General features: G+C 39.3%; 3 protein-coding genes across 5 annotated transcripts in view; all 3 read right to left on the reverse strand.

The window, feature by feature from the left end:
- Positions 1-2,927, reverse strand: part of LOC103715936 (delta-latroinsectotoxin-Lt1a protein) — a 7,953-nt gene extending 5,026 nt beyond the window's left edge. Inside the window, exon 1 of the mRNA XM_008803734.6 lies at positions 2,162-2,927. Within this exon, the coding sequence (XP_008801956.3) occupies positions 2,162-2,824 (663 nt within the window). The 5' untranslated portion in view covers positions 2,825-2,927. The remainder of the gene's footprint in view (positions 1-2,161) is intronic.
- A 7,839-nt stretch (positions 2,928-10,766) lies between these two features.
- On the reverse strand, positions 10,767-34,913 carry LOC103715922 (MATE efflux family protein). Of its 3 annotated transcripts, none has more exons than XM_008803720.5 (15): positions 34,477-34,913; positions 34,188-34,262; positions 33,912-34,033; positions 32,454-32,663; positions 32,103-32,293; positions 30,578-30,713; positions 16,187-16,283; positions 15,900-16,000; positions 15,319-15,482; positions 14,295-14,366; positions 14,072-14,188; positions 13,754-13,849; positions 13,530-13,651; positions 11,522-11,641; positions 10,767-11,320 (listed from the first exon to the last, which is right to left on the reverse strand). In XM_008803720.5, exons 2-14 carry the CDS (start codon positions 34,238-34,240, stop codon positions 11,596-11,598), a joined length of 1,527 nt encoding a protein of 508 aa, XP_008801942.4. In that variant the 5' UTR covers positions 34,241-34,262; positions 34,477-34,913; the 3' UTR covers positions 10,767-11,320; positions 11,522-11,595. The 3 variants fall into 3 exon arrangements, with proteins under 3 accessions (XP_008801942.4, XP_008801941.4, XP_008801943.4); XM_008803719.6 differs by having other exon boundaries at positions 34,188-34,398; positions 34,477-34,787; XM_008803721.6 differs by having other exon boundaries at positions 13,744-13,849; positions 34,188-34,398; positions 34,477-34,690.
- A 2,371-nt stretch (positions 34,914-37,284) lies between these two features.
- On the reverse strand, positions 37,285-54,032 carry RSW3 (Glycosyl hydrolases family 31 protein). The gene is made up of 6 exons (XM_008803722.6): positions 52,294-54,032; positions 47,846-48,119; positions 47,634-47,769; positions 45,583-45,793; positions 45,269-45,475; positions 37,285-37,987 (listed from the first exon to the last, which is right to left on the reverse strand). Exons 1-6 carry the CDS (start codon positions 53,884-53,886, stop codon positions 37,622-37,624), a joined length of 2,787 nt encoding a protein of 928 aa, XP_008801944.2. The 5' UTR covers positions 53,887-54,032; the 3' UTR covers positions 37,285-37,621.
- Between the last annotated feature and the right edge of the window lie 8,151 nt (positions 54,033-62,183).

Raw genomic sequence — 62,183 nt, forward strand, 5'->3', positions numbered from 1 at the left:
AGTTGTTTAGATGAGGCAAGAGGTTCAAGTTTCATAATTGCTATCCACGTTTTGAATTTATTTGGTTACAGGAACCACTTAACTTGAGTCATCGAAGAAAGATAGGTCCAACAGTGGGGACATGTTCCTGACTCTAGATCAAGAACAGATGGAGCACTTATTCTCAGAAAAAGAAGACTGATGGCGTTGCAAAATGCAGGCATATAGATGATGTGGAAAGTATATCACAATGAAAGCAGGCAGTTTAAAGCCAAATATTATCATTGTATAAATGGTTACTTGGCAGACCTCTACTTTCACTAAATAATGTTAGATAGCTCTAATTTTAAACAATCGAGGACTCTGTCTGCAATAATTCAGTACTCTAATTTTTATACTATTCTATAGATTAGTGACAGTTATCATGATGCCACATGCATATTTATGAAGACCCTTCTGGGAGTGTGATAGTAAGACAGTTGTTGGTGGAAAAATGGACCACCCCACAAATGTAATTATAGCACCCAAATCCATCAGCAAGCTCGAGCTCATCCTAAGTGATGGAGCTCTTCCGCTCTCGAGCTCATCCTAAGTGATCGGGCTCTTCCGCTCTCGAGCTCATAGACCAGAGAGCCGAGACCAGAAGGCCGAGACCAGAAGGCCGAGACCAGAGAGCCGAGACCAGAAGGCCGAGACCAGAAGGCCGAGACCAGAGAGCCGAGACCAGAGAGCCGAGACCAGAAGGCCGAGACCAGAAGGCCGAGCACAGCAGGCCGAGCCCATGCCTTAGCCAAATATCCAATTTCCACCTAACCCTCTAAGGGACCTGACAACTCCACTATAACCTGCCACTATCTCCAAGCCATCAAGGCATAAGATCTTCGCAGGTATTCGGCACGACCTGCCATTAATGCACGAGACTCTCTCAAGTCTCCGATGCACTCAGTCATTTAATGAACACGGCCCAAGACGATCTCCGGATCACTGAACCATCAGAGCGTATGGCTCTACTTGGCCGCCGGTTCATTCGGTAATAAATGCACTTACCATCCACAGACCCCAGGCCCGCTACGGCCGGCGGTTCAACCACTCCAACAGGTCCGATCGACCGTGACAACTCCCTGGTTCCGGTCTGATTCGGCCCCGTTCTCCACTATGCCATAAATGGGCCAAATCGTGCCCAATTATCACAGACAGGGACAAATCCCCCGGTTACCTCCCAGGTAACGTAATCCCCTCCTATAAAAGGAAACCTGGGAGAACCAAAAGGAGGAGGATAACAAAAAACGGAAACAGATCCCCGGGACTGAACCCGCCGGGAAGCACAGACACAATTGAGGACATCATCCTCTTCGTCTTCTTTATCTTATCCAAATGTTCTTGCTGTCTTCTCCATATACTCTCTTCCCTGCTCTCTCCACATACTTGCCCCCTCTGACTTAGGCATCGGAGGGCCGGCGCCGGGGAGCCCGGCCACCAGTTTTCTTTGCAGGACTTGCACACCCCCCGCAGCGGAGGACGCAGCCAGCCGGCGCACCGCCGTCCGCCTCCTGTAGCAGCGGAGCTCCTCCTTCCCCGGCTTCACGGCGGCCCCCGGGTCCAATTTCCAGCAACAACAGTCATTATTTATGTGAATGCACACTATATTCTCACACTAATTAGAGATGACTCCAACATTACATTGCTTGTCCTATTGCTTCGTTGCTTAATGACAGGCTCATTTTAAAACAACCAGTTCACTGTTTCTTTATATTAAATGAGCTCTTCTTTTGTAGCTACTCATATTTCATTCTTTATTTCTCTGACTCATTGCACTTGATATCTTGTTTTATTTCATTTTTCTCTTGTTTTTCATCATTAATTACAGTTATTATTTTTTCTGAGTAAATCATTAATCATCATCAACTGTCACCTTGGATTTTCTATATGATGATTCTTTCTTCAATATATACAAATTACTTTCACAGATTAACTCTCCTTGTTCAACATCCCAGTTAAATAAAAAAATTCTTATAGTAAAAAATCTTGATGCAGCAACCAAGTGTCATAAAGACAAATTAATGGCATAATTGAATTAAGCTTACTTAAGTTCAAACATGGATGAGCTTACGGGAATCAAGTACTCTGCAGTCTAATTATAACCATAACTACTCCTCCTGAAGATCAGAAGAAGGACCAATACCTTGAAGGAAACCTTTGGGGCCGGGGGCTTCGTCGCCAAGTAGAACACAAGCAGCGCGAGCCCCATGCTGAGAAGAAGCCTCCAAATCACCTGGAAAGTGACGCAGAAGAAGGATGAAGAAGGGTCCAAAGACACAAACCTCCAAAGCCCATTTTTCCTTCTAGTACCATCACCCCCATCATCCTCATTGCCGGTAATGATCTTAAGACGTTGGCAGCCACCACTTTTAAAGCGGCTGTCATTGCTCTGGAGGTCGTATGCCATCTTTTTTTCATGAAGGAAGGAGTTGTTGGAGCCCCGGGAGGAGGAGTAGCGGGAGAGGGTGAAGCGGGAGGCCTCGCGGGATTGGTTATTGTCAAAGGTCTCATTTGTGAAGGGAGAGAGGAGGGCAGACTCTGAAGGGTGGCTGTTGGCATGGGAGGCAGTGGAGGGGCTCTGAACGTAGTAGAGGGCGCATGGAGAGGACTGGAAGAGCGCTTCCTGCTCTTCTCCTATGCTTTGGTTTGCCATTTTCGAAGACAAAGAGATAGAGATAGAGATAGAGATAGAGAGAGAGGTGGGAAGGTGGTAATTGGAGGATGTGAAGAGGAGAGGTTTTATGAGCGGGAGGGATGGTCTTGCTTTGATTAGGTGGGAATGGGACCAATAAACATTAGTAGTCATTAATCATTATGCTGTTTCTTGTATTGAAAAATATTAAAGGAATAAGAAAAATACATCAAAATTCTATAGAGAATTCAAAGAATCATAGTATTAAGGAAAACAAAAACTGAGAGGTACATCAAAGAAGCAAATAACATCGTTGATCATCAGTACAAGAGAAAGCCTGAATTAATAGTGTGGGCTATTATGGGCTATGGAATATGAGGGCTGCATTATTACAAATATCATGAAACAGTCCTGAATAGTGTGTGAACCATGACCAGTTTCCAAAGATTGTTGTTAGATGCCAACTTGAAGGATCATCAGAAATACTTGAAGGGTGTTTAAGAAATTCAAAGAATATAGAAGGAGAGGGGGAGAGTAGGCTTGATGAGCACACCCGCTTTCGGCGAGGCTAATTAATTGTTTACCAGATCATTATGGGAACAACATTATACAAAGAGCATGCCATCTGTATTAGTGGGAATAGAGGGTAGAGTGACTTGAAGGTCAAGACTGGTGGAGGTTGTGAGCATGAGGTGAATGATGGATTCCTTTTTACCTTGGGAACAAATGGGTCCCAGGTGGTGGTAGGGGTAGCAAGATTGAAGGGTACAGTAGTACCTTGTTCTCCATTGCACTTCACAGGTGCAGGCAGTATCCACTGTCTGGACTGAGTGAGCACTGAACTGATTCATGAAGTCAGCCTGCAACTTTATCAATTCCCCATCCATTGGAAAACCAATGTCTTCGGATATGAAGCTGTGGTCTTCAAAGATGGACAACTGGAAAGCCTAGATTGTCAACTTTGTTATTCTAGATCAATAGTAAATCTTCCGCTTCCAAGTCCTACAAAAACAGTACTCCCTGAAAAAAAATTTCTCGGCCGGCCCTTGCTGGGGAACTGCAGTTAAAGCTATGGATGCATCCTAATACAATTTTAACGCAACATCACAAGATTAGTTAGAAGAATGGTGATCCAAAAACTTGGCTTTCTCACAAATGCATGATATGTTTGGCATAATGGCCATGTTAACCAGGAACAAGAATCCATGATGGATAAGAGTTCATGACATGCTCTTCTTTTTTTTTTGTTACAACAGATGACTCATACACATCTTGTGTGAATATATCCAAAACAATCAAAAGACAACAAGTCTCGGAGTGATCTAGGCAACTCTCTCTCCCCCACCCACAGAATCCTCCAGAATGGTCGGCCACAAATGAGGCCACCCAATCTGCAGCTCCGTTAGTTTCTTTATATACATACTTGGCTTAGAAGGTAACATCTCCATTGGCACCCCCCCTCCCCACCAAGCCAGGCTTGACACATACCAACCCAAGCTGCCCTCAGCTCCTCTTCCGAAATAGAGATGTCGAAGATCTAGCACCCACCAGCAACAACCCTAGAGTTCGGGCCTATGATAATGAAACCTGCACCACCTCTCTTGCCACTGTCAAGCATGCATCCATCGAAGTTGACCTCGAGGAAGCTCGAGGGTGGGAACTCCCAGGTGAAAAACACTTTCTGTGGCACTACAAGAGTAGATGTAGAGCCCCAGATATCTCGAGCTATCAAAGGCCTATCCAATGGACCTGCATGGATAATCTTCGTCCATGTACACAGGCCCTCTCCACGACGAACCTAGATGTAGGGCTGTTTTGTCCAAATGTCCATGCATTCCTAGTACTCAGATATGGTATGCAGTATAAGTCGCCTCTGAGTCCGAGGGGTGGTGACCCACCATCTGAGCGTCTACAAGAAGGAGCCCGAGTGGCACCAAGCCTCCGGTGAGATATCATCGAGCCTCCAAACCCTCTTAACTCGCTCACACTAAAATAGAGCGTGGTCCACAATCTCGTCCAACTGACACTCAAGGCACTGAGGTTGGATGCCCAGTCTCCACCTGCTCAGCACTGATCTCGTCAGCAGCCGGACCCAAACCACCTTCTAGAAGAATAGGGCTACCCACGGATGAAGACCGAACCTCCAAATCTAGCTATAATGCTGCCTCAGGTGCTGCTCACTCTGAAGGAAGCGATAGATGTCTCCCACTCGGACTCTGAGGCTATAGAACGTACTCTAAACCCTCACATCCGGACTAGCACTATCCGAAACTAGCAGCGACCAGACTCTCTCTGCAAGATGTTCTCCAAACAGATGGCCAATCAAGCTAGTATCCCACCCAACTCCCTCAGGGTGGAGAAGATTGCAAATCTAAAGTCCTTCCGCGACCTCAACGTTGACCATGGTCAGCCCGAGCCTCACCAGGAAAGTGTCCGCCCAAAGGTCTTCCACCAACCCATTCACCGTTAAAAAGTCTCGAAACTATGGCAGGGAAGCGTTGGATCCAACATGCTAACGCAAAGGCCCTATCGATCCTCTCCCACAACCTGGCACGGTCTGAACGGTTGTTGCACCAAGTGAACCTCGACCTGAAAAACCCGAGATCCACCAACCCATTCGCCATCCAAAAGTCTCGAAACTTCCTTCTCTCCACCTTATCAATGTAGACCCTGCTCTCTCTCTTTTCACTGGGCCTCTGAATACAATTGAAATCACCCGAAACCACTGTCAGAATTCCCTTAGCAATAAGGTTGGTGACCTCTTCCTAGAAGGCTCTTGTAATTTTGTAGTCAATACTAGCATATACACCGGATAAAATCAAAGCTATCACCTCATAGCGAACTAGCCGTTGCCTCCTTAAAATAAAAAAGGCTGAAATTGTGTTGATTTGGAATCATGGGGCACAATTTAGTTCTAAATGGAGATTCTTATTGATCTGCATAGAATCATCTTAGCTGCAAAACCAGTCATGCAGATAATTTAACTGTAAAATGGTTACAAAAGGTTGCATCTTTCTTTGTTTTTGTAAGAATAACGTCTATGAAACAGCAACATAATTCAACATTTGGGCGACCAGACGATGTTGCATCTTTCTTTCAAGTGCTTGATATGCAATCATGCTGAAAATCTGGAGCAAATGAGAATGTGCGACTGTGAGCACTCATTGTAGCATCCAAGTTGCCATAAAAGATGGCGGTCCCAGGGAACGGCCTGCTTACATCTAAAACATTGCTGTAAGTGTGATATCCACGATTTATTAGAATGGGAGAGTTTGATGGACAGCGAATGTGAGCATATATATTTAATAAAAGGTATATATTTCACTAGATTGGATTGGAGATTACAGCCACCCTCCAAGTACTTGTATATATATATATATATATATATATATATATATATATATATATATATATATATATATATATATATATATATATATATATATATATATATTTAATGTAATGTTTTTTTATCGATGGATGCTGTATCTTGCGGCGCCATCAGCACTATGATGCCTGACCATAAATTACTATGGCTGTGCCTAGAACTGAGCCTTGTCCATCTATCTGAACTCTGAAGTGGTACTTTCCATTGTCTTGATTTCATATAACCTGAACAGATCCAAAGCTCAGATGTTCTGCTAACTTTCAGTGTCTACGAAGCCTCAGGTGGCTCAGTTGTGTTTGCTACTGGCATCAGCCATTTTCTTGATTTCATCCTTTTCTGGTTGCCTAGTTCCATGGCCACAATCAAGTGTACTTTTTGAGTGCTTCAGATCTCTGCAACATCATTGCAGCAATGCCTTAAGGGAAGGTATAAAAATTAGATCAACACTGCTGCATGAGTGGCTTTTCCTTTAGAATAATTTATTTGCTTTGGTTGCTTATTTTGAAAGATAATTAGAGCGTCCTCCACCACTCCATGTTTGAGGCTAATTAATGGTCCCACAAATGGCATGCTCGGTAACACAACATATTATAAGGTGTGATCCTGGGTAATGATGGGTGCGTGGGAGAAATGTGGGGTCAGTGGGGATGAGAGATCAATGAGAGCACTGCTTTTGCTTTCATCCCAAGGGATGATTAGTGAGTGAGGCTTCATGGGATGATTTATAATCAATCAAGAGGTTAATCCATCACATGGATGATCTAAGAAAAAGAAAAACTGCTTGAAAATCCTGTTTCTTGGTGATGTGAATCATCCACCTATTTCATCTTCTGATGATCCCAAGCAGTATAACAATGTCCATTCATGCAGTTTATATATTTAAAGCATAGATGAGCTAATAAATTCATGCATGTGTAAATCCCATAATGCCAGTGCACTTTGAGAAATATCATGAAGAGTGTGACCGTGTGAGCCTAATTGCTTCTCTAGATTTGCCCAATCTCGAGCCTTCATCATCTATCTCTCTTTCTTAAGTTGCCTCCACTCACCTTTTTATTTGTCAAAAATTTACATAGAATCATCAAAATAAATCAGATCTACAGACAGTGCCAGCCTTAAGTGTTTTTCTTTTCTTTTCTTATGGAAAGGGAGGCCAAAAGGCCATCGATTTATTTAAGAAAAAGGAGGAACTGACTTGCGTTTTTTTTCATCTCTCTCTCTCTCACACACACACTCACACACACACACGTGCGCCCGGGTGCTTGTGCACATGCACGTGCACGACTCAAATATTTTGCTTCACTTTTCGTTCCCTGAAATATAATCCTCCATCATCATCAAGAGTTTTTCAATCAAATCTAATCCAGTCAATCAGCTGCCCTGTTCCCTTCTTATGCCATGAGATTGCTTCCATTTAGAAGATATTATCATAGAATGAAGGTTGATGGTTTGATAAGAATCATTCACCCAAGTCCCTCTTGGATGTCACCTCATTTCATACTATTTGGATAGAAATTTACATGCAGCATCATTAGAGATAGTTGGATTGGCATGCACGAGGGGCAACACACGTGCATACGTTGGAGAAGGCTACTCGTGTCCTACTTAACATTGACACATTCATGTCTTCAAAGTAGCAACAAGGTCGAACCTTAATCTCTCGCTACTTTATGTAAGTTTAAGCATAACTCCGAACTATAGAGGGTGTCAACTGGTGTAGTTGGTAAAATCATTAAAGGTTGGTGCCAAGGAATCTTTCCCTCACCAAATCCTAATTCTAAAAATAGTGTGTCCTTGAACCGCAGAACCAAAAGAATTAAACCTAAGTTAATAGAACTTAGGGTTTTAGCAAAGGAAAATATGACAATACAAAAAATATCAAAAAAATAAAAAATTTAATAAACTCGGAAACCAACAAAAATATTGAATATATTAAATTATAAAAAAATCATGAACATCAAAGCCAAAGTGTCACTAAGAAAAATGGACAGTGAAGAACTTCAAGATGTACTTCAGTCTTACAGAAAAGAGAATGCAGAACATGCCATCGGATTCAATCTTCGCTACTACCACTACATCAAGTTATTTATAAAGATAAAGTTCAGAAAATAAGGGATAAAAGGGACAGAATGATTGCTGTGTGGTGAGCTGGTGTTGTTGCTGGGTATTTTTCGTTTAGATAGTTGACTGGCCATGCGCTAAATGAATGACACATCTTTTTGCACAGCTAAACATCCAGCAACAATGGTTACACCTGGGAAAGGCCGAACCGGACCGAACCGCCTGGGTTTACTCGGTTCCGCCGAACTGCCCGGTTCGGCCCATACCGAGCCAACCCGGTAGGAAACTAGATTGATTCACCTACTGGAGTTGGTTCCACCCCAAACCGGTCGAAACGGATTCTGAACCGACCGAAATCGGCCAAAAAATGTACGAAATGGATTGAACCGACCGGAACCGGCCTAGACAATTCGCACCGAGTTTACCCGATTTGAAATTGGGCCCCCTCCCCCACTGCTTCTTTTGTTAAAAACAAGTGTTGGAAAGGCTTGAAGACCAAAGGCCTTTCCAACAGTTTATTTTGAAAGTTCGTTTAGCCAATGGTTAAACGACTCCCCCTTCCCCCCAATTTGTGAAATTACACTGATTCAGCGTAATTGAAGGAAGATCCAAGCTAAATAAGGTATGTTTCCTCTTTCCTATCTCATTCTCTCTGTTTCTTTTGGCTTGAAAAAATAGTTCGAAATTTGCAAAATAAGAGAAGACATACATCCTCGGTCAGAAGGGCGAAATACATCCTCCAAACATAGCTAGGCAAAGAGGGGCACGAAGGTTAAGCAGGAAGAGAGTGGCACAAAGGATAAGCAAACAGCAAGTGGAACGAAGGGTAAGCAAACAGCGAGTGACATGAAAGGTAAGAGGGCAGATGCCCGACATATCAAAAAAGAAAAACAAAAGGCACCTGCAGGCCTAATGGACAGTGTGGAGGAGCCAGTTTACTCAGATTCAGAGACTATACGGATACGGATATGGTGTATCTAAGGCATCTTCTAGTGGCTACTATCCTATGTATCCGGAGCATTTTACGGATCGAATTTTGCTGCCGGCTTATTCAGATGGGCCCCTTCACAATCATTTTATCAGCCAATTTATCAGCTAAAAAACACCTCTTAGAACCAGAGCTTCAACGAGAGATCTGAAAGTGCTTATAATCTGAAATGTGTCCCTTATAAGATGAACATATAAAACTACAATGTCGCTTGGTTAGAGAGGTGGGCTGATGTGCCTCTTGACTATGCTAATAATCTAGATATCTACGAGAGGTATCGCCACTCGATGATATTTTAAATATTAGTATTTATATTATATTTTAAATATATGTATTTGATTGTATTATTTTATATCTTTTGTCTCACTATTTGATTTGAGGATATTTCATGTTGCTTCTTGTAGCATGCAGCATCTCACTAATTATTTTATGTTTTGTATCGTTTTAAAACAATAAGATACATCATTTGGATTAAGCCGAAATCATAAAAACATAAAAAAAATCAAATTAAGCTTAAAATTATTGAAAAAATTCAAAAAGATTGATTATCAATTAAATCAACTTGAAAAACTCCAAAAAAAAAAAAATCTAGTACCGATCCAACAGACTTTGGTCACACCCCTCTACTTAACAACCAGAGGCTCTAGGTTCCATTCTTAGATCTTGTATTTCCAAAATCTGGATCTAGATAATTATAGCACGGGCAGGCTTCCCTTCTTTTCTCTCAAAAAACATCTAATTGTTTATTTTTATCTAGAAATACATATCAAACATCCAGTATATAACGGGTCTAAATACCTCTATTACAAACGGAAGTAGCTACGTCACATCTAAACCTCCCCTTCAGTTTTGTAAGCCTGAAGTCAAATAAACTGAAAGAACTCGACAGAAATCAGTGGATAATAGAACCTAGACCTTTAACAGACATGAGGCTGCTTTGCACTTATACAAATGCAACAAAAAATTGAACATGGAGAAAAAATAAAACATTAAACACTAGTATGAGGCGCACAACATCTTTCAAATTAAACAGTACAGTCATCCAATATCAATAATGCTAGTGTGCCACCAAGATAATGGACAAGAAACAACTAGAAAATGAATTGGATTACTTTGAATATTTTTCTCAGTGCAATGTAGAAGAGATGAGACCGAGAAACAAGGAGAACATAATTGTTCTGTGGTCTTGAGATACTTGTTTAGAGTCATACAAGCGAGATTCATAATTAGGTAGCCGAAGAGGAAACCATAGAACCTTTTCATTTCATTCTGCAGAGCCTATGTAGATTCCTTAGAAATGAGAGAAAATTTTGTGAGAATTACAATTTGGCAGCTAAAGAAAAACCATGGAATCTAGGTGAGAACAGATTCAAAGATGACACTCTTTGATGTGTTATTATTTGAGACATCAAAGCATCATAGAAATCCTATCATGAGCACTAATTTACTTGACCTACCATATCTAGTAACCACTCCCAAAAAATGGAAGAGGTCATTTCAAGGTGAAACACAGATATTAGTTAAGAAAGGTTTTGTGCAACAAAGCTCAAGCTCTGTTGCTGCCAGAGTCTCTTTGATTAGAAAAACTGGAAGAATTATTCTAGTATTGACAATGATATGTCGGATTTCCAAAATCAGAGATATTGGTTTAAGTTGCTTCAATATTTGAACAGTGCATATATCGGGAAAAAAAATCTGTTATATTATAAACTTGTACACTGAGTATATTATAGTTACATACACAAGATTCCATATGTACAATGGTTGTCTTTTTTAAACATGCAGAACAAAAGTTTTTGATCATTTGTCAACTATTAACCACTGCGGAAATCTTTAAACATAATACCTTTCCCTTTGTTTCTTACAGCACATAACCACTGAAATAACTTTCAAAATTACAAATATAGATAGCAAGTGATTTTACACTTAAGGGGGAAGAAAATGGGCTAAATTTTTGTCCAGATGGTCTTACAAGAATCCTGCATAACTTTGTTGTGCACATTGATCCATTTCTCAGCATAACAAAACTTTCTGAGACATCAATTATGATCTTTAATTTGTGCGCCAATATATCAGCTCGATTAATGAAATATACGGCATCATATTGTCTAGATGTTCTTGCCTTCTATAGCCTGTACGAAGGATTATTACTGCCACGCAAACTGCTAGTGCCCTTGACCAGAGGACATGTAATGCTCTTGTTTTATGTCAAGGCTAGCTTTCCAATAAGAACCTGTTAAAGGAAATTTCAGTCTCAGATAGCATTCAATTTTTTAATACTTTTACATGTTAGGTGTTCGACCAACTAATATTGATTTATGACATATAAATGGAGTGTATTAGTAGAAGATAGAATTCCTGTACATACAGATAACTGAAGCAAAAAGTGATGCCATAAGAGTCAAAGAAGCTATAGGAATACAAGTGGGCGCACCTTTAATAACTGAGTTAACAGAGATCACATTCTAAACATTTGGAAAGACAGAAAGGAATCCCAAAGGTAAGACTTTAAACACTCCGAAGAAATGTCCATGGCCCTCTTGCTGTCCCTATCCTGCACACATTGAACATTTGTTTTGGAACACAAGAAACCATAAAATGTTGAAAACCCTAGATTTCTTTGCTCATCCTCTGGTCTCTTGTTGTGATTGTGCGTTTGATATCCTATTAAACAGTTCTTCCACCACAATGACATGGTTAATATTCTGTCTTTTTTTGGATCATACACCATACTTTATATGATAATGCATTATAATATAATGTTATCCCCTAAAGGATCCACACAGCTTCACCAAGAAAAAGAAGGATCCCTATGGTAAACTGCAGTAGGATTCTGAGTAATCTAAATAGAATCAAGGTCACATGCCTAGTGGTGGGTGCCATAATGGATCTGTGGACATAATTTTCATCCAATGTTTAAAATAACAGCTGTTACAACAGTTGCAGAGCCTCCCTGTCATGTTATCCATGCATGTAATGGATGATTGCTGACGTATGAAATAACAGCCAGTACTAGACCTTTTACAGTTCATCCAATTGATACAGTATTTCTTTTAAGATTAAACTTACAAATCAAATTAAAATATTATATAATGTTAAGACATCAAGTAACACTGTCATCTTGCAGTTAATTTCCATTATACTAGTTAGTCATGGTTGTATAGAAACCATGGTCTTATTCCAGAAAAGTCATTCAAGCACTGGACTGAGCAAGTGACAGCCATTATTTCTGTTTTAATAGTAAATAACAGATCCAAAGGTGATAGCTATGACAGGATAATGACATCACTGAAACCTTGTGTTCAGTTGAGTGGAGATCAACAAAATAATCTTTTCATGTCGCATTCTGTCAAAGCATCACTCGATTACAACAAACCTATTTTGGGTAAGTCATCCTCTTTTTGTTTAAAAAGCAATAACACTTCTTAAATCAGTCTTAATAATGCATAGCAGTAATGTCAACCCTGGAAGAATCCCTAAGTCATCACGGTGTTAGCTGATAGACAAGTAGATTTTTACTCAATTACAAATCTGATACCAGACACATTCAAGACCGAATGTGCCCTTCCAAATTTCTGCACCTTGAGTTTTGGTTATGAATTTTTGAAAGACCACCCGAGTCTCTTCATAGAGCATTTAAAATTTCTAATATTTCACTTACTGAAAACTTAATATAAAATGCTTCATATATTTGCAATTTCCTTGTAAAATAATATAAAAAATACTTCTAAAATATCACTACTTCTAAGACAGAAAAGGCAAATCATTATAGCTGCTCGGCATCAAAGAGCGTCTGTGATTGAATAGGCTACTAAAATGGTGCTGATTAGAAACTATTAGAAGATAATATTTCTATCAGCAGACAAGAAAGAATCTCAAAAGTTAAAGAGGAGTGAGGTGGTAGAATTCGTCAAGTTCACTCATTGATACATGTGAATGTTAAGGCATCCCTTACTATATATTATTAAAAGAATATACTTGAGCTGGAGGAATTTCCAAATTAAGAAAAACGTAATGGAGAATCATTTGACATGATATGGGCATGCAAAATCATCTATGAAGTGGCTTCAGAAAAGAATTGATACTTGTGTTGAAGGATGTAGGAGAAGGGGAAGACCTAAGGTAACATGGATGAAGGTTGTGAGTAAAGATCTGGAAAAGGATGAAATAATATCAAAAGTGATCCTAATAGGAATACTTGGCAAATGAAGATTCATAAAGCCAACTGCAAATAGTTAGATAAGGCTCGATGCCTATGGTTATGGTTACAAACAATATCTAAAAGGCAGTACGCTAGCAGTCAAAGAATCACATAGTGCATATTTAGTACACAAGCCACATATGTGGGTGCACATGTGGTTATTAATTTTTTAACTATCTAAAAAATAAATAAAACCAGCGATCATGTAATACATATTCAAAAATAATATTTGAAAATTTACCTCCAAAAACCAGCAAACATTCGTAGACTCATGTAGATCGTTAGAGCTATCCAGATTCCAATAAAACCATGACTAGAAGAGAGGACAACCAAGCATAAGATGCTGACAATGGCCACAAGGACCTGAATATAAAGAGGCATCATAAGTTCATGATATACAAGGAGTAAAAGAAGTAGAAAAAAATTATCTATATCACAAAACAAAGCCAACTTGCCACAACTTGCCATAGAATATGCAGAATATGCAAAATCTGATGCTCCAAAATTGATTCCATCGAAAACAAAGGCCAAGGCATTAATTGGTTGAGTAAGCGCCACAAACTGAAAGAAAATAGCAAATATTTAGTCAATATTAGAAACTGGATGACATAGAATTTTCTCAGAAACCTAGTAACAGCAATACACTGAACAGGGGAACATTGGTGCATGGATTCTGAAGATGTTCAAATTTGGTTTCATTGCACCAAGAGTTTCCTGCATTCAAATGCAATTGTAACAGAATCTATCCTAACTTATATCTCCAAACTGAAGGTGCTAAGATACCGGGATTCCTATATGAATAAGTTGCAGAACATCGGCATCCTTGGTAAATAATCTTGATGCATACTGCAAGCCAATTCCAAGAATGACACAGAGAACCAGACCTAGAATCACTCCCCACTGAAAAACATAGTATAGGAAAGTCATTGTTGGTTCTGAGTAAATGAAATTCGTAAAACATGTGCACTTTGGAAAGGTGAATAATTTTTGGTTAGAAACTAGTTACCTGCAAAACACGGGATGCAGCAGCTGTTGCTTTGGAATGATCTCTTCTAGCAAATGCACTTGCAAGTATTGCCTGCATAGATTCTGAAATAACTGAGTTTGTTGAAGATAAAAGTTAGAACTAGAGATGCTCCATATTATGCCATGAATCTGATCGACCAATTGAACCATTTCATGAATTGGTTGTGGCAGGAAGTCTTTAATTTCTAATCAATAGGAATTCTGACTAAAGGTCTCAGAAATTCCAGAGAATCTTTCAGGCATAAGGCCCAGAGTGAGTAGCCTATGTCTGGGTCTTCCCTTTGGGTGTTGGATTTTGTTGGCATAGAGATACTTCCTTCAATAATGTACTAACAGGGCCCTGGAAAAAACATGGCATATTGGTTTCTCTGTCTAAACAGACCATGTCTACAGTGAAGTTTCTCTAGCATTAAGATTCCACATATGAATGAGCTTGGAGGTTAACATGGTATGCTCATATATTATAACTTGCTCATCCCTTAGTTATGTGAAGTAGGTGTGGGTGCAGGAGAAGATTTGCATGAGGGTAAAAAACTTTTCAATAAGAAATGATTAGGAAGTAGGTGTAGGGATGAGTTTCCAAAGAGATTACAAAATGCATGCACCACCTAAGCAGAAGATTCCTGCTATCATCATCCAAAACACCTCTTGTGTGTTCGTGTACTTGTATTTGTAATAATGGTGGTGAAAAATCATATTCCCAAGGGCAATTATTATTGTCAGAATGATTAATAAGCCCTAGAAGGATGGTATTGAATTAGCAGGAAGTGCAATTTTCACAGTAGTATGGCTTTTGTTCACATATTGAACCCATTAGTTGTCTGGCCATATGAGTAACTGATGATGTAAATCAGTGCTCTTGAAAACTTATCAAACTGACTCAAGTGCTTTTGACAAAGAATAACCACCAAGAACTTCGCATACAGGTCGTCTTTCTATAGTTATTCTGGTGACAGGATATTTATCAACCAATCAACATATATAAGAAAAAATGGTTTCTTGACCTGTCCAGCAACAGCCAATCCATCAGCAAGAAGAGACGTCGCCAACCAGATCTGCAAGCAGATCTGGAATGCAGCCATAGGAATTGATCCGTGTCTTGCAGCCATTGATGCTGCCAGCGTCACACAGAATGTGACAGCAATTACCCTTGCAAGTAATAGAAAACCTGAAACAATGTATAATGGCACAACTTAATAGAGAAAGCTTTCCAAAAAGCAATAAAATCATAAAGTTTCAAGACATAAGAGCAACTTACATCCACATGACATAATATAAGATAACTGAGGAGAAGGAAATATAACGAAGTAATAAGTGATGTAATAGGTCAATAATCTTGTGCAAGGAAGGATATATTAAATATACAGAGGTTCCTCATTGGAATATTATAAGATGTGCTATTCTAGTATCATAACTTTCCATGAGCTGAAGACATGGAAATAAATTATATGAAGAATGTGCATTTGTTTTAGTAAAACAGCAAGTCTTGAAGTAATCGACAGTGCAGGATAGGGAATCAAATTCTATGGCATTCAAGGAAATTAATGATGAGCATACTATTGATTCTAGTAAACCAATTTCTTACCGTTTTTCAGGAAGCGGCTAAACTGCAGATCTTTGATACTAGGAGGTAACACGTCAACTTCTCTCAGCAGTCTCCACAAAAGTATTAATGCAATCAAGTATCTAGAATACAGAAAACATGACAAATAAGAAAAGTAATATATTATGCTTTAAAAAGAAGAATAAGAAGAAGAAGAAGAAGAAAAGTAATGTATTATCAATAAGCACAGAAACAAGGTATTCCATCAATTCATATAAGCGAAAAGGAAAAAAATTATCGCTGGTAATGTTTCTGTGAAAAATGCTTACTGAGAAATAACATGAGCAATAGCCGCACCACTGACACCTAAATGGAAAACAAACATAAATATGGGATCCAAGATAATATTGGTTGCATCTCCAGCCACTGAATTGTCACAGAAAATTTATTTTAATTAGACAGTATTATAATATAGAAACAGCAAATAAAGTTTCAAAACACTGGGTACACTGAATACTATTAGTTTAGAATTCAAAACTATTAAAAAACAACTAAAAGGAAATGAGTTCACCAAAAATCTTCAAAGATAAAAATGTATTAGCCGAAACTTACAGAGAAATAGTGTCAAAATGCACCACTAAATTTAGTACATGAAGATATCCATGAACATTAAGCATAGATATTGATTAGGATATTAATACTATGAATAAGGTAAAGAAATTTTCAAGTGTTGTCTATGAAAAGGACCAATGCCAGTGGTAGAAAAAGAATCCATTAGTAGTAAGCTTCGTCCTTGTCAGAGAAAAATTTTATCATCATTATATGTATTATATATACTTCAAACAGATTATACATAGAGGCCCATTGCTTGGTTCCAAGGTTTGCTATACTGGGCGTAGCATACTATACAAGTATGAAACCGAGACTCAGTATAGGGCAAACCGAGTCTCGCATGCTAAACAGACCCTCGTACCAGATATACCGACACTGTACAAGCATGGTACTAATATGGAATCCCGTATCAAGACGACGAACCTTGATTGGTGCAATTGCAAAAGGCTTGGGCTGATAAGCATAATGGTGCAGGTTCAATTTCCGGGGCAGTCATTTTTGTGCAAAATATACCAAAGGTTAGGCCTGTCTCAAGGTTGTCCCTCCCAGAACCCCAAATTGGTAAGGCCATAACTAGGTAGTGGCCCTTATGCATAAGGAGATTGCCATCTTTGACCATATAAACTTGGCATTCCCCCTACCAAAGTGGATTATTGCAACAATTTGTAACCACCGAACCTTGCTTCACCAGTTTTATACTATCGAAGCCCAAGTCCATCCTTCTAATTCATTAAAGACTTCAAAGATTACTTTGCAAGAGAGGATTATCAATAGTCAGTCTCCACCATCTAATGCAAGACTTATTGATAGGATGCATTGAATATTTTCCTGCCAGAAAACATCCCTCGATTATTGAGGAATCTAACCATTCTTGCCATATGGCCATTTCTGGCAATTTCAAACCAAGGTGATTTTATGTAAATTGACGAGCAGAAGTCATCCATAAATTTGGATCATTGAATCGGTGCACTGTAAGGTGATTGGAACATCTATAGTCAGCAAACAATGCCTGCAGGCAATTTTTTGGCCCCTTTCTCTTTCTCTAGTTAGTAAGACATTGTTTCAGCTAATCTGTGCCATTGGAAAGAGTCTGGAGGACGAAGGAACGATTTAGCATAAGGAACTACATTTTCCTTGAGGTACGAATTTTAGCCAAAAAATTATTCCATAACTGTCCCAAAAGTAAGAGAAGTTGATTGTCAAATTAAATGATTTCTTTATATGCATTAAGAGAACATGCCTCCTGAAGGAGATGTTATATACAATTGAAGAGTCAACAGACCTACAAAAATGTACAAGGTTGAAGCAAGTGCACTCAACTACAAAGGACACTTTGATGGAATAACAATTCTTGATTGAAACAAAAGACTCCTTCAAAAATAAAAAGAGAAGAAAAAAACAAGATAGAAATGAAAGCGAAATCGAGATTGGCATAACCTAATATAATTAATTATAGACATGATACTTTCTATACTTCTGACAAAATTGTTATATATCTACATTCTGCATTTTTGCATATAATTATTGTATATAATTAGCTAAAAAGACATCCAGAATCTGGTTGATATAGCGGTGAAGGTACCCTTCTAAGTAATTATCACCACAGATAAAAATTGAATACTTGGATAAGAAAACAAAGCACAACACGTGAATGATGCTATTGATTTTAAAGAACTAGTGTAGTAGCCCAGTTCTCTAGGCTAATGGGCCGGCCTGAGGAGGCCAGGCCCATCTTCCCTTTGATCGTGGTCGACCGCGATCGGCCAAAGAGGTGGAAAAGAAACTCCTAGCTCCCCGATCGTGCCGGTGACTCCGAGAGACTCGGGGTAATCCAACTACAAGTCGGGTGAGATTAGGGACTTGGTTCCCCATCTCCGCCGTTGAATCCATCGCATTGTCCTCGAAGAAAGACACGAGATTTAAGCTCCTCTTCCCGAGCTTCACCATCAATTTTTTGCCGGAAAGGGCCGCCGGACCGAGGTAAGTGTTCCTCGTCTTCTTCCTCCTTGTTTCCTGGTTCGGTGGCTGTTGTGGCTGTGGATGTGGGTCGGCGAGCAGCCGGATTTCATCCGAAACAAGGGACCCCTGTTTCGGTCCTCTTCCACCGAGCATTGCCGCAGCCGACCGCCGGTTTTGGCCAGGGATGCGGCCGCCTGTGGCCGGCGTCGGATGAGCGCCTGGGCCACCGCGGCTGCCACCTACTTCCGGCGAAAGCAAAGGAGGAAGAGAAGGGCCGAGCCCTTCATTCTTTCCTCTATTCTCTTTCCCATTTTCTTCCGTCCAGCCGACCTCTGTCGCCATCAATGTCTCTGGTCCGGCCGTCCTCACCAGGGCCGGATTGCTATGGGCCGCCAACCAGGGGTTCGTCCATGGCGTTTTGACAGGGAGAGGGGGGAGATGTCTCGCTATTTGAGAAGAGGAGAAGGCTTTATCTGTAAGTGTGCGTGCAGAGGGTTAAGCATGAATTTCAGAAAATTTTATGAGGAAAGAATAGGTTAAACATTTTAACCCATAACATGCTTGATATTTTAGATATTTTGACTCTGGTACTAGTCGAAGACAGTCTTCAACTGCATATCACATGTGGCGCGGGCTCAGTCCCAATACATAGGGTGACACCCACGCGTGCCTATCAAAGCACTCATCATATCAGCCCCCAGGTGGAGAGCCACGCTTCGTCACACGATCACGCGTGAGAGTTTCCGGGAATCGGATAGTCTCCACTAATCCTTTGCTTTGACACCAAATATCACAAAGCCCTCGGATTCCAAGGATTGTATGATTCAAATAAATATGCATAAATCACAAGAAGTGAAGATTGAGATCATATCTCAACTGTAAAAGAGATCAGATCTCTTACCTTTAGAAGGAGGTTCCTTCAAGGATGCTTCGCAGCCGCACAAGCTTCCGGCCTCGATGACTCGTCCACGCGAGGCTCCGGAATGATCAGCTTTCCGGGAAGTGCTAGCTCGCAGGGAAGCAGCAGGATGGCTGAAAGGTAGAAGAAGGAAGAAGATGGACCTTCACAGCTCAAGAACTCCTTTTTGGGCTTTCACCTTCAGAGCTACTCTCTCCTCTCACTCTCTTTCTCTGATGCTTTTGATGTGTAGAGAAGAAGAAAGAGGGGTGGCCTATTTATAGGCCAAGAAGAGGGTGAGGTGTTCCTATGAGGTGTCCGATGAGGTGTCCTGCCAAGACACATGTCACACATGCAAGAAAAAGAGGTGTCCTGCTCCGCCACATGTCACGCATGCAAAGGGGTGAGGTGGCCTGGAGGGCGATGTTATGGATGACCTCATGAGGCAGATGAGGTCATGGATGACATCAGGAGGAGTGTGAGGTGTCCAGGCCCACCACATGTCACACATGCAAGCAAAAGAGGTGTCCTGCTCCGCCACGTGTCATGCATGCAAAGAGGTGACGTTGCCTGGAGGGCGATCGGGATGTGGGTCCCACATACAGTATGTGGGTCCCACCTAAGCAGGACGTGGGTCCCACCTAAGCAGGACGTGGATCCCACATAGGCAGGACGTGGGTCGCACATAGGCAAAGAAATCCTAGTCATACTAGGATCATAATTGATTTTAATCCAATTTGACTCAAGCCAAATTTGATTTTGTTGGGGGCAAATTAGACATTTTCACCAAACCAATTTTGGTGTCAATTACGGTTTTACCAATTTCAAATCATATTTGAATTTGGTCAAGCCCGATCTCTATTACCCAATCAAATTGAGTCTAATCAGTGATCCAATCACCAATCTTTTCCAAGCAACAATTGCTTAGGGCAATCAGTCAATCACATTGACTATTTTACCTCTAAACGATTCTCAATCGTCAATCAGCCATTTGATCAATTCAGAAACTTCTAAACGTGTGACCTCACAGGTTCGAACCTAAGCCGGTAGTACAAGAACACCTCATGCACTAATCGAAGTAACCATCTAGTAATGAGATCCGACGATCGGATAGGCCGAATAGATACAAAGCAACATTCTAGAACCTATGGACTATGGTTACCGCATAATTCATCCTCTTGACCAGAAAATGCCCAGGGTGGGTTCAGAGTCTGTCTACCCTGAAACGATCCATCCAGAAATATGTTTCAATTCAATAAGTCAAGTGATAGAGATTTGACTTTTCTTGGCCATAGTACTACTTAATTGAAAACACAAAGCATTCACCCTTATTCCTAAGGGAGGTCAATCCCATCTTGATCTGCAACTGACTACCACAAGTACTTGACTGGACCTAGAAACCTTTCGTCGTTGGATTAGAAATCCAGGTAGTCTGGCACCAAAGTACAGTGAGTTGTTTGCAAGCCACCGGTTGCAATCTCCGGTCTAAAGGATACATATACCCATATCCACTCGGAACAACTCTTAACAAGAGAGAGTCCGTTAATTGGTCACGTTCAGTGAACGTACACTATCATTCACCTGTATACCATACTAGTATCTCTATACTCTTTGGTTTGGAAGACAACCAACAATTATGATACACAATGACCTACGCCCGATAATGCTATCGTCCTATTAATAGTATATCATACGGTCATAAACATTTAAGGACCTGTGTGACAAAATCATATTTCATTACACAAAACAGTCCTAAGGACTTCATCACATCGGAGTTTGTGAAGATGTTCTAGTGATGAATAAATACCATGTTATTTATAATTGATTCAAATACATTTACAATCAACAATTGATTGGATTTAGGACATAATTTCCAACAACTCCCACTTGACTTAAAGCCCATCAGTACAGTATCGTATACCCATCTTCAAGTAATGATGGTCAAACTCCTTTACACTGAGGGCTTTAGTGAAGGGGTCGGCTAAGTTATCCTTCCCGTCAATCTTTTGAAGATCAACGTCACCTCGTTCTACTATCTCACGAACAAGGTGATACCGGCGCAGAATGTGCTTGGTGCGCTGGTGTGCCTTTGGTTCCTTAGCTTGAGCGATGGCCCCAGTGCTATCACAGTATAGTGAGACTGGTCCATCAGCGGAGGGTGTAACTCCTAGCTCAGCAATGAACTTTGGTAACCAGACGGCTTCTTTGGCGACATCAGATGCAGCAATGTATTCAGCCTCGCATACAGAGTCTGCCACGGTATGCTGCTTGGAACTTTTCCAGCACACGGCCCCACCTAACAGGGTAAACACATAACCAGACACAGACTTGCTATCATCACGGTCTGATTGAAAACTTGAATCAGTATAACCGACAAGTCTCAACTCAGTATCTCCATAAACAAGCCACTTACCCTTAGTATTTCTCAAATACTTGAGGATAGTCTTTATAACTTTCCAGTGGCTCTCTCCTGGGTCAGATTGGTACCTACTCACTACTCCTAGTGAATACGCCACATCTGGTCTAGTACATGTCATAGCATACATAATAGATCCCACAGTAGAGGCATATAGAATTCTACTTAACGCTCTCTTTCTTAGGAAGTTGTCGGGCAATCTCCTTTAGAAAGAGCGATTCCATGACCTATCGGAAGATAGCCTTTTTTGAAATTTTCTATGCTGAATCGTTTCAGCACAGTATTTATGTACGTGGACTGGGATAACCCAAGCAACCTTTTAGACCTATCCCTATAGATCTTCATCCCTAGGATGTAGGATGCATCTCCCAGATCTTTCATGGAGAATTGTGATGACAGCCAAATCTTTATTCTCTGTAGTACAGGAATGTCATTCCCTATTAAAAGAATATCATCCACATATAGTACAAGAAACATCACTACTGAACTATTTACCCACTTATATATGCAAGGTTCCTCTCCGTTCCTAACGAAGCCATACGTCTTCATCACCGTATCAAAGCGTATGTTCCAATTTTGAGAAGCCTGCTTTAGTCCGTATAAGGACTTCTGAAGCTTGCATACTTTAGATTCATCTGCAGAAATAAAACCTTCAGGCTGTATCATATACACCTGCTCCTCTAAATCTCCATTCAGAAAAGCGGTTTTAACATCCATCTGCCAAATCTCTAAGTCCAGATGTGCAACTATCGCAAGCATGATCTGAATGGATTTTAGCATTACCATAGGAAAAAACGTCTCGTCATAGTCTATGCCATAATGTTGGCGAAATCCCTTGGCAACCAGATGGGCTTTGTAGGTTTCCACATTTCCGTCTGCGCCTCTCTTTCTCTTGAAGATCCATTTACACCCAATGGATTTGATTCCTTCAAGTGGGTCAACCAATGTCCATACATCATTGACCTCAATGGAGTCCATTTTGGATTTCATGGCATTAAACCATTTCTCAGAATCAGACCTTTGCATAGCATCCATGTAGGTGACGGGATCCTCTGTGTTCTTAACGAGACCAACAGGTTCGCCGTCCTGGACCAGAAAATCATAGTATCTGTCCGGCTGATGCGGTACTCTACCTAATCGCCTTACGGATGTCTCTATAATGGGTTCTGGATCTGATCTAATCAAATCTGATCTTTAGTCTGTACTGGTTCTTCTATACGTTGAACTTCCTTAAGTGCAACATCAAAGCTGTTCGCTTCTTCACCAAGGAACTCCTTCTCAAGAAAAACAGCCCTATTACAGACAAACAACTTTTGCGTATCAGTATTATAGAAGTAATACCCTAAGGTTTCTTTTGGATATCCAACGAAGAAACAATTATCAGACTTGGATTCCAGCTTATCTACTTTCAAACGCTTGATATAGACCTTACACCCCCAAACTCTTAGGTGAGTGATCACTGGCTTACGCCCAATCCACATCTCATGTGGAGTTTTAATTACAGATTTACTAGGAACCTTATTTAAGATATAGCAGGCAGATTTTAGAGCATATTTCCAAAAGGATAAAGGCAGGCTAGCGAAATCTATCATGGACCGGACCATGTCTAACAGAGTCATGTTCTTCCTTTCAGATACACCGTTATGTTGAGGTGTTCCAGGAGGGGTCCACTGAGACAGAATCCCATTCTCTTCCAGATAAGTCAAGAAATCACTGGAGAGATATTCTCCTCCTCGATCAGATCGAAGAATTTTAATATACTTTCCAGTTTGTTTCTCTACTTCGTTACGGTATAATTTGAACATTTCAAAAGACTCGGACTTATGCCTCATAAGAAACACATGCCCGTATCTAGACAGGTCGTCTATAAACGTAATGAAATAGTTGTACCCTCCTCTGGCACTTGTACTCATAGGTCCACATACATCAATATGTACGAGTCCTATAATATCTATGGCTCTCTCACCTTTTCCAGTAAAGGGTGATTTGGTTATTTTACTAAGAAGACAAGACTCACAAGTTGGAAATGATTCAAGATCATTAATATTCAAAATACCCAACTTGGCCAACTTGTTGATCCTGTTCTTGTTAATATGTCCTAGCCGGCAATGCCATAGGTAGGTATCAGAGACATTATCTATCTTGGATCGCTTACTTAATGTGTACATTACACTAACAGGATGTGATATAGTGTAAATGCCATTTATTAATTGTCCATCAACCATAATAACACCATTCATAATGATATTACAAGAACGATTCTTTATTGATATTTCATAACCGTTTTGGGCTAAAAGCCCTACACAAATGACGTTCATTAAGAACGATGGACAAAAGTGACAGTCACTTAAGGTGATTACATGAGAATTGAAAACTAACTTAAAATCTCCCAATGCTAGAACCGGAACTGTCCTTCCATCTCTAACATTCAGGAACCTCTCATTATCCTCAAATCTCTTATGGACATGCAGTCCCTGTAATGAATTGCAAATATTATAAGGACTTCTGGTATCCAATACCCAGGTCAATTTATCACATATGGAAAAATTACAAGGAGTTATCATATAAGTACCTTGCCCAGCAACTGTTTGCTCATTTCTCCTGGGCCTGTTTAGATCAAGGGTGGCTACATACAGAGGATAGTTCCTTTTCCAGTGTCCCGGTTTCTAACAGTGGAAGCACACCGCCTTTCTAGAGTCAGCCCGCTTTCTTATCATCTGATAAGATGTCCCGACACTTAGCACCTTTCTCTTCCTTTTATTTTTAATTTTAATTTTATTTTTGTTTTTCCCTTTCCCAAAGGGACGATGTCCTGCCCCACCATCAACCACATTAACCGGCCCTTTCTTGAGCTGGTTGTTCTTCTCAAAGTTCTGCAACAACCCCAAAAGATCATGGAAGTTGAGTACAGGCTTTGTCATTTTATAATGAGTGAGGAATGATCGGTAGGAATCAGGCAGGAAATTGAAAATCGCATCCTTTCCCAATTGTTCATGCAGGGAAAAGCCGAGTTTGCCCAGGCGCTCTATCATCTCGATCATGTACAGTACATGGTCCGTAACAGAGGCCCCTTCCCTGAGTTTGGCGTTGAAGATACAGCAACTAGTACTATACCTTTTATCGTCATCAGGGACGCCAAACGATTCATTCAACACTTGAATGATCTCGTTCGGCTGAGCACTCTCGAATCTCCGCGAGAATTCGTCGCTCATTGCCGCTAGCATAATGCACCGGACAGTGATCCGATCACTCGTCCATTTCTGGTAAGCGTCACGGACTGCTACCCGTGCATTAGCAGGAGGCAATTCAAGTGCCGGATTAGTAATTATATACATGGTCCTCTCGTGTTCCGGGACGATCTTAAGCTTTCTAAGACAGATTGAAAAGTTGGGACCTGTCAACTTATCATTATCTAATAATGACCTAAGTGACAATTGAGTGGCCATTTCTGCAAAGAATGACAACAAAGCCTAATCAGTAAATGAATCAATATAATCAAGAAATTTGGATTTTAGTCCAAAGATCCTCCCACCATTTTGTACGAATCAATAGCCTCTACTTTAATCCGAAGAATTACTCCTAATTCTTTAGTGGGTACCGGAATCCACATAGACTACAGATGGGCCCGAGTGTGTCTCGGCTAACCCATCTGTTTCTAAGGATAGGTTCATAACCAATTGTTTCACCAAATAACTCCCAGTAATATCCTTTTGCCACAGGCCACTTCAGCAGGTGTGTGTCACCTCCAATGAAAAATCTGGTCAGGTCCAACCATCATCTTGCTGCAATAAGTTCATCACATCAGTAGATGACCAAGCCCGAGTGTGGCTCGGCTCACCTGACCACCTATTTAATGGATGCAACCGATTCAACATTAATTGAGTGACAATTCCAACAGCCGATTAGCACCAGGCGTGTATCGCCTCCAATGATCATAAACATATTGGACTCATTATCATTTCAACACAATGGGAGGCTGTGACACGGTCATCTTCCATTAACCGCACCATTTTTAAGAACCTAATAATTTAGAGGATTTTTATGAAATAAGAAAAGCTAACCTTGATCCTCCCACTGACTTCTTCAAATCAGAGGTTAATAAGAACAGGTTTGAGTCAGTGCACCTAAATCGGTCCGACCGATTTCCTTATTTGGCATGGGTCAACAAGAGTTAATCAGAGATCTGATCAAAAGAAATTCACCTAGATGGCCAGGTAAGTGAAATCAGCGGAAGGGTATGCCATTAACTTGACTGGACCGAAACCCAGCAAGTAGCTCCCAATTAAAAACCTACTGATAACAGTTGCCTTAGACACCAACTGGTTCATCAATTTTAATGCGATCAATATCAAACTCAGTGCTCAACCGCGGAGCCCAAATCAGCATCCATTTGGTCTTATCAAGAGACATGGACTTGATCAACTACAACTATTGCAAAGATCAAGAGTTACCTTGATCGAATCCAAAGTAAACATTTTTAAATTAGATTTGACTAGTTATTCTTCCATATTTTTATTTTGACCATTGGGTCTAACCCAACCAGATTTGATTTAGATAACCCATTACCCCCATAATTTATGCAATGTCTTAGATGTTTAAATCACATTTAAAATCTAGGATCTACATCAATACTTAATTCACAATTAAGTGTATTGCATTATTCATGTCTTATCTTGGTTTTGCATGCATTACAACTTTGAATCATTAAAACCCCTTTTAATGTTCAAGTTAAATGGTTTCCACATGCATACAAACATGTCTATTCATCATATGAATAACATCATAAAATAATATAATCAGTTTACATCATATGTAAAAGATCACATCTTGCATAGATATTTGATATCACAAAGAACCTGGACAGGCTCTGATACCACTGTAAGTGTGCGTGCAGAGGGTTAAGCATGAATTTCAGAAAATTTTATGCGGAAAGAATGGGTTAAACATTTTAACCCATAACATGCTTGATATTTTAGATATTTTGACTCTGGTACCAGTCGAAGACAGTCTTCAACTGCACATCACATGTGGCGCGGGCTCAGTCCCAATACATAGGGTGACACCCGCGTGTGCCTATCAAAGCACTCATCATATGAGCCCTCGGATGGAGAGCCACGCTTCGTCACATGATCACGTGTAAGAGTTTCCAGAAATTAGATAGTCTCCACTAATCCTTTGCTTTGACACCAAATATCACAAAGCCCTCAGATCTCGAGGATTATGTGATTCAAATAAATATGCTTAAATCACAACTTCTTGTGATTTGAAGATTGAGATCATATCTCAACTGTAATTGAGATCATATCTCTTACCTTTAGAAGGGGGTTCCTTCAAGGATGCTTCGAAGCCGCACAAGCGTCCGGCCTCGATGACTCGTCCACGCGAGGCTCCGGAATGATCAACTTCTCGGAGAGTGCTAGCTCGCAGGGAAGCAGCAGGATGGCTGAAAGGTAGAAGAAGGAAGAAGATGGACCTTCACAGCTCAAGAACTCCTTCTTGGGCTTTCACCTTCAGAGCTACTCTCTCCTCTCACTCTCTTTCTCTAGTGCTCTTGATGTGTAGAGAAGAAGGAAGATTGGTGGCCTATTTATAGGCCAAGAAGAGGGTGAGGTGTCCGATGAGGTGTCCTGCCAGGACACATGTCACACATGCAAGAAAAAAAGGTGTCCTGCTCCGCCACGTGTCACGCATGCAAAGGGGTGAGGTGGCCTAGAGGGCGATGTCATGGATGACCTCATAAGGCAGATGAGGTCATGGATAACATCAGGAGGAGTGTGAGGTGTCCAGGCCCACCACATGTCACACATGCAAGCAAAAGAGGTATCCTGCTCCACCACGTGTCATGCATGCAAAGGGGTGACGTGGCCTGGAGGGCGATCGGGATGTGGGTCTCACATACAGTATGTGGGTCCCACCTAAGCAGAACGTGGGTCCCACATACAGTATGTAGATCCCACATAGGCAGGACGTGGGTCCCACATACAGTATGTGGGTCCCATATAGGCAAAGAAATCCTAGTCATACTAGGATCATAACTGATTTTAATCCAATTTGACTCAAGCCAAATCTGATTTGGTTGGGGGCAAATTAGACATTTTCACCAAACCAATTTTGGTGTCAATTATAGTTTTACTAATTTCAAATCATATTTGAATTTGGTCAAGCCCAATCTCTATTACTCAATCAAATTGAGTATAATCAGTGATCCAATCACCAATCTTTTCCAAGCAACAATTGCTTAGGGCAATCAGTCAATCACATTGACTATTTTACCTCTAGACGATTCTCAATCGTCAATCAGCCATTTGATCAATTCAGAAACTTCTAAGCATGTGACCTCACAGGTTCGAACCTAAGCCGGTAGTACAAGAACACTTCCTGCACTAATCGAAGTAACCATCTAGCAATGGGACCCGACGACCGGATAGGCCGAATAGATGCAAAGCAACATTCTATAACCTATGGACTATGGTTACCACATAATTCATCCTCTTGACCAGAAAATGCTCAGGGTGGGTTCAGAGTCTGTCTACCCTGAAATGATCCATCCAGAAATATGTTTTAATTCAATAAGTCAAGTGATAGAGATATGACTTTTCCTGGCCAGAGTACTACTTAATTGAAAACACAAGGCATTCACCCTTATTCCTAAGGAAAGTCAATTCCATCTTGATCTGCAACTGACTACCACAAGTACTTGACTGGACCCAGAAATCTTTCGTCGCTGGATTAGAAATCCAGGTAGTCCGGCACCAAAGTACGGTGAGTTGCTTGCAAGCCACCGGTTGCAACCTCAAGTCTAAAGGATACATATACCCATATCCACTCGGAACAACTCTTGACAAGAGAGAGTCCGTTAATTGGTCACGTTCAGTGAACGTACACTACCATTCACCTGTATACCATACTAGTATCTCTATACTCTTTGGTTTGGAAGACAACCAACAATTATGATACACAATAACCTATGCCCGATAATACTATCGTCCTATTAATAGTATATCATACGGTCATGAACATTTAAGGACCTGTGTGACAAAATCATATTTCATTACACAAACCAGTCCTAAGGACTTCATCACATCGGAGTTTGTGAAGATGTTCTGGTGATGAATAAATACCATGTTATTTATAATTGATTCAAATACATTTACAATCAACAATTGATTGGATTTAGGACATAATTTCCAACATTATCTTCTCTCTCTTCCTTCCCTCTTTCTTTCTCCTCTCTCGAACCTCTCTCTCTAATAGGCTGAAGAGATGTGGACGAGGGATCGGGGGAATGGTAGACCCTAGTGGACCCAATAACGAATTTTAGATAGTTGAATATCAATTTATAATTTTATTTTAATAATGTATTTGGTAGTGTACGAAAATGATTTGCAAGATACAGGAACAGTTGAGCAAGATTCTCGACACCATGTGTGACAACCCAGGACCTCCCCCAAAATGACTAGTCGGAATATATTATTTGGGTTCTTTGATCCTGTATAAGTACTCAAAATTTATCCAGCGAATAACCAATGTGGGACTAAACACGCGCCCACATGGGTCCTCACATATTCCTCCCATTCAAGCCCTGACGTCCTCGTCAGGCTACGAGTTCAAATCTAATTACAAACACCATGATCGGTCCTTAGTCAGCCCCAATGAATCCGTACTGCAGTGTTTCCTAGTTCACATAGGTTATAGGCTGGATCCGCTCTGATACCATTTGTAACAACCCAGAACCTCACCCAAAATGGCTAGCCGGAAGGTATTATTTGGGCTTCTTGATCCTGTATAAGTACCGAAGATCTACCCAGCGAATAATCGATTTGGGACTAAACACACACCCGCATGGATCCTCATACCATGATTTCTAAACAAGATATAGATTGCATGAAAAGTTGAGGTAAAACCCTGATTCTTTACTTATTTTAATTTTCAATATACATATGCGCGCGTGCGCGCGCACTTTTTTGATAAGATAACAATAAGGACTTATAAGCATACTATTTGTATGAGCTTTTCAAGTATTGATATGATATTCTTTTTACCTGGTATTATTTATTTGATTATATTTCTATTAGTTATGGTGTAGCGATTCGGATTTTTTACTGGGCTGGAAAAGTTTATATCCTTCCTTGCATTTTCTTTTTAGAGTTGAGGTTACATAGTACTTGGTTATAGTTGAGATCATGGGTGAAGGAATATAGCATCCTTGTTTCCAGTTAGATGAATGAATCTGGTAATTTTGTACAAGTTTGTTATTCATTATGAACTAAGGCCGTTATTATTCATGGATATTGAGATGTAATAAGTTTTTCAGGTCTAATATATTCTCTAGGGCTCTGCCCTAGAGAGTGTGCGGCCGTGTCACATGGCCGACCTAGTGGCGGATTTGGGGCGTGACAACTAACATCAAAATTTCATGAAAACCCCAAGCATGCAATCTTGAATATTTAACACCTATAGAGATGGATGATATACTATAGTGTTAAGATTTCACAACCTTTTTCTGCAAAAATAATTCCATATTACTGAATAATGTATAATCTAGGTAGATGTTATAATTTTCTTTCATATCTGAGACAACTGAAACCTGGAAATAGTGTATGACTTAACATCCTTATCCTGCAAAAATAATTCCATATTATTGAATAATGTATAATCTAGGTAGATGTTATAATTTTCATTCATATCTGAGATAACTGAAACCTGGAAATACTGTATGACTTAACCAAACAATGGGAATATTACGCTCTAATGCAAGAGCTAGGGCCATTCTTCAACAAGAAAAAGAAGAAGAAGAAGGGGCAATATAAAAGGAATATTCATTTTCTTTCTTACCTGTTGCATATAAAGGAGTTTTTGTATCCTTGAATCCTCGAAAGACCCCTTGCATGGCCAAAGACAAGAGAACAGCAGGAGCACCAAGAGACCTCAAAGTCAAATATTGACATGCTGGGGTCAACATAGGGGAATCCTATTGAGACAAAAGGCCCTGTTATTATATAAGCAATAGCTCATGTTACAGTTTTCAACAAAGTTGGAAACATGTAACATAGATAAGTAGAAAGACTGGTCTCTCTTTAAATTTTTCGGCAATAAAGACATTGGACTAGCCCTCCTAGTCAAAGAGCCAACTCTTGCATGGATCCAACCAAGAAGCCAGTAGCATCAGATTTTTTTTTTTTAGACCAATAAGCATGACATACTGAAGATCATTTCCAAAATGGGCAGTATTATCCAATCAACATGTTTCAACTAATTACATATCCAAGAAGAGACCCGAGTATTTGCTCTTGCGAAAGTGGATTCCACATCATCAATATAGATGTAAATATTTGAAAACATGAATGGTGAACACACAAAGCATAATCGTATGCATGGATGCTTGCATATCTATAACATATGTGTATCATCATGTGTAATACTATGTAATGCATACCCAAATAGGATCTATATGATGGTAAAGAGAGAGTCAAATATTGATGTTTAATTAAAGGAAAGATGCTTATGATTATGTATTTCTTGCCTTACATATCTGTATACCTACACAGGACTGAGAAATTATTTTGAAATTGTGTAATTAACAGAGTCGCAACCATTAAGAAGAGAATTAGTTTAGCCTTGTATTCTAAAGAAAAAAATGTGTGCCCTTGCTCTTCAACATTTCAGAAAATAGTCTATTTATTCTGTGTTTCCATAAGTATTTAGAAGAAATAATACTCTTCTTTTTTCATTTAATAACAACGTTGGAGTCTTCCATTTATTCAAGTTTACAAATTATGTTACAGATACAGTTTCATTTTGTTGAGTCATGCATTGTTGTGGATTGTGGTATATCGCATGCAGTGGCATGCCAAACTCGCGGCATACAGATGTTGTGCCAGTACAACTTTGGTCCTGAATCTTGCTCCATTAACATATTTCTTCGTACTGAACCTACTAAAACATTTTAAGGTCCATTTGCTATTGCTCTTGTTTTGTGTTTTTTGCAAAAAATATAAGAAGGAAAATGAACTAGACTGAACAACATATATGATGAAACCCTTTTGTTTTGTTACAAATTGTTTGCAAAATTTTAGAGCTTTTGCAATCAAAGATTTATTGCTTCCAAAAATAGTGAAAACAAAAGCAAGGGATAGCACGAGTTTTGTGCAAATGCTATCTTCAACATCAATGCAATATTTCATTAACACAAAAAGAACAACAATGCCAGAAAGGCCCTTAGTTTTGAATCAACAGAAGTTATTTTACCATTAAAACTTTACGATGATGCTCTAGCTACATGCATCATTAAGCAGGTGAAACCATGGAGAAGAAACAATTTCAAATAAAATTCTGCAATATGCATAGAGAATATACTCACAGGTTTTACACCCATAAAATTCAAGATAGGTATTGCTCCAGAAATGAGAATGAGAGCTTGGAGAAGGCCAAGAATCCCACCAATGACTAATGCTGAAGATGCTGGTGGAATATGTTTCCGTTCACGCCCAGGTATGATACATGTAGATTTATCAGAGCAGGAAGATGAGTTGCTCACAGTCCTTTCAGGATCTGATAAAGCAATGACAAAATTATAGAGAGCTATCACTCTCATCAAAGTTACAAAGAAAATGGAATATATGAAACATCGAGAATCTAAAATAAATTGCCATTTTTGTTTTTCTAGCTACAATCATCATCTATAACATATAAAAATTTCGTATTCGCATACCATTTTGAGGAATCAATTCTTTCATTTCACTATTTACAGAAAGTGGCCCTTCATGTTCTCCACATTCAAGTTCTTCATTGGCCATTTTGCAGGTAGCATCCTCCTCAGCAACAAAAGATGTAGTTACACTAACAAGAGGAAATATAGCAATCCTTGACACCTGATTAAACACTGCAATGGAGACACCTACAGCTGCAAGCTCGACTGGACCTGTTGTAATACATTAACAAAAAGAAAAGGGCTTAACTAGTTATTCTTCAAGGTAATTAAAACCTAAAACCAGCAGCTGGTAAGTAAAAAATCATTGAGGAACTCTGTTTTCTTTTTTCAAGGATAATACTAAGGAACCTCAAGCATTCCTTTAAGGAAAATTTGTCACGCCAGAATGGACAAAAATTCAAACTCGTGGGCAAACTACCACAGACAGCGCACAAACTATCTAATAACCAAGTATTTGAATCATGGCCTTTAATTAGATGACAAAGGCAAGAGTCACTCCATTGCAGATTTCAGAGATTGTACTCCACAAGAACTGCTCATCATGTTATTACATAGCCCATAATGGCTGCATCAAATATGTGAATGCTCAACAACAGTATTCAGGTAAGCTAATCAAAAATCCTTGCAACGCAAAAATAATATTAAAACAGTGGCAGGTCAAGTATTTAAAAGGTTCGTACTTCGTATATTATGTTGAAGGCTTAATAGTTTGGACAGTGAGATTTAGTAAACCTGTAAGCAATTTATGCGTTTCCATCAAATAATTCATGCAGGACAATGTAATTCCCTGTGGCCTCTTGTATCTCCATAGATATCTCGTTGACTACGTATCCAGAGAGTAGACAGAGCGACAACTTTGAAGAACAACCAAAATATTCTAAGGGGGAGAACTCAGAAAAAGCAGGAACTATATGATAAGAAACATATTCAGGTGGCATGGACTAGTAAACTGATGCCTGTTTCCAGGATGTTGTGAATAAACCTCGAGTCTAAATTTCGAACAAGTCGACTCACATATCTAGGAAGTCGAGTAAGTCATGGTGTAGCCATCAAAGAGGAGAAATAGAAAGACACTTCCCGCATGCTACAACCAAAACATTATTGCTGATTCTGACTTGGTATTTGTCTTTGGTAGCTAGAAGCTCATAAAATATGTCTGATTCTTCATTGATCATAAACTTAAACCCTAGGAACACTTACGCGCAAACTGATAACAGAAATCTCATTCTAAAGCCAAGCAAATTCATCATCCACGGCAAACCAGGGGCAGATTTGCATCTCATCATCAGAGATGACAGGATCGCATGAGCTAAAGAAGAAGAGATCTCTTCAACATGAATTTGATCCATGTCTTGAAAAAGCAACCGGCATAGAAACAACTTGCAGGAAATGATTCATATAATATTAGCAAAAGCATGATCATAAGATGCAACGAGAAGCTGAGAAGGGCAAACTAACCTATCTGGCCGATGAATGCTGTGTCCACTAGAGAGGCAATAGGATCGGCTGTCAAAGCCAATGCAGCAGGGAAAGCGATCAATGCAATCTCTAATCCTAGCTCATCCAATTTGAAGACTTGCCTGCACAATACAAGAAATTAAATAACAAATGATTAGCTAAAAACTGGACCCGCCAAGAAATCATCACAAATAAACAGGAAAACCAATGCAGCATGCAATCAAATTATAAATTTTTGACTACTGGCATGGCAGCTAGAATTAACCATATGGCTACCTTGCGTCTTTGAAGAAGATAAGAAGAGGGGATGTTGCTCGCTCTTCAGACATCAAGAAGGTGGAGTCAAACAGCCTATCATTCAAAGGATCCATGTCTCAATAACAAATGATCACTCCGAGTGGAATAAACTCCCCCCATGAACAGCTAATTGCTCAATCTTGACATGCAGGAGAAAGCATCATACTTGTAGATAGCAGTTCAAATTCCTCTATCCAACCATAAATCATTTAACGATTTGAGTGAAAAAAAAGAGAGAAAGAAACAAGAAGAACAGCCAGAAAACCACCTTAAATTACAATACTAGAGAGCCCAACAAACTTTCAGCAGCGCGCGCTCGATCTCCAGTCCTTGTTGTGACACGAGATAAGCGTACGTTTTCCTCGAGATTCCCACCTTCCACTCCCCGAGAGAGAGAGAGAGAGAGAGAGAGAGAGAGAGAGGGTACTTTGTTTGTTGAGAGAGAGAGAGAGAGAGAGAGGGTACTTTGTTTGTTTGTAGGTGAAGTCCTCTAAAGCTGAGGGGGAGGAATGTGGAGGCGCGCGGGGGTAGTTGCCACCTTGCAAAAACGCTTCACATGAAACACAGTTACCCAAGAGTAGAGAAAAGGTGAAGAGCCTGCCTCAGTTATAGCCTTCCCCACCCAGGAAGTTGCACTGCAAGAAGCCACCGAAACCATTCCCTCCTCCCTAAGTTCCAACCCAGGTGAGAAAAGTTGAGAACAACAGTCCCGATAACTAAGTCATGTGGTTTTAGACTGAGCGTTGTTTTATTACATTCTACATCGAATAAAGACGAAGTATCCACATTCACATCCTTTTCATAGTAAAAAAGAGGGAGAAAAAGTGCGAGCGAACCAGTCGCTGCATGTCATTTTCCCACCACCACCAATGTAAGATTCTCCCAGTGGTCTCTTTTTTCATTTAAAATTATTATAAATAAGATGCCTGTAAAAAATTTGAAACCAGAAAACATCCTTGGCAGAGATTATTAGATAGACTTGGACTACCACATCATCAATCATTTTTTAATTTAAAATTATTATAAATAAGATATTTGTAAAAAAAATTGAAACCAGAAATATACAGGATTTAGATCTGCCTTATGAGAAATTATCAAATAGATTTAGTCAACCACGTCAACCAACCGTAGATAATAAAAACTCGAAAGGAAGATTCGGTCTCCACTGCTGATTCGTTCTCTGCTGCTGTCTCTGTCAGCGATATTAGCTTGGACCCTTTAGAATTGATCCAAAGAGCATCATATGCCTTGGGTTTCCTATAGCCTTTTGTGTGGTCACCCGAAGGTTACATGCTAATGTAGCATTGTGTGATGATGCTACCTCCATACAAATAATATCAGCTGAATTTAGAAAATAAAATAATACTTGTTAGTCTATAATTTAGAGATATGGGTCGCACATGGAAGCCATCTCATTCCAAATGAGTGTCATGCAACCCAATGGTACCTAAACTTCACCCCTCTTTTCACCTCTTGATATATTGTTACCAGGATTTACAAGCGTATAATTTAATAGCAACAGCAACGTTCTTAGTATTGATTGGTACTGTATAGAGAGATTTGTGTTTCTTTTTTAAATTGGTAGGACGGGTCTAGCTTAACAACTTGCCCTCCATTTCTTGTGTTGGGATTAGAGATGGAAATTGCTGGGCTGGAAACTGTGGTGAGTTGGTAGAAAAGAGAGATACCGCATTGGGAACGGAACCTTCAGCGTAACCGCGTTGGGAAAATTTTAAAAGTAAATAGGCTGTGTGTTACGTACCACGCTCTTTCTTCCATTATGAATTGGTCCTTCAGGAAATGGCTTAGAGATGACGGAGGCCGTATGGAAGAATAGTTTAAAAAGACAGCCTGGTCTCAGCCAATTCCAAGCTTTCCTCATGCTCTGATGTGAAGTAAACCAAGTGATGACACATAACTCCGTTTCGGTTGTAGCAGCATCCAATGTCTTATAAGCAGATTGGGAAGTGGTTAAACAGAAGATATATTTTAGAAAGTAAAGAATGTCTTCAATTTGGATGCAATACAGAACAAAATTAAAGAAGGAAAATGCAATGGAAAATGCTAGTAGCAGAGGTCCCATCAAAGCACCGACTACAGATCCAGAAGTCTACAGGAATCAAACATTTGCTCAACAATTTCTGCATGCCGTTTTCCCTGTAATATCTTCGTACCTGAATCGTCACACGCCATTGAAAAATTGATTCTTGAATGCAATGTCAAACAAGGGTAGATGGGATATGCTAGCTGGAGAGGCAATGATCACAGTTGATCTGAATCTGGCATTGAAATTTCTGATAACACATCTAGAAGACAGCGCTGTATACTAACTCTAAAGGCGTTGAGCAGCATTCTGATTGCTCACGGTTTGGAAACTACTCACCTTCAGCGACATTGAGCAGCATTCGAGCAATTCATTTCATGCAGCATTCATTGCAGTTCTGACGATGCAACCACCTAACATGACTAAGATTTGCAATTTTGACGATGCAGCCCACCTGACAAAGTGACAAGGCGTAATGGCCAAACTTGTAAACAAAGCAGTGCATGAACATTGATGGTTTCCTACTTGACCTTCTATTGTGCAAAAGCTTACATCAAGCAAAGACTAACACAATCGGGATGACCATTTCCAGAGCAATCGTCCATCTGTTAATCTGGATACAATAGCTGAGTCAAAAACCTTTGTGGCACTGCAACTTATACCAGTTCCTGAGACCTATTTCATGGGGGATGGGGGTAAACTGGACGACATCATACTCAGCAAGTTCATAGCAACTTTTTTTTCTTCTTTTTCCTTCTTCTTGTAGAACTCACCAGTGTGCTAGTGACTGCCCCTGAAGTGGGATAAATGAATACTCCAAACCTCCACAATCCCTTGCAAATCTTCTGTTGAGTATGAATATAAAGTTTCCTTTTAAAACATCCCAAACAACTAAATTTTCGAACTAGAGATGCAAAATAGTTCCTGGGAAGTCGCACGCAAAAAAAAAAAAAAAATCATACCCCAGGGCCCAGGGGCAAAACTAGCGCCTCTATTTCTCTAGAATCCATCAAAAATTGGCACATCAGCACAGATCCCCAGTTATATCATTAGTGCAAGGATGTAAAAGCACTACAATACAGGCATAAATATCAGTCTTCAATAGCCAAGAGCAGTACAGCAACATATCTTGAGCCATCTCCCAGGACATCCCAACCTTGAGAAGTATAGCAGCTGATCATAATTAACCACCAGCAATCAATCATTTGGAACATAAACAAAATTCTATTCGCATGCATTACAGTCATGCATGAACAAGGTTTCGTAGGTCACAACAGATGCACAATGAGTAACGAACGATATTGCTCTTGAATATGATCTAAAACTAACATGAGTACTCCTTATCCAGCAAAAATATGGGAGTATATTGTTATAATATCCTCAGAGTCCAGTCATCTGCAATGCGGACGTTGGGCTTCCGGACTGTAATTGCATCCGGGCTTGACCCTCCTCGCAGAGTGAGAGGACCAAGTTCAACGTCAGCCTCATGGTTTCCAGGTTCAATCACAGCTTTCTTTGCCCCCGATGGTAACCCTAGAAGAACAATCCTTTCTATAACGCAGTCTGAAGAGAACTTCCCTCCTAAATTGGCAGGGTGAACATTTACTGATGTTAGCTTGCGATCAGCAAAGATAAAACGGCGATGGATGTATGCCCCTTGCTCGAAGTCATAGCTTTTGCCATCGTCAACATAAAGCTCTCCTTCAGCAGCAAATGAACCATTCAGAGCTACCACCTGATCACACAAAGCAGCATGTGTTCCTAGTGAAACAGCTTTACTTGATGGAGCATATTAAAGATTGACTATTCACTGTCAGAATTTGATGGTGCAAACAGAAAGACCACAGTATTTGGCACCAGGATGCCTTACACCATTCAATGCAACTTCATAGTTATTGCAGCTGGTGATTATGATGCAAGAACGCAACAAACAAAAATAGGAAGGAATTATAAAGCAGTCATTGAAGGACATGGAAAAGGTCCAGCAGCATGTTATGTAGCGGAATAGTATGAATAGCATGGACAGGATCTATCTTTTTTCAATAAATCAACAACAATCACATAGTTTGCATGCATGATAAGAGAGATGTATACAAGCAAAGATGACAAAAGAGCACAAAGAGATGATGAAGATGATGATAGAGGGATTTTTAAGCACCGCATAAGTACTCGCAGCTGGCAAGCCCTCCAAATTACTCGGTAGCCTCCTCCTAGTCTCAAATCTCCAGCTTCTTCCTTCTCTCCATGTTTCTCTCTCTTTTCTAGGCAGTGCCCTATGGTTGCTGCGCCCTTTCTTGGACGCCCCTGGCCAAGAAACTTTAATGTATATGTGATTCTTGCCAAACCCTACACCTTTCCTTATTTATAGCGAAGGGGGCAGCATAGGATGAAACCCTAGGCTCCTCTATACCAGCACAAGTGTAGAAACCACAGGACTCTTGTGTCACCACTCTAGAAATCTCGAGGTATCACGGCCACTAGGATTGAATCCTCCTAGTGGCATCTAGCCAGGGAAAAACCTTAGTAGTTGGTGGCCATCTAGGAAACCCAAAGCTTGGCCGATCGCCTCTAGGGCTTCTAGAAGAAGTCGGCCACCTAGGATTAGCCCTAGGAGCCGGCTACTCTAGTAAACCCCCGTGTAGGATGAGTCCATGTTCAGGTATGAAATATCAGCCTAATATGACTCTCATTATGCCAATCCATATAAACGAATACATATACCAAGGGTTTGATTCACCTGATCAAACCGAGCCTAAGTTTGGTGACAACTCAAGAGAGATCCAAGAAGGTCAAGGTTGATGGACTAGTGTAGGATGCCGAGGCCCTGGATCTTTAAGCTACCATGTTCTTACTAGATGGGTGTATTACAGTCACAATAAAGCAAGGTGGACCAGCCTCCCTATATATAAACATGTATAATTATGCTCATCCTTGGTTGATAGAGTGGATAGAGAAGTCTTCTTTATACATAGCAATTGTTCTTACAATTTAATCCCTCCACCTTCTTCTATCCTCAATTGATTGTTGAGAAAAATCATTACCCCAGCAAACCCATCGTTAATCGATCTCATGGCCCATCAGAATCCTAGATCACGTGCAAACATAACAGAAAATTGATGAGATGCAAAACTAATTTTGAATAATATTTTGTTTATTTGAAATAAATAATAATTACAATATGAACACCAAGTTGGTTAAAACATTGCTTGGTACCAAGACTCCAAGGAGCGATAATCCTTATTGAAATAATCCTTACTCATACTCGTTCCAAGAAGCAATAAACTATTGTGCTCCCTACAAGGGCATGGTCCATAATGTATTCCGAAGGTGCAACCTAGGCAACGAAAAAGGGGCATGATACTTCAACTAGAGGAGCGACCTGTTGGTTCACCAAACCCCGACCCAGCGTATCTCCAGGTCCGAAGGGATTCAACACAAAGAAGAGAGAAAAAAAGGAAGATCACCTCGATGGTTTGAATACAAGAGGCAATTGTCCCATCAAACCACCTAGCCTCATCCAGGTGCCCCATTGTTGATATACAAGTTTGGCTACAAATTTATTGAACTAAAATCATTGTAGAGAGTCATGCCCTCAAGAGAGAGGACTAGTTGCATGATGTGCATACAAGACCATCTAAAACATCTCCAACTCTGATAGTGAACTTCCAAGAGATAGTTGTTCAGTATGACGCGTACCCAACATACCAATGCGGAATCAACTACTATGATGACCACAAGAAAATAACCACTCCGAACTGCTATTGACACTATATATAATGGCAGCCAAAGATACCCAACCTCACCCATACCAACAAACAATTTTCAAGTGTCCAGAATGATCCAACAATTTTCAAGTGTCCAGAATGATCCAATTCTCCCCATGGAAAACATTCCATTCACTTGGTCATTCTGCCAAAACAATGATACTTAATGGACTCTTTTTTGGTTCTAAGGCCGATGTGTGACACGACCCAATATTGTTTATAACTGTGTACAAAGGAGACAGCCATGATATTTCAATTTCTTCCTATGTTGAATATGCAAATGGCTTTTAGGGTGCATCCCACTTCTAACAATCATTGATTATAGAGGAAATAGATCTTAACCCTAATAACAAATTAGAATAGACTACCGTATGTCACTTCATACTTGCAAGGCCACCCACAAGTTACAAAGAACTTCAGACTTAGAATAGGCCATAGAAGATTTGGAAGAAAATGTTGAGCATCCGATAATGGAGAAAAATGCAGGAGATTGGTTCTCTTTGCTAGGGATATGTAACTCATCTACTCACATGACTGACAGACGACTCCATATATATGCTTAAGAGGTTCAGATAACAAAAATGAAGTTGATGTTACCCACTTACAAACAGCACCAACACCTATAGAATCCCACGAAAGGATTGAAGCCAAGATATCAAGTGGAAGAAAAATAAGCTAATGATGATTAGGCAAGGTTGCTTCGGTTTTGATGTCCATCCCAATGATCATGGACAGAGATACTTTGCCTTAGAGCCAACAATCATGGACAGATATGCTGTCTTAAAGAATGTGCAGAATCCTCTATGTTGCCAATAGTGTTCTAGGCTCAAATGGCCCAGAAGAACATGCCCAAATACTCAAAAACACTTCTCTTGGGAGCACGCCAGAGGACTAAATACTTCCCACTGACCAAGATGATCTCCTGTCTACTTGAGGAGAGCAAAAATGAATTCATGTCCTCCAAGATCTTTTCTAGATAAATATTATTATAGTCACTAGCTTGAAAGCAGATCCTAAATGGAGAACTCTTACCCTTCTATATTGATGTCTAGGACCACACAATTTCTAGTAGTACATTGAAACCCGATATCAAGTTGTCCATCTCCAGGCAATCATTACAGATGACACTAGGCCAAACATTAAGTTCCTGAAGGCAAGACCCAACTAAATATTGGCCATAAAATACTCTTATGAACAAAAGAGCCACAAAATATCAATTAAAAAAAATAAACTATTCCAGAAATCTAAAGAATGCTCACTAATTATGTCTTAAGAACCATCATGATTAAGAATGATGAACACAATTTTTGGAATACCAATACAAGCTCTGTTTAAGTTATGAGAGAAGTGGCTGCAAAATAATAACTTGTAAGAACCACTCAAGGAGAATATTCTATGCCCGAACACAAGAAGTGTGTAGATGGAAAAAGCAAAGGACCTTAGTAAAGCACTTTTAGCAAAAATAAAACATACTTTACAAATCGAGAACTCACATATAGAATAAACTATCAAACTACCAGAACATACTCAACTATCCAACATAGAGCTATTAAAAAGTGAAAGCTATAGCCCGATCTCCTGGCAGCACACCATGGCCTATGGTTTGCTAAACCGTACTGAACCGACCAATTTGAAGCATGCCAAACTAGCTGGTTCGGTGCATAACCAGTCGGCTATCAGCACCATATTCGCTTACATCGTTTATAGTCACTCATCCCGACCCTAGTGCCTCTGCATTGTTTTTTCGTCCGATTTCAGCTTCATCTATCCCCTTCCCTTGAAACCCAAATCTCCATCCCATCGCTCGATAATGACGATGACGTCACCAACAAGGTCTGGTAAGTCCCTCTCTCCTCTCCCCTCCCTCTCCCTCTCTCCCTCAACAACAATGACCTCTTGCTCTCTCTCCCTCTCTCCCCCTCACGATGACGGCCTCTCAGCACGCTCTCTCTCGGCCTCTCTCTCCCCCCTCTCTCTCCCTCTCTCCATCCCTCCCTCTCCCTCTCCCTCCCTCTATCTCTCTTTTCCTCTCCTTCTCCCTCTCCCCCTCCCTCTCCGACTCCCTATTACGGTGTGCGCTAGAACAGCATGGTACAGATCTGTACCATGCCAAACAAATCGCCAACCAATATGCCCTCCAATACCAACTCGGCAAACCTTGCCATTGGCCACCTAATAGGATCTCTTTGCATTTAACTACACAGAGCATACAGAAATGGGGTGTTTTAAATCCATGCAGTGAGCATTCTTCTTACAAAGTGAAACAAACCCAAATAGCCCTATGAAGAAAGATGCTTTTAGACAGTTTAGAAGGCACAAGTAAGAAAGGAACAAAATCAAGAGGCACCATCCAATTCACAAGTAGCAGCAAACCAGCAACAAAATCAAGGACTAGCAAAAACTATAGAAACACCGACACCAGTTGTAATTGTTCAAAAAGGTTCTATTTTTCAAGAATTTCTTTATTCTTTTTTTTGTTGCATTCAGTGAGATCTAGTATGAGCAAGTATGGGCGAATGTCAGATAGTCTTTTTGTAAGAAGAAGCACATGTAATTCAAATTACACGTCGCGTCCATATCATACCTGTATAAATACCAATACTCATCAAAGACTTAACGGGTACATGTTTCATACTTGTGTTAAGTATCCTTTTTTCAAAATTTTAAAACAATCTAGATATTTCCTGGATACACCTTAGATATTTTCTCGATACCTCCAAAAAAGAGGAGGGTCAATTTTGTAGTCTATTGATATTAATATTAAAACAAGAAGTATGGATTACAATCTATGAAATAATGACCAATGATGAGCCTGTAAAAGTTAATGCTACCATATAGAGTATAGACTAAATTATTTTATTAGGCTGCTATGCTTTATCGATGCTTTTTTATAATATATAAATATTGATTCATCAGCAATATATATGTATGCATGCATGTATACATACACACAAACAACAGATATAATATATATATATATATATATATATATATATATATGTACAGACATATGTCTGCAGCACATATGCATGCAAGTCTACATGAATATGCATCCATATATATATATATATATATATATATATATATATATATATATATATATATATATATATATATATATATTTCTTGGCATATCCTAAACATATCATATCCTACCTTTCAAGATTTATCATATTGGCGAATTTTTGTAGTGCCATATCCGTATTATGTATCCATGACCATGCTTCATATGTCTATTGTATAACTACTGATAAAACACCCAATAACCTTAATATTTCCCCTATAGTCAATAAATGCCAGGCAAACTCTTGAAAGAATCTCATTTGGCATACATCTCATAACATAATGTATTGGATTAAACTAGTGAACTTGGTTGTTATCCAATCCATTCAAATCTTTAGAATATAGTCGACCATATCTTTCATTTTCTAAAACAAGGTAGATGAATTTCAAAACGAACCACGGTCAAGTTTATAGATCATTTTCACACATACACACGAGCACACTCACACACACATTTGCACATATGCAAGTGAATGTGCATGTACTGCAAATCAAAACCTTCTACTTTTATACAAGGTTCGTCGAATCGGTACCGAAACCTGTACCGGTCAGCGACCAGTACGGTTTGGTACCGATTCAAATTGAACCGAATCAACAGGTTCCACAGTGGGTTGTCACAGCCCCACAGTGGGTTGTCACAGCCCCACAGCGGGGCCCCGAATCCGGTTTGCACTGAATCCGAGTAGAACCGAACGGAACTATCCGGTTTCGGCCGGTTTCGGCCACATCCAATCAAATTCCGGCTCCTAGAGGGCCGGAACTGTTTTCCATTGGAGAACCGAACCGGTCGGAGACCGGGTCGCCTCAGTTCGAGCTGAACTAGCCGATTCAGCTCGGTCCAGCAATCCTTACTTTCATATAACTTCTCCAAAGATCTAGATGATATAGACATTCATGAAGAAGTATCTCTTCTTTTTTTCAATATCTCTTCTTTTCCCTCCACAAAATCCTCCCACTGTGGATCTTTCTCTTCCCAATCCAACGGATGGGTTAGGGCAAATCAAGTCAAATCAAGACCCAGATCCTAACTTTGGCTATTTAATCTTATGCCAATCATAATCCTCCAAAACCCATATGTCAGTATACGAACCTAGGGTATGTAGCAAGAAGAAAATAAACTGATAGGAAATTAAGTCCTTAGACTATAGCAGTATCGTGCCTCAATTGGTCAACCCAAAAGGAAGCATACTTTGTTTATATCATGCATATTATTAACAGAAGAACATCAAAGATCAAATTGCATACGACAAACTTATTTTAGATATAGTAGCATTTTTAATTAAACAATCATGAAAGGCGAATTTCCATATACAAGTTTTACAAATGGACCCTATTACTTCAGATAAATGTGTTCATAGAAAGATAAAATTCACATGTATTACAGCACAATTACAGATGGAACCACAAACTAAAAACAAAAGAACATATCTAAGTAAGGATTAAAGGACAAGTTGCCTCTATTATGCACTAAAGTGCAATAAGCTTAATTTTTGAATTTGAGAGGGGGTGGGGAGGGGAGGAGACACAAGGCAAGCATGCAAAATTTAGATTTTATACATCCACAGGAGATACATTCCTTATGAAACAACATAAATATAGGAAGGTTCTTCATTTAATCAAAGTTCTTATTGCTTCTAGAAGACATTATAGATGATCTATGGAGTAAACCCCCTTTTAAATGAATTCAATTAATAGGATAACATCTCAGAACCTATTTCAACATTTAAAAAATAAAATTATCTGAAAATGCCTTGCTGGAAAAAATAATAATACAAAGATTTTTACAGGTCTATGGATTTGTTAAAAATCCATAAACCAATCATATATGATAAGATATAAGGAAATAAAGCAAATCTCATAAATTCATGCGCTTATTTTAATTACATGTTATTATTCAAGCAAAAAAAAAATGAAAATTGAAATTCAACATCTTTCTGACGATGTAAAAGCTTAACCATAGACATGACAAATCATAATTTCATGCTACAATATGCATGTATGCTTTGAACAAATCCCAACATCATTCTGATTAGAATGAATAATAAAGTTGCTTTTTAGACAACATCACATTTCTCTGCCTATCAGATGGAAAATTCACTGCATAAGAGACAACATAAAAGGAAGGCAACATAAAAGGAAATCTAGGGCTCAGCAGGTAACAAAAATCGTAAAGGGTATAAAAGACATACCAGGGTGTAAGGATCATTCACCATTTGAGTGGAACTACGCCTAAATCTGTCCTTCCTGGGTATTATAGTTCCTGCCCTCTGGAAAGTGGGTATGCTGTCTTCCGAAACTTCCAGTTTGTGAGATACACCACCGGTATATGAAACTCCATTTCTCAGGTTATACCAAGACTGCCCATCAGGAAGATAAACTGACACAGATTTTTGCCTCTGTTCAACATCAAGAGTACATAGGAAGAAGTCCTCAAATTGCAGTCGCAGTTAAAAAATATAGACAGATAGATAATAGTAAATAGAGAGTAAATCATATAAGGTACCTCTTCGTAAATCCCTTGGACCAACAAACTTGGCCCAACCATGAAAGCCTCACCACTGTTATATGTTTCTTTATCAGCAGGAAATTCTAGCCAGAGAGGGCGCATCACAGGGATGCCACTTACACTAGCCTCTCTGAATAGCGTATAATAATATGGTAACAATGAATATCGAACATGTACTGCCTCTCTTATCAGGGCAGTGCTGTGCTCTCTGTATCATGGCCAGTGTAATCAAATCAGAAAGTCATAATGTTAGCCAAACGACAAAGAACAATCTCCATGTTTAGAAATTTTTGGGCATTACAGAAATAAGATGTTGTGAGAAGCCAAGATGTATTGAAGTAAGTTGATAGGATAATCAAGTTTCACTAACAAATGGAAATTGGACAAGACAATATATATGTCTGGTTTTTGCATTCATACATGCATATATATATATATATATATATATATATATATATATATATATATATATATATATATATATATATATATATATATATATATATATATATATATATATATATATATATATAAAGATTAGGAATTTGGAACATATGAAAATGCACTAAGTCTAGCAACATAAAAGCACTAGAAACAATCAGAATTTACTTCCTGACTTAAATTTTTCCATATTACTGCTTATTTTTCTAATAATATATGAAGGACTTGCCGTGAAGGTCCATAGAGTATTCTTGACGCACAACCAAGATATCAAAAATCAAGGGACTGGACAATTCAAGTTCCAGGTCAGTACAGTAAGTATTGCTGTACATACTATACCAGTATAGTGTATTAGCCCACACTGCTCGGGCCAGCTGACCTGGCCATGTTTAGCCTCATTTCTTCCTTTTCTCCCCTGTTTTAATGCTCATTTTTCATGAAAATATGGTAGCTGTAGTGATTTAAATGCTGGAACCACTATTGATACTCTGGATTGCCAGTTAAATGTGTTTCATGGTGTAATACATAATTTCATATAGCTATCATAAAATGAGAACTATACTTATGCATTTAATACAAAGTCAAGCAGCACAATCTAGCACTTGGAGAGCTCCCTACTACCTTTCACTCACTCTCTCACCTTCACATGATATTTAAGACAAAATAGGGGGATTTAGCTGTCCTGCCCAGTAACAAGAGGTTCGGGCTCATTCTCCTCTTGTTTGGCACTGTTTGGGTGGCCCAGTCCCATATACCGGGGCTTATTGTGGCCCCAAGTACTAGTTCTACAGTATCAGTTGGCATGTGGTCAGGGCCAGAGTGCCTGATAAACCATGAGCAAAATTAAGTTTGCCACTTATGCTACTATGATGAGTAAATTGAACATCAAGCAGGTGAAATAGCATATTTGACAGCCAGTGCAAGAAAGCAGTGTTGAAGGTCCAAAAAGCAACATTCGTCTATAGAACGTCCTAATCGACCCCCAGAGGAATATGTGTTTCTAAAAGATCTTTGATACTATGCCCAATTCCGAAGTTAGTTCTATACATACGACCAGTAACGAGAAAAATAAATGCAATACCTAAATGATGATGAACAATATCGGCCAACCACAAACTTTGCGTTTGTGGATGGAATCCCCCAAAAAGGGTTAGAATGGCAGTTCCGGCTCCTTGGGAAGTACCAAATAAAGGACTACTCGAATCAGGGTTCTGAGCATAAAGATTCCATTGACCTGTAAAAAATGGTCCCAATTTGTGGTTGTTTTACATACATAGGTAACTCTGCTCATGGTACATCATTAAACAATAAAAATGTCATCCGTAAATATCAAAAGATGAAGAACAAACTTCTGCATTCACTTGGACTTGACTCACAAAACAAAAGAAATAAATGTCAGAATAAAAGTGTATATTGTATACTATGTCAAATGGTAGCAATAATAGATGAGTGCTTGAATAACAGGAAGGGTGCAAGTTTAAGAGCTGAAGCAAGATTTGAGACTTTTGTGGCAACCATAGTTCCCAGTTACTAAGCTCCTGTGAGTAAGATGGCATACTAGCAATTATGATAATACAAATTCCATGAGACAGTAATGAATATATTACCCGAATAACCAAGGTTCCCGTCTCCTAGTGTCTTGATGGGCATGAGCTCTAAAGAAAGGGTAGTAAGCACCTAGCTGGTACCAACGCACTAACAGTTCTGGTTCTGGGTTGCCAAAGAATCCACCAACATCGGCACCTATATAAATTGCAAATATCAGCCATGTCCACGGAAAAGGAGACAGCAGCGAAGTCTAATGACCAAGTCTACTTACCAGAGAATGTCATGCCAGTAAGACCAAGTGTTAAAATCATTGGAACTGATGCTCTGAGATGGTCCCAATCTGCAGTATTATCTCCAGTCCATACTGCACCATACCGTTGACTTCCAGCAAAGAAAGCCCTTGACAAGACAAATGGCCTATCTTTTCCATTACCTCTCTTTAGAAGTCCATTTGATGTAGCCATGTGGAAGTAGTACCCATATGCATTATGTAACTCTCGGTGCTCTACATCTCCATAATGTATGGCATCCCTAGGCATGCTAATCTGATGAAGACAAAATGATTTTTAAATAGCAGAAGCAGTAAAATATGTTGTTTTAAAGCATCAAATTCACATACACTAACACATGTTGTTCATATAAGGCGTCACATTGTAGTGTTTGATAATTGATATGGTTAAATGCCAAAGAGATCACTTTGAGTCAAAAAAGAAACAATGTACTCAACCTTTGAATTGGTCTGATATACTAAATAACCAGGTCTACAATAGTAAACTTACCGACCGGTAAAAAGAGATAGAGCATCCAGTATCATATGGCATGAAGAACCTGTTTGAGGGTCAAAATTACATTATGTGAAACTCGAGCATAAAAGACAACTGTTCTTTGATGCTCTCTGCTTTTGCTGGCATTTTTACAAACTATGATCTAACAGAAGTGAATATGCACAACACTTATGCTTCGTCCTATATGGTTGACGGAGCAAACTGAAGAATATGCAATATTATTTCTTCTTTTGTTCAAATTAGATTTAAAACAACATCCTTAAATTCAAGCCTAATTCTTCTTCGTCAAGCACGGAAAACTCTAAAAATAGTGGCACGAAAACTTTAACCTTTTTAGTGCAGCCAGAGGAGAATATAATTATCCAACGAGGTAGACAATATACTTAGCAGAAGCAGAGACAAAGGATTGAAAAGGGTTTGGCAAATAAATCATAGATTATCCTTTTTGGAAAAAAGCCAATTGTATATAGAGGCTTCTCGCAGGTTAAGGAGAACATGGTCATGATTTTCTCTAAGGGCTCCTATTGCCCAATAAATGCTCATAATCATTAATTAATGTAATAATAAAAGTTAAATTCTTGTGGAAACTAACAATGAAGGACACCAAGACAACTCTGAAACACAACCCCAGAGGTTCTAAGACTACCTAAACATACAACCAAAAAGAACTTTTAAAAGTATTTTTGGCCAAAGTAGACTCGAAATTTTATTTCAACACTACAAATAAGTGGAAACTAAGCAAACAAGGGACTCAAATAGCTAAATAAAAGAAAGTCTAAAAAAAATATCAAAATAAGAGATATGAGAACTTTCAAGCTTAAAAACAAATACAAGAGAATGAGTCGTAACTGAAAAAGTAGTTGTTTAGGGACCAGACCTAAGCAATTCCACTTGGAGCCCTTCTTCCAACAAGCTAGCATTATTCTGCTTCATTTCTTAGAGTCCTAATTCAGATTTCATCTAGCTTATCACAAACAACAAGGGAGCAACCAATGATACTAAAGATTGAGATAGATATCGGTGCAGACACATTCTTTTATTTTCCCACATTTCCAATCAGCTGTCAAACCCCCCATGATTAGAAGGAAAACTTGTAGAAGAATTAGGTCTATACGACAAAGATTGAGCAACACAAACCAACACATCAAATGTCTCTATATTCTAGTCTCAGTAGTTTCCCCACTAGGTAATCACACAGATGCTCATATCTAGTCTTTGGTGAGTCACCTATTTCTACCCAATATCATGTTGTTTCTTTTTTTACAACCTCAACAGTACCAGAAGGTTCTCTTTCAGAGCAAACTTCTTATTCAAATGCATTGGTCACCATTATCAAATAAATGTTAATTATATATTATGGGCATATACATTTTTCAACAATTTGTTGTTTACCTCCCAGCTCACCCACTCCCATAGCCTTTAGCAGAGTTTATACACATTCATTTTAGATCATTCCCTGGAAAAGAACTTTTAACCAAAAGGTGATCTATGTAAGATAGGGACCGTGGTTGCATATTATCAGAGATGTCCTACCATGTATTAAGAAGAAGAAGAAGAAGAAGAAGAATTAATACATATTTTCGCAAAAGTGAGCTTTCAAATGAGATTTACTCATAAAGTTTCATCTCCACAAAATTAAAAGCTAAAAGTAGCAAGTCATATCAGACATATCATCTTTGATACAAGTTTTGAAGGCACAGTTTCAGGTTCAGTTTTGGCCTGGTCTTTGGGGTCTTATTATTAGCAATTTGATGGCTTTAAAAGTTTGGCTCCATTTTTCAAAATTCCGGCCAACAAATAAGAAAATTTAAAAAAAGAAAAATAAAAGAAGCCAAGAAAATTGTTACATAACATTTTAGAGTATTTTGTATTATATAGATCATTATTTGTGTAGTCTTGACAATTTATGCCTAAAGTTAATGCTACATATAAGTGAAATTAGACTTGCTCATATTTTGTTTTGTGAGTTCATGTGTGACTTCTTGACTTCAGTTATTTGCAAGTTTATTATATTTTACTTTTAGTAGGACACACAAATATATTAATTTGGGTTTTTATATATATTTTTGTCATTAAATGATTGCTTGATCAAATGCCTTGTAACTCGTGTACATAATATTCCTTAAGTTACTAATAATAAGAGTGTTTTCGGGAGGGTCTGCTTATCAAATGTTAAACTTATAATCTATCTCCTCTTTTAACTCAAGAAAAGAAAACAAAAACCACTAAAAAGTGATCCTGCATATCCTACATACTTAATAATAAAAGATAAAATAAATATATAAAAATTTAAAAAACACTAACATTAAACCTAGAAAAAGTCATGTATGGCTTGTTTCAGTCAGTTTCAAACAAAACTGGACTGATACTAGACAATTTCAGCTGAAAGTCACCAAAGCCACAGAAATCGACTAAAACTCAAAACTTGAGGTCAGGTTATATTCATTCTCAGCTGAAAAGGATCAATTTGATCCGAAACTTGAAACATTCCTTCAATATGATTCATAAGAATCAATTCCCTCATTTAGATCAAGCTGTCTCCAATTAAGAGGTGATGGTCATAAAGCAATACAAATCAATAGAAGGAAACATCATATGTTCGCCATAAATGTCATGAATTTATCCAAACTATAAGTGAGTAAAATTGCAAGATTAATTTGAAACAAATCCAGTTATGCATAAAAAATCATTTTTGTTCATATATTTTTGGGTGCTCATAATTCCGTCATAGACAGCTAATTGGCAAAATATCTTAACGTTTAATATAAGATGGGTAGGAAAATGCAAGTATAAAATGGACAGGAGCGAACAAAACTATACATGCACTTAATTATTCAGCGCTAAATCATCTGATTGGTTGATTATTAGAAGGACTCGGTGACAGAGGAATCTTGTTGGAATAAAGAAATATATACATAAATACATAAATATAACTTAGATTTTTTTGGTTTCTTCAAAGAAGATTTTTTTGGTTTCTTCAAAGAAGAATTTTTTAGTGGAAAATCATTGAGGATATTCAAACTGTTGCCTTATGGATCAATGCTTTGTCTAGAGCACAGAGAAATCTTATAAAACCAAAGAAAGCCATACTAGGAGTAATAGCAAAGAAATTCTCAGAAGCCAAGGTCTTAGTTATCCAAAGCAAGTGCAAGTGCACGAGTAGATGGGATTGCAGGTGCAACAAAGTTGATCTCTCAAAAATAATTTCGAATAGGAAGAGCCTAGACAGCAGGTATAGAACAAGTTTGTTCAGAGATTTAGAGGCACATATGGCACCCTATGTAGAAGGTAGAAGTTTCTTGCTAATAAGGACATGATCATTTACTTGAATCCCCTTATTTAAAATTTCACTATATGCTCATAAATTAATTGGACACCCCTTATGTAGGTCACATCAAGCAGGCTTACTGTAACATGTTCCAGTGCCCTTGTAAATAAAGATGAATCCTACAATGTCTACAAATGCCTCCAAAATTTGGACATTTTGTAAGAACTAGATCTTTATTGAGGGTTCCAGCATCTTTGCTATTAATTATCCTCATTACCAGTTAACAAGGATAGAAAAGGGAGGACAGATGAATGTACAATTTTGAAGGACCATAGCAAAATGGCAACTTAACAAGTCACTTGAACTATTGTGCAAAGGTTGATGTTATAATTTTTCCATCAAAGCCTATGGGATTTTAAGTATATTTCAACTATGACAAATTCTATACCTAGCTAATTTAGTCTGAATTTTGGTTATCCAAATGTAGTTTAAAGGACTCAATATTCTTTGACTCCAATCCATTGCTAGGATATCAAAATATCAAATCATTAACCTGTTAACCAAGAAGAAGTAAATTCTGCCTAGCAATGTGTCAAACGTTGTTTTCTGTCTTAGATTGAAGAGCAAACATATAGAGCTTATAAGCCACAGTACAGCTGCATATACCTCGGGGCCATTGAAGACCGAAGGCTCATTCATGTCATTCCATATATACAATGACGGAGTTGAGCCCGCATAGTTCTGAAAGGAGAATTTCTCAGCCCACCATTCTCGTATCTCTGGATTCAACATATCCGGATACGACGAGGAGCCTGGCCAGCACCACCCATCAAAATCCTTCCCTGTGGCGTCCTTCACATAGTACCCCCTCCCGGTTGCCTCCTTGTGTAAGTAGAAGGAATCATCCCGCTTGATGTGAGGGTCAACGATCGTCACCATGTGCCTCCCCTTGGCCGCCAACTTCCCCTGCATCTCCTTTGGGTTGGGGAACAGCAATCTGTCCCACGTGAAGTACCGCTTCCCGTCGGTGTGCTCGATGTCAAGCCACAGCACATCATAAGGAATATCATGCTCGTCGAACCCAGCATCCACAGATGCAACATCCTCCTCGTCCCGGTAATTCCACCGGCACTGATGGTAAGCCACGGCGAACTTCTGCGGCATCGCAGGGGTCCCGGTGATGCCGGTGTACTGCCGCAGTACGTCCTTGGGCTTGGGGCCAACAAAGAAGAAGGCATCAACAACCCCGGCCTCGCTCATCCACAAGGTGTCGATCCTGCCATTGGCCGGCGCGGCCGGGTCGTCCCACCCGGGGGCGAGGACATCAATCTGCATCTCGGCGGCATTGACCCAGAAGAAGCCAGAGGAGGATCGGGCGCCGTGGGAGAGCATGAAAGGAATGGAGCCATAGAGCCCAAAGGGAGAATCATGGAGGTACTCGAACACATCAAGGTTAAAGAGACGATAAGGCTCCGAGTACTCGATGCCGGGACCGCTGGTGGGGCGGAGGGCGAGGGACGTGGACGCGTGCTCGGGGATGCCGTAGACGAAGTCAGCGCCGTGGAACGAGACGTCGAAGCTGATCGACTGGGGACCGTGGGGCCGGGTGTCGGTGTGGCCCCGGAACTGCTCCTCCCAGTCCTCGCCGTCGTTCTTCTTGTCTCTCAGCTGCTCGAAGTCGAAGAGTCCGTGGGAATTGAGGGAGACGACGGGCTCTCGCAAGCCCTTCCGGCGGACCTGAATCTCGAAGGGGTCGTGGACGAGGACGGCCTCGAAGCCGTCTGCGAGGTAGAAGGAGGAGGATCCGGAGGCAGGGGAGGAGAGTCGGGAGAGCCAGAGGCGGCGGTCGTCAAGGTCGGGGAGGAGGGCGTCGGGGACCTGGAAGCGGCGGCGGGGGGCGGAGGTATCCTCGTCGATATGGAGGCGGAGGACGCCGCCCTGGTAGACGGAGATGCGGAGGAGGAGGGGGCGAGGGGGAACGGTGTCGGATTCGGGGTCGTCGACGGCGGTGGCCTGGCGGAGGGGTTGCGAGGGGAGGAGGCGGGCGGCGACGGTGCCGTCGGAGATGGAGACGTCCGCGACGGAGAGGGAGGGGACGGAGTGGGGCTTGCGGCCGCGGGCGCGCTTGCAGAAGGGGGTCTGTTTGCAGTTCCGGAACTCGTCCTTCTTCCAGGCGGAAGCGGCGGAGAAGAGGAGGAGGAGGAGGAGGAGAGGGACGAGGAGGAGGATCCGCGGAGATCGACTGGCCGGCGACAGCATGGTGGCGGCGGCGGCGGCTGGGGGGCGGGGGGGGGTTGGTGATGATGGGAGACGGGAGCTCTCAGGCCATGGAAGGGACTCTGTTACGGCTGGTCTGGTGGTTTTAAGGCAGCGAGTGGAAGGGGGGGGTGGTCTCGGAAGTAACCGCGGCCGTTGGATGGCGATCGAGCCGAGCTTTATCGAGCATGGTTCTGATCAAGCTTGCAGCCTTGCATAAACTTCAAGATCATGATTTGTTTATTATTATTTCGAGCTTGGAGTTTAATTTCAAATCAAGCCGATCACGAACTTATTTGATTAGTCTAATAATCGTAGATGAATCTAAAATTAATAATGAGATTAAATGAAGCTTGGTTCAAGATTGAATGAAAGCTCAGTTTTTAATTTCAAATTTGGTTTAAGATTTCCCTCAAACCTAAATTAACACTTAATTGATCTAAAGAATAAAAGGTGAGGAACCCCGCATTAGGCTTTCGAGTTTCTCTATTCGAGAGAGCTCCTTGGCCTGGGCTCTCGAAGCTTATAAGCTTGTGGTATAGTTTGTACTTACATTAAGTTGTGGTCTCCATCTCAGTCTCGTGCCTTCATTCCGTCGGTATAGGTATACAGTAAAATACCTGCCCCAAAGTCCCATTAGTTGAGTGCTGTCAGTCAGTGTTCTCAAATTCCATATCTCTATAGTCTCCAGCAAGTGGAGGATGAAAGAAAGACGTTTCCGCTTTTCTGCCAAAAGAGCTCATGTAGTTCTCAGAATACACCTACTTGCAGGCATTTTTGTTAAGTAGTTCTTTTTTTTACCAACAATACTCACTGACTGAGTCTTAGGGGTTAGCCCGTCCTTGGAGGCGAATCTCTTTTAAAGACAGTGACTACACACCTCGGACCAACTACAAGTACTATTTATTTTATTGTGGATCAAAAGAAAACGACGTCGAAGAGGTACGCATTGGAATGGGTTGTTTCAGTGAAATTAAATTATTTGTGGTTTATTTGAGTTCTTATAAGGTGTTATTCCAACAATTTTTTGAAAGAGATTTGTTTCTGAAACACAAAAATAGATAAATTTAAGAACTCATTAAACGATATTCTGAAACCCAAGCCATTCGACAGAAAGAATTTTGTTAGATGACAAACAAAGATGGAGTCTTGGTTAGACATATTAGACTTATATTATGTGGTTTCAAACAATCCTTCAACTAAGGACCCAATGGATCATGAACTCGGCATATCAGCTCCTAAATATAAATTTGAAAGAGATGATTATTTGTACAAAAGTTTGATACTCAGTGCACTAAATGATAACTTATATGACATCTACTCTAAAGTTGAAAGTACATCTAAGACATTATGGGATGAACTTGAGTCGAAATATGGTAAAGAAACCGAATCAGAAGAAAAATTCATCATAGGAGAATATTTTTCCTACAAAATGGTAGATCACAAATCAGTAATTGATCAAGCACATGAAGTCCAAAATATAGTGGCGAAGATCATCACGATGGGAATCCCTATTGATGAGAGAATTCAGGCGGCAACCCTCATAGAAAAGCTCCCATCTACCTGGACAAATTTTAAAGTCTCTTTAAAGCATAAGAGACACACCCTCCCTTTGGATCAAGTATTAGTGTCCCTTCAAATAGAAGAAAAATATAGAAATAACCATAAACATGACTTGGTTAATGACTTAGAAGTTAGTGCAAAGGCAAACTTAGTGGAAACGAAGAAAACTAACTTCGCGAGGAATAAACCCAAGAAACACTTTGAGAAGCCAAAACCGAAGATTCAAAAGGAATAGAGCAAAAGAACATGTTATGATTGTGGAAAACCAGGAAACTATGCCAAACAATGTAGACATAGAAAGGACAAGATCAAGGGGCAAGGTGACAAAGTAACTCCTCAAGCAAATATGATAACCAGTTCTGGCTTTACTGGAACCAAGGACAAGTTAGTAATCTCAAAATTTGAATTAAATCTAGCTTACAATCCAACCAAATGGTGGATTGATACAGGAGCTATTATCCATATTTGTTCTGATATTTTCTCTTTTTCTTTCTACTAGGAGGTTAAAGGAGACCTATGACCATGGGCAACTCCAGTGTTGCACAAGTGATTGGAGAAGGAGAAGTAAAATTAAAGTTCACATCTGGAAAGATTCTTACTCTCCATAACATGCAACATGTGCCAGATGTTTGCAAGAATCTTGTTAGTGATTTTCTTTTGGGTCAGTTAGGCTTTAAATTAGTGTTTGAATCAAATAAGATTGTAATTACCAAAGGTGGGACATTTCTAGGGAGGGGTTATATTGCTGATGGGTTATTTAAATTGAGTGTATTACCATGCAACAATATGAATAAAAATGTCTTTTCTCCACTTGTTATGCATATTGACTCTTTAGAGATGTGCCATAGTAGACTTGGGTACGTGAATAACAATACCCTCAAAAGAATGATTAGCTTAGATTTAATTTCTAAATATAATTTAGAGAAGAACAAAAAATATAAAATTTGTGTTCAAGCTAAACAACCTAGAAAACCATTTAAATCAACAAGTAGAAGTTCTAACCTACTTGATTTAATACATAGTGATATTTGCAAGATGAGCAGTAATTCGACGAGAGGAGAAAAAAGATACTTTATTACCTTTATAGATGCTATGTCAAAATACTGCCACGTATATTTAATAAAAACTAAGGATGAAGCTTTAGAAAAATTTAAAATTTATAAATTAGAGGTTGAAAATCAAATCCAGAAAACAATAAAAAAACTTAGGTTAGACAGAGGAGGAGAATATAGTTCAACAAAATTTGGAAATTTTTGTGAGGAACATGGGATTTATACATGAGCTACTGCACCTTATTCTCCTCAGTCAAATAGAGTTGCTAAAAGGAAAAATAAAACTTTTATTGACATGATTAACTCAATGCTTACTAGTTATGGTATTCTCAACAATTTATGGGGTGAAGCTCTAATTTCAGCATGTAAAATACTTAACCATATACCATTTAAAGATAACCAGAAAACACCATATGAGTTTTGGTGGAGTAGAAAACCTAGCCTAAAATATTTCAAAGTTTGGGGTTGTCTTGCAAAAGTTAAAATTAACTCTAACAAGATAACTAAATTGTCTTCTAAGACTTTCCATACAGTTTTTATAGGGTATGCGGAAAATAGTAACGCATAACGATTCTTAATAGTATGATCAGATGTACCTAACATTACAGCGAACACTATTAAAGAATTGAATGATGCAGTATTTTTTTGAGAATGTGTTTCCTATGAAAGAAAAGAGAAAGTTAGAAATAGAAAAATCCTCTAAATCACAAAATGATAACACTACAATAGAACCCCAAGTTAAACTTAGAAGAAGCAAGAGACCTAGAATAGAGAAAAACTTAGAAGATGACTTTTACACATTTCTTATTGAAGATGAACCTTTGACATATATTGAAGCGATGAAATCTAGTGATGCACCTCTATGGGAGGAAGCCATTAAAAGTGAGATGGAATCGATCCTTTCACACAATATATGGGTGTTAACCAACTTACCTCCAGAGTCTAGACCACTAGGATGCAAATGGGTCTTTAAAAGGAAGGAATAGACTATTTTGACACTTATTCTCTAGTCACCAGGTTAACTACAGTTTGAGTGCTTATAGCGTTGGCATCATCATATAAACTTGAAATCCATCATATGGATGTGGAAACCATCTTTCTTAATGGCGAGTTAGACGAAAAAATTTATATGGAGCAGCCAGAAGGTTTTGTAGTTCCTAGTCAAGAGAATAAAGTGTGTAAACTAGTCAAATCTTTATATAGATTAAAACAAGCTCCTAGACACTGGCATGAAAAGTTTGACTAAGTCATTTTATCATATGGATTACTAGAGTTAGCTAGTGGATAAGCAAATTGGCTTAGGGGTCCATTATCAGATATTCCCATGATGGATAAGCCTATTCCTGCTATTCTAATTAACTGCGATAAGCAGGCGACTATAGCAAAAATGAAAAGTAAAAATCACAACTCGAAGTCGTCTAGGCACATTGAGCTTCGATATAAAATTTTAAGAAAGCTTACCTCTACTGAAGTTATGACTTTATATTAAATTAGTAGAGAACTTGGCAAATCATCTGACCAAGGGCTTATCGAGAGGATAAGTTCAATATGCTTCGAGGGGGAAGGGTTTAAGGCCTATTTTTGAGTCACCGTCAGCGGCAACCCAACCTATCTGACTGGAGATCCCAAGATGTAGGTTCAATGGGACAAACAAGCTAACTGAGTGACTAGTAGGAGCACCAAATTTTAAGTGAACTAAGTTCACTATCCATCTCTATCGAGTAGATGCTCAACTGCTCTAGACATGAGGATGGTGTAATGCCTTAATGATATCAAGGCTATTATAGCACATAGAGTTGCAATATACCCTTAGAGATATCACCGATGTGAGTGTGACTGTGGAGCCACAGTCAAATAGAGAATTAAGACTTGTTCTCTAAAAGATGCTCACAAAACAAGATACCTGCGTACGGTCGTAATGCCCTACCCCAATGGAACTCATATGCAAGGTCAACTCTTAGTTGTTCGATATTCTCAAAATCTATACATAAAGTACAAGTTCAAGACTTTGTTCACTTCGAACCGGTGTGGATGGCGAAATACCAACTGGATGAAGGTTCAAGTCCGAAAGACACCTTTCATCGAAAGCTAAGTATACTGATTGCTCGTACTTTGAAGTTTTCAAAGTTCTGTCACTTTCAAAATTATCTCAAAAATTTCCAAAATTTCAAAATGGTGGGGAATGTAAGAGGTTTTTGAAATTTGAAATGGCTATGAAAACGTCCCTCCCTCATTTAAACTATCCTTGAAGAGTTGCCCGCTAAAGAACTCAACGAACGACTCATTTAAAACCCATCTTGAATAGGGAGACGTTAGGCTCCAACATTTCTCCAGGTGGGAGAGAAAGGGGAGTCCTCTCTTTTTTTTATTATTATTCTTCAAATCCTTTTAACTTCTTTCCTCCTTCAGTTTTCTTGCTTTCTGATTTTCTTCCGAGCGGTGAGTGGGAGAACAGAAGAAAGATTGTCTCCTTGTTGGTCTTCTCATCGCCTATCTCTCTCTGTCCTTTGGCTCTGAGACTATTGTATACGAGCATACAGAAAAAATTCTGCCGAGTTCAAAAGAATTTGTAGTACTGTGCATATCTATAAATTCAACAGTCCATTGTATCTTGGAAAGAGATCACCAGAATTCGGTGCATGTAAGGAGGCAAATCTCTTTCAAAAACTGTGACTATATGCCTCGGACCGACTATAGGTACTATTTATTTTATTGTGGATCAAAAGAAAATGACGTCGAAGAGGTACGCATCGGAACTGGTTGTTTCAGTAAAATTAAATTATTTCTGGTTTATTTGAGATCTTTTGAGGTGTTATTCCAACACTATCTACGTGCTTTCCATGTCAAGTTGATCACCATGAAAACTTACCACCCCTCCTCTTGGTTAGAGAATTATCCATGCACCTTGGCATTCTAGTTAACTCTAGGGGGCACTTTACAAATGCAATCATGCCTTTGTCACTTTTCATGAAGACGGTTATTTTCACTAGTTAAGCAAAAAGGAGTGGTTTTGTTTTTTTGTGGATTGAATGTCTCTCCCTATATCATCTTAGATTATGAGCAGAAGAGAGAAGAGGCAGGATGAGAATATATGGCATATAAGAAATAAAAAATAGAAAAATATCACTTAAGACAGAAGAATGAAAGAGAGAGAGAGAGAGAGATAAAGAGAATGTCTCATGACCCTCTTCTCTATCACCATCCATCACCTTCTACCACCACCGACCTTCCCTATTACCAACCACCACCATTAGTAAGCCCCATCGCCATCCCCAGCACCACCAGCCATCCACACCACTGTCCACCACTATTGCACATCATCACTTTTGATTCTACCATTGCTCATCGCTAATAATATTTGCCACCATCCACAATCATCTACTACTACCAACAATTTCTACCATACCAACAGACTCAACCACCATCTACCACAATTCACGATCTCCACCATCGTCCACCACCATCAATGATCTCCACACCACTATCAACCAACACGGATAATCTCAATGACCACCACCCATTGTCGCCGATCCCCACTATCACCTATCATTGCCCATAATGTTCACTACCACCATGGCCGATGATCTTTACTACCACCACCTTCATCGCAATCTTCACCGCCACTGTAATCACTGTCTACAATCTCCACCTCCTCTTACCATCTAAAATGATCTCCACCACTGCCCTCAATCATCAATAATGGTGGCGAATGCTATGATGCACAATTTAATTAGATAAGGTACAAGAATCTAATATGAATCGATGTATATACTTAAATCGTTGATGTATATATTTAAAATAGGCATCCCGCATATGCTTAAATTTAATTTTTATTTTAATCTCATTCCCTGCTAAAAGGTGTGCATTAGTAACTAAGCATGCGTTATTGCCCATTTCAAATGCATAAATTGCCCTTTTGAAATGTCTGCATGTCACACCCCGACCCAAGATCGTGGGTCGGGGATCACAGCAACCGCCGCACACTCATAGGGAGCTCTACAGTCTATCCACGAGCATACAAGGCATCTCAACATGATATCAAAAATATATGGTGGAACAATTTAAACTAATAATATGCAATATTTATTTCATTAACTAACTCAACTTACAATATCTCATAATTCTAATATTAGTCTAAAATGATACATCAATTTAAATAAACTCTAATCTAAGATAACTTGTGCCGTGGTTCTTCTAGGTGCTCTTCCATATTGAAAACTCTGGTCGAGCTAATTCTTCATATCTGTAAAAATAGTAAAAAATCATATAATGAGCTAGATAGCGCAGTAAGTAATGAATACCTTAACTAGATAATTAATATAATAGTATAAAATATAAATACAAATTAGGATTTAATCAAAATAAAGACATAATCAATTCCATTTCAAAACATAAATCCATTAAAAATTCATATCTTTCAGGTATTCGTATACGTAATCATAAATTCGATTCGAAACAAATCACATTCAACTCAACAATCTTTAACTATAGCCACACTTATATATTAGGGCTAGGCCAGAAATAGAATCGTACCTATATCCTGCAGAGTGGGCTGGAATACCACACTTATACCCTACGAAATAAGTCAGAATACTACATTTATACCCTATGGTCGGGACAGAATCAATAGTAGTTAGAGTGCCAATGCATAAACCCCAATTAGTAGAGTTCTAAATATAGTCTAGATGGGAGTTCAAATCTGATACACATCAAAGTTTTTTTATAAAATAATAGTTATATCATAATCAAATCAAAATATGTATATATGATGTAAGAATAGTAACTAATTTAACAATATTCCAAAAAATATTGCTCCATTATATATATCTATTTTTTATTCAAATCACTATCCCGTAAAATTCATAAATCACATATAAATCTATTAACAATTTATTCGATATAAAAATAATATTATATAAACAAAAAAAAATCTAAAAAAGTCAGATCATTACTTATCTTGCAAATGCAATCCAACTAATAGATCCAATTAATCCCAAAAATCCTTTTCATAGCCTAACATTATAAAATTTTACTTTTCATTATAATTTCATAATAATTATTTTAAAAATAAAAATCAAAAATTCCAACACCCTCGCGGGGCTGACCAATAGTGGAGATCGCCTGGGTGGTGAACATATTCATGAGCCCAGCCGAGCTAGGCACCCGTCAGGCCTTGTTCAAAAGTCAACATATATTTCTTAGGCCCAGGCCCAACCTTCAGGCCTACCTTCCGTACTCAAATTCGGCTATTATATGGGCTTTAGGCTTTGAGCTGGTCATTGGGCTTCATGATAATTTTTATTTTTTAAAAAAAAACTTGAAAATGTTTTTAAAATGTTAAATATGAATAATTAAATATTTTTAATGACCTACAACATCTATTGTCCCACTAAGTTTCATATCAGCAATAATTGTCAATTAAATCTACAAACACATCAAACATAAATAAATAACACAAGCAAAATAAAAAAGAAATCAAGCTGGGTCAAGCTCGGGCAGGGATTAAATCCCCAAACCTGAGCCTGGCTCTGTTATTAAAGGAATATATTTTCCAGGCCTAGCCTAGCACAACAAGCCTAAATCTTTGCCCCAAGCCCACGCAAATGGCTTATGGCTCCCACATGATAGGTCTAACGGTGCTGAGTGGTAGAAAAAATCATTGGTGATAGAGGATGAGTGTAGAGA

This window comes from Phoenix dactylifera, chromosome 7 (genome assembly GCF_051530095.1).
Source record: "Phoenix dactylifera cultivar Ajwa chromosome 7, Ajwa_hap1_PhDact_Kaust_v1.1, whole genome shotgun sequence".
Lineage (NCBI taxonomy): Eukaryota > Viridiplantae > Streptophyta > Magnoliopsida > Arecales > Arecaceae > Phoenix > Phoenix dactylifera.

Excerpts from the sequence above, each read along its gene's own strand:
- LOC103715922 (XM_008803719.6), bottom strand. The coding sequence starts at position 34,282 with ATGGATCCTTTGAATGATAGGCTGTTTGACTCCACCTTCTTGATGTCT. Across the intron at positions 34,034-34,187 it reads ATCTTCTTCAAAGACGCAAG|GCAAGTCTTCAAATTGGATG; the intron begins GTAGCCATATGG and ends TGTATTGTGCAG. Across the intron at positions 16,001-16,186 it reads ATTGCTCATGTTATTTCTCA|ATACTTGATTGCATTAATAC; the intron begins GTAAGCATTTTT and ends TCTGTATTCTAG.
- RSW3 (XM_008803722.6), bottom strand. The coding sequence starts at position 53,886 with ATGCTGTCGCCGGCCAGTCGATCTCCGCGGATCCTCCTCCTCGTCCCT. Across the intron at positions 47,770-47,845 it reads TACTGGCATGACATTCTCTG|GTGCCGATGTTGGTGGATTC; the intron begins GTAAGTAGACTT and ends CAATTTATATAG. Across the intron at positions 37,988-45,268 it reads TGAATGATCCTTACACCCTG|GTGGTAGCTCTGAATGGTTC; the intron begins GTATGTCTTTTA and ends TTGTGTGATCAG.